Raw genomic sequence first — 72089 nt, forward strand, 5'->3', positions numbered from 1 at the left:
TGTTGGCTTCTTCTTCTTTTGTTGTTTTGTCAATAGAAGGGAGAATCGGCCAAATCCAAATTTCTTTCTCTTTGCAGAAAACAGCTTCTGATCATTTTCCTTCTCAGCTTGTTTGTCAAAGGATGGATCCGCGTTTTGTTTGCCTAGCATCTGGCCAAGAGACACCTTGATTCGCACAGCCTCTACCCTTTCAAGAGCTTCCTCAAGGGCCTTCTTGCTGGTTTTAACTTCTTCTGAGGCTTCCTCTACCTTTCTCAAAATGTCCATTTTAGATACATTTGCTTCATCAACTAGATGCATAGCATCTACAACCGTTGGATCATCGTGAAATTTGACGATCTTGGACTCAGTAACCGTTGGATCATCGTGAAATTTGAGCACCACGTTCGCAACCCAATTCTGAGCATTCCCACCGTTGGGAATTTTGATATTATCTCTGATCTAAGAGAAATACCCCTCGCATTGTAACATTTTCCTTTCCCGCAGAAATCCAGAGCTGTCTCGGTAAAACTAAGATCTCGGTTTCGTTAACCGTTGGATTTTCATGAAATTTGGATATGTTGTTTGAAATTCAATTTCTCACGCTTTCACCGTTGTGATTTGCAAGATAATATTTGTGGAGGGAGAAAAATAAATCACATGATGACAGTACAAGTGGAGGCTTCAATCCCTTTTTTGTCTCTTTGACGTTTGGGAACTCTATCGGAACAGTTAGAGGAAAAAAATAGGAGGAATCTTAGGGAACCGTTAGAGATGCTGTTATCGCTGGCTGAAGACACGTGAGCCCACTTATAGATAAGGGATGAGTTATTCACAATTATGAACTAGTTAGAACATGTGTAGGGATCCTTAGAAATACCAATTGAAATGAGTTTTTGAGTGTTTTTGCAATTTCATTTTATCCTTATAATTATTATAGTGAATTATATATGTTTGACAGACCAATTGTTGTGAAATTGATATGCTATTGTGTTGAGCGTGAACCCTATAAATTGAGTACTTTTTCTAATTAATATGAATTGATGAAATAAAATAAGGAGAAATTTAGAGAGAGATATTGATTTTGTATTTTGTATTTTTCTTGTTATTTAGGTTTTTATATATAATTTAAAAAATTAATATCATAATTGAAACTGACCAAAGTGTTCTTCTAATTATTTAGAATTTGTGCATTGAAAGCTTACCTTGAAATTTGTGATTTAATATGATGTATGCTAGTTTATATATATAGAGGTAGTTATTTATATTAATAATTTATGTAAATAATATTGTAGAGTGTTATAGTATGATTCCAAAAAATTATTAAGTGTTGGAGTTTGAGAATATTATGATTAAATTTCATGAACATGTGTATGTTGTACCTTATGAATATCATTGGGAATGTTATGAGATGGATGATGTGATGTTATGAGATGTTAAAGTGTGGACATGATATTCGATTGTAAATAAGTGGATGTGTTTAACACTTTATGTTACATTAATTATATCGTGAGCTATGAATTATACAATAATCCGACCAGTGTTTATGCGCAGTGTTAAAGAGAAAGTGTAGGTTCCTAGTTAGGAACCAGTGTTAAATTGTAGTACAATTGTGTTAAACATGTTTGAAACATGAGTGTGAGGTCGTGATATTGTATAATTCATGAGCAGTGCTTATAAATGAAATATGTGATGAATTGTGGAATAATATGTTACCTTGAGATTATAATATTGTTATTGAGATTGAGTAAAAGTGTAAAGTAGAACAGATGTTGAATTGTGAGATACGTGAAAATATGTGATGGTGGATTGTGATATTATGAGATGTGAAATTGTGAGTTTTAGTTATGAATAAGTGTGTGATTAACTCTTGATGTGACATTATTTGTGTTGTAAGCTGTGAATTGTACAATAACCCGACCAGTGTTATCTTGAGAAAAGTGTAAATGCGCATTGTTAAAGCGAAAGTGTAGGTTTCCTATTTAGGAACTAGTGTTAAAGAGATGGTGTAGGTTCCTAAATTGTAGCGCAATATGTTGTACATGTCTAAGACACGAGTGTGAGGTCCTGGGTATTGTATAATTCACTAGCAGTGTCTGTGTGCTAAAATGATTTTAGGGGTTGGACCTGAATCAGGAGGGAGAGACCCTGACGGACTCTTCAGAGTGTAGGCCTTGGGAGTCACCGGGTTTGAGTGTTCCTTTAAGCCTATGCTGATCCCATATGGTTGGAGCATTCTCGCAAAACATCGTGACCCTGACTGGTCTCCCTATGATCTTACTTAGTGAGAGTGACCTGACAAATCCATTGTGTGGTGTGTCTTGTTATGTACTCCTAAGCGCCCCAGGGTGGTTTTTCACTGACATGGTATCACATTGCATATAGGCTTGAGTCTTAGCATAACTGTCTCATGCGTTTGCTAATTGTTCATTATGAAATTGATGTGTTATTATGTCTTGATCGGAGTGTGTGATTCTTGTGTATTGTGATTGATGATTAAAAGGTTTGATTGATGATTGAAAAGTGAATTTTGAATGACAAAGTGATGAAATAATGTGAGATATGCTAAGTAAATTGTATTTGGTTATTATATGTTGTTTTGTTTCTCTCTAGTAGTTAGGAATGTGATAACTCACTCCCGGTTTATTGTTTGTGTTTAGATCCTGTGATGATCTTGAACCTTGTGTTTGGGGGAGCAGATGACTAGGTGAAGTGCTTAAACGAACCTTATGCTGAAGGACGTCGGGACACAATGCTCTGATAGGATGTGACAGTGGGGCATAAGTTTTATATTAATTGCATAATGTTAGTCTATTTTATTTTATCTTACTAATTTAACAAAATATTTTTGTAAATTTTGACGGCCTTATTTCGAACCAAATATATTTTTTAATAAGTTTTAATTGATAATAGTGAAGTGAATGTGAACCTTTTACCCGTGTGAATTTGGTTACCGATATTTTTTATATATTTTATTTACTTATATGTCGGGGTAGAGGGTGTCACACTTACAAGTGTCAAATTCACATAAATCACCTCTACAAGTAGCATGACAAGTCACAAGTGATGAACAAACTTTAGTTAATATACAAGCAAGGTAAATTAAACAACAAACAAGAAATTTAGTCGAGCACAATAAGAGGATGAGATGAGAACAGATAAAAATATGCAATATAATCTCATTGTTTTGTCAGCACAAAAGCAAGCCATTATGCACCTCAAGTTCAGTGTTGGCTTCTTCTTCTTTTGTTGTTTTGTCAATAGAAGGGAGAATCGGCCAAATCCAAATTTCTTTCTCTATGCAGAAAACAGCTTCTGACCATTTTCCTTCTCAGCTTGCCTGTCAAAGGATGGATCCGCGTTTTGTTTGCCTAGCATCTGGCCAAGAGACACCTTCCGTCTCTTCCGGCATCATCAACTTCAAAGGAAAGGGTAACTCCATCATGCTTTTCCACGCAATCACCAGCTGAATTCTCATGATGAGATGATAAAGCTTTGATTTCTGCTAGGGCAGCAGCTTCGGCTGCTCTAGCCGCCTCCTTCATTTTTGGGGCAGCAATCAACCTGATTTCAGCAGTTTTTATCATAGCTTTTGTCTATTCAATCTCTGACATTGTCTGTTCAAAACTCAGTCGCTGAAGTTCTCTTGTTATATCTGAATGGTTATCCGAACCGGCATCTTTTGCCACTAGCAGTTTTAGTTTTGTCTGGTTTAGTTCTTCCTCAAGAGAACATATCTTTGAAGAGTTCTGAGCTAACCTCTCACGAGTCTTCTCAAGTGATAGTCTTTCTTTCTCTAACTTTTTACTGAGAGATTCAACAGAAGCACGAACATCAGCAATATCACTTGTAGTTCTGTTCAGATTGAATTTTGCTGGCTTCAATTCCATTAATATTAACCCTGAGGAGGATGAAGGATAGGGGATACAACCTTCCTTCGAGTCCTGAACAACATTACTCACTCGGTTTTCCTTATCTTTTCTTTCATCCTCCTCAACAGACGATATATTTTCACACACACTCGTCTGAACATTCAAATTTGCTTCAGATTCTTCTTTTTGTACCTTTGATTTCAAATTCTCCACAAGCCTTTTGGTACTTTCCAACTCTTTAAGACATCAAGTGTTTCCCTTTCTTTCAGGATCAGGTCTTTCTCCAATACAACAGCTTGCTCCTCCAGTTTTTCAGGGTCAAGCTCTTCTGCGTGATGCGGCTGAAGAGAAGAAGAGAAAAAGTTTTACTGTGAACTGTGAAGATAACTCAACACAAATGCTTAAAAAGAACTGAAAGTAAACATTCACACAAAAATGCGGCACTATAGTATCTATTATAAGTCAATACCAAATTTCACTCTCTTAGCTATGCATTAGAAAATGATCTAGAGGACAAAACTCAGATACAATTTCTTAGATTTTTTAGTGTTGTTCTCCCATGAAAATTAGAGTTTCACTTTGAGAACTTGTATTGAACTTTAATGCAGACATTAATTAGGCAGATTATCGAGATGAAACTTCAATTCTAACAAGAGAACAACACAAAAATCACATAAAGAACTGCCTTTAAGTTTTGTCCTTATCCAAAAAGAAAATTCCTACAAAAATATTAGACTACAAAAATAAACCCAGCCAAGATATCATATTTATGACCTTCATTATCACCGCAAAGGGTTTTTGGCAGTTAGCATAGCACCAGAAAACAAACAAATTATTATTATTTTGAAGCTACAAATAAATGATTATCGTTTTTTCGATCCAAGCTACCCAAGTACTCAGCAGAATAGAAACAACCAAATAATGGGTTGTGCGAAGAGAACGTCAACGGCGAAGGTGGCTACGGAAGTGTGTACCGTGGCTTGTTTCCCGATGGCACCAAGGTTGCTGGAGACCTGGATCTGATTTGCCCGAAGGTATTTTTTATCATAGGCGTAGATGTTTGATTTCCCTGTTTTGCTATTTCAAGAAGTGAATATTCTTGAAGATATTATGTGGCATTATTTCCCTGTTTTGCTGGAGACCATTATTCATTAGTTTGATGGATAGATTGAAAGAGCTTGGCTTTTAGACTGCAGACATTGATGAGAAAGGTATTAGGAGGGAAAAGCCGGAAGAATACTTCTATTATTTAATACAAATAAGTATATTTAATTGTTGAATTTCTGTTATATTGGGCTTAGGAAGGATACTTCTTCTTGTTCTTCTTTTTAATCGATTTCACCTTGATACATTCTGTCAGCAGCCCATAATGATAACTCCTATTTCCTTGCTTTTGGATGATTGCTGCTATTTCCACCCGTAATTTTTACAAAAACAAAATAGAAAGATATTTATACCTCTATCACTAATTTCCTATTCCTCTTCCCCCATCCATTTCCCCACCCATTCTCACCCCCTTAGCTTCACTCTTTGTCTCCCTTGACCCCATTTTTGTCACATTGCCACACCGCATCAAGAAGTCAGCCACCTTTCCTAAACCAAATTTGCCAAAGCTCAAAGTCTTGTTGTTTCGAACAATTGAAAAAAGAGGTAAGATTTTTCCCTCCAAAAATCCAAGATAATTCTATTTCATAAAATAATGAAATTATATTTTTTCAATGTATTTAATTTCAAATACACAACAAAATTATATATTTGTTACGTATCTAAAATTAGGTACACTGGATAATGTAATTTCACAGTATTTAATTTTAGATACACACTCGCGGTTCTTAAATTTATTTGTTTGTTTATTATTTTAGTTAACTTAATTGATTTGAAATTTATTATTTTTTTAAAATTAAGTCTTAGTGGTATATGTTTTAATTATGTGAAAATTTAATTAGTTAATTAATTATTAAAATTGTATTTTATAATTTTAGTTACTTAATCTTTTTATAACAATGTAATTAAATATTTAAATCAACTTATGGTTATTATGATAGTAGTAGTATCTAATTTAATTGTGTTACAACTTAGAAGAAGTACTTTTATTCAGTTAAATAAAAAAGCATGCGTGTCAAGGGTAATTTGGAAGCCATTACAACCTTTGCTTGATCAATTTGGAAGCCATTACAGCATTTGCTTCCTGAACCTCCATAATTACTTCCTGTGCCTTTTTAACCTTCCAGAAAGCTAATTTTGAAATGTAATTTTCTGGAATAGTCTTTCCGAAATGTAATCTGATATGCAAATTTTTACATTTCAGAATGGCTTATCAAGAATGTAAATTGCATTATGGAATAAGGTGCAGGAAGAAATTCCAGAGGTGCAAGAAGCACTTGTCAGCCATTACACACCATTAAGAATGAAAAGAAAAAAAAATTACAAGAACTAAAAAAATATTTAATCCTTTTAAAAACAGCCGTATCCTTCTTACTCCTACTTCTATCGTTATCATGATATTTGGAAGTTATATTTAATACCATTTATATAAAGTATTATGAAGATTCACATGATGATTTATAGGAAGATAAAACATTACTATTTATCAATGCATAAAAATATATAAGATGGAGTCACAAGTGTTTTATAATGGAAATATTCTTAAATTTTTTTAAAATTATTATTATTATTGCACGTGGGAATTTGTCTACTTAGTGTTTGCTTGCCAATGGAACTGAGTTAAGATAGTGCTATTCACCAAATTTGTTTTATGAACTGCACGGGTCTGACTTGACACTCTTCTCTATCGTGTACTTTGTTGCATATAGGCTATATAAATTATGTACTAATATTTTTTTTTTGTTGGAAAGAAGTTGTTTCGTAAATTATTGCAGCTTTTTTTTTTACAAATTATATGAATCTTTCATGAGAGATAATTAGTTAAATAAAACCATGACTGAATTCAAACTCTGTTTCCATGACCGAATTCCAATTCTGTCTTTCCTGCTATTGCCAATTTGCCACGTTATTCTCTGTCAAGTCATCGTTAACCACATTTTTTCTTGTATGTGTAGGGCTTGCAAACATGCTTGGTTGCTCTTTTGTCCAGGTGTGGTCTATCATCTTTAATGAATGTTATTAATAATTTTTGGTCTTAGTATCCATTTATTAAGGTTACCATATTTTATTTTTTAAAGCAATTCCTCTTTAATTATTTGAGAGGCTCAAATTGGATCTGGTAGAGTTGACATGTGTTTTATGACAATAACAAATCCTGTTGGAATTTGGATGGGTTGTCTTTTTTATTTCATGATCAACTTGATTTCTTAAGCATTAAAAGAATTATCTTACCTTTTCATTTAAATGTATATTTCATTAATTATTTTCAAAAAGTATTTTGGATGATCAGCTTGGTGAGTTCAAGAACCATTACAATTTTGACCTTCATATTTTATTTTCAAGATACTGCTTCTACTCAGCCTATATCTTGACCATTTGGCAATAGCATTTTTGGCAACTCCCTACTGGTGGACACACAACTTTTGATATTCTATTATTGTTATCTTTGATTAGGTTAATTGACTTGGTTCATCAGGATCAGTTCTCAAAATTGAAGGTGAATGTCATTTAATCTTAATTTTGGTTTATTTTTAGCATTGGATTAATTTCTAGCTAACTTCTTTATGGACCTAATATTAATGGACATGTGAATTTTTTTTTGCTATATTCTAATACTTGAATGCAAGCAAGTCTGTATAGTTATAATTATAAATAATATAATAACAAAAAAATATGATAGGCCAGGTAGCAGATTGTATTCATTCACTTCTATGGGTTGGTTTGTCTTTCATTCATTGAAATTAACAAGTCATCTATCAAAAGAAAGAACAATTTTATTGAGTTTTTTTTCTTTGAAAATTAGATGAAACCTAAATTTCTTTGAAAATTTATTGAGTTTTTTTTTTCGTTCAACAAAGCCTGTGGAAGGCCAATTAGGCCATGCCCTCACCACCACCATGAATAGAGGATGTCATTGTTCAACAAAGCCTGTGGACCTGCACTGGATATTCAGACTAAGCATTTCACCCCTTATGGCTTGGTTCCACCACTCTAAGGGGCTGGTTGGCAGTATATCCTCTGCAACTTATCCCGTGTGAAGCTGTTGCCACCGGTAGGGTATGTGTTCACCACATTTTGCTGTTGTCTGGCTTGTTTTTGCTCTATTCAATTTTATTCCTACACAGGTTGCAGAGTTGTTGGGGTCATTTGGATAGGTTTACCTGTGATTTCCACTATTTGGCAAGGTTTATTTTATTTGTAACAAGCTGAGAGCTTAATAGCCTTAGCTAGATGGGAGTGTTAGAATATTAACATTATTACATTATTTGTCATTTTATAATGACTCTTATTTGTGTATTTTTGCATTTTATAACTACATTGGTAAATGATAAATTGTTATTTAATTAGAAGTTTTTTTTCTATGTATTGGTAGCAAGATAGCTTGTTGTAGTTACTCACTAAGTATTTTGATAGCTGAAATTTGACCTAGGTTTTCAATTTAATGCCACAAAAAAATTTCAGAAAAAAAAACACTACATCAATTTTGGGATGAGAAACGATGTAGAATCAGGTACATTCTACATCGGTTCTGGAGGGAAACGATGTAGAATAAAGTACATTCTACATCGGTTATATTGAGAAACCAATGTAGAATGTACTTGATTCTACATCGTTTCTCTTCCCAAAACCGATGTAGAATGCATGACTTTCTAAGTTAGTCATTGAACCGATGTTGTAGGGTCTCGGGTTTTCAACGACATCGGCCTACAAACACGCGTCGTAACCGATGTAGAAGGGTCATTAGAACCGATGTAGAAGGGCTTTTTTTTAGTAGTGTCTATACTATTCTTCTATGTTACATGTGACTATATTTGCTTTCCATAATTTTATTTTAAAGAATTGGTCACTTCACATATATGTATCAGTGAAGTATATCAATATATTGGTATCAGATATAGACGCATGAAGCAAATTAAAGCATCACTACTTTGTAACAAAACACATCATCCTTCAAAACATGACATGAGGTATAAATTAGATGATATTTTTGTAAGTATTGAAAAGAAAAAATAAAGTTTCTGAAATCAAAGAGGCACTAAAATTTCCACAACATCCTTCTATAGGGCCCAAGCTTCCTTCCCTATTGATAAAAAACTGGTTGTCAGTGCCAGCCTTTTCTTTTTTTCCAGTTTTCCATTGATGGTTAGGAGCTAATATTAACCTGTCACTCCTTAAAATTTCCACCTAAGATTGATAAATAAATATATAGGAGAGTGAATAATACAAGCCTTGCATTCTATCTCTAAGTTACTAGGTATATGGGACAGGTATGGGTATTTGGTTTTTAAAAGGTATATGGTTCATCACTATTTATATTATTACTACAATAATCAGGTACACTTTATTATGGTACAGGAAATTTGGTGATACAAAAATAATTTAAAATATTTCATCAATTTTTTTTTAAATATCACATATATAAAAATCATTTTAAAGCTAATAGTAATATTTTTTTAAAAAAAAGGCTAAAAGTATATTTCTGTTATATAAGTTGATAATTATATTTATATATACTTGAATAGCTACTAAATATTATATTATATTTAATTAAATTCATTTTTCATAAATAATTTTAAGTAATGTAATAATATATATATATATATATATATATATATATATATAAGAAATAAAAATATAAACATCATGGTATCATAAAAATTTTGATGATAATATTTTTTAAAAAAAATTTGTGAATTAACTAACAGTGAGCCTGAACACACTTCATAAGTCTTGGTTGTCTGTTTTGAAGGGTCACTTCCTTCTAACCTTTCCGGAATGGCACATCCTATCATAAATCAGAGTCATCGGCTCTCTTTCCATTGCTTTTTTATTGCACATAGACCAGCATGTGTCCGAGAAAGAACCCAGCTCAGCTAGTGTCGTCACATGCCTTCTAGAATATTCTTTTTTAAATTGAACATCTTTTTATGCAGTTATTGCTTTAACTTCTAGCTGGTTTTAATTTCTTGTGTGGCTTCCTCTACCTTTTTCAAAATGTCCACCAAAAATAATTATTTAATTTTTATTTAAGTAATCTAAATAAAAAAATTAATTTTTAATATGTATGTACTTTATCTTTTGGCATAAAATTCTAATATTTCTACACAATCTCTAGGTGAATTTTCATGATGAGATAAAACTTTGATTTCTGTGAGGGCAGCAGCTCCCCAACTCTTTTAGGACATCAAGTGTTTCCCTTTCTTCCACGATCAACTCTTTCTCCAATACAAAGCTTGCTCCTCCAGTTTTTCGGGGTCATGCTCTTCTGCGTGATTTGGCTGAAAACAGAAGAGAAAAAGTTTTAAAAGAACTGAAAGTAAACATTCAAACAAAAGTGCAGCACTATAGTGTATATTATATGTCAATACCTAATTTCACTCTCTTAGCTCTGCATTAGAAACTGATCTTGTCTTTAGTTATCTAGGGGACAAAACTCATACAATTTCTTTGATTTTTGAGTGTTGTTCTCCAATAAAAATTAGAGTTTCACTTTGAGAACTTGTATTGAACCATACAAATAAAAAAGCTTTTAAAGTGAAAAAAAAAACAAAATGGATTACCCTAAGAGCAACAAAATGTGTGTTACTAAGATCATTATAAAAGCTAATCGAAAGATGAAAAATTATCCAGGAGTTAAAAGTCAAAAGTTTTCATATTATCTTATTGAATTATAAATGTTTAATAAAAAAAATAAAAATAAAAAATAAAAAAATAAATCACACTAATTATTTTTAAAGTTTTGTGAAATTAAACAATTTTCCCGTTTTTATTTATTCCTAGACTAATTTTTTTAATTTTTGAAAAATATACACCAATACTCCTAACTCATACATTATACTAACTAATTAATTGTTTTTTTAATTATTTAAAAATATTACATCGTATTTTCCTATGAGAAAATTTATTGTTAATGTTAAAAATGCAGGGATAATTTATGTAATTTCAAAAAATTTAAGAAGAAAATAGTGTAATTTACAAAAAAAAATTAAATTAATACATCGATCTTGGAGAAATAGAAAAATGTTAAAGAAAAATGTAAGATATAATAGAGATATTGCGACAAGAAAGAAGGAAAAAAGGAGTTATATAAAAAAATGTATAATTTTTTTATAAAGTGTATTTCATCTTTGTTTTAAAAGTATTGATTAAAAAATTAAAAAATATTTTTTTTATTAACAAGACTCTAACAAATATTTCTGGAGAGAAATGATACTTAAGTGGATTCTAGTAAGCCAGGATTCTTGTAAGGTTTTGTTTGGTAGTAAAAAGAAAAAAATAATTGTGAAGAGAAAAATATAAGTTAGAGGATAAATATCTTCAACACTTTAACAAACAAATAAAAAAAATCTATGAAGTTCACTTAAATCTATTTTAATTATTGATAAAAATTTATACATGTTGATTTAAAATAAAAATTATATTTTATAGAAATTATATTTTTTAAATATAATAAAATCTTTTCATTTGCTCATATATTTTTTTCTCCACTCAAATTTTCTTTCTCTCATTTTACTATTGTTGTTTTGATAATCTCACTAATTATTTTTTACTTAACTAATAATAACATTTTTGTATAGATAAGATAAGAAGGATAATCACAAACAAGAAATTTCATGAAAATATTTATCAAATAATTACAATAGATATACTACATATAAAAAAGAATTGAATTGAATGATAATTTTTCATATCATCATTTCAAAGAATTACTTTAATCACTTCCTGTATCTTATTATTATTATTATTATTGTTGTTATTATTATTATTTAGTAAAAAATTACACTTTTTTTTTTGCACACATCTTTGACTTACATATAAGGATATTGAAATCTTGAATTTATTAATGTAATATTAATATCATATTTTTAGGGATCAATTAGCATGTTTCCTTTGTTTCTTTCTCTTTTTATTTGTTCAACATTTTTTTTAGCTTAATAGTTTTTTAATGTCATTTTATTATTTTCCTCCTAGCAAAATTTATTTTATATATAAAAATTAATAAAGATTTAAATCTTTTACCATTTTATTAAAAAATATAAATTACTATTAATTATATCAATTCTTTATAAAATCATGTCCTTATAGAACAACATATTTCTATGATAACTTTAATGGTATGTGTTTGATTTAGTATTTGATTGTAGAAAATCAAGTTGAAGTATCCAAACACATGTGCAATCTGCTTCAATACAACTTTTTTGGAATAAAAATATCCAAACACATATGCAAACTGCTTTAATACAACTTGTCTTACAGGGCATTAAAGCACAGGAACTTACGCACAGTACCCTTGCAGCCATCCACCACATATCACTAAGAAAAAACACACACCTGACACATCTGCAACTGCTTCAATACAACTTGTCTTGCAGAGCATTAAAGCACAGGAACTTAATTTTATTATATTTTATTTTCAAAGTTAATATGTAATATATATTCTTGTGACCAACATGTTATTGCCTATAGTAAAATTAAATATGATGCAATCCCAAGTAATTAGTGTATTGAAAAAATAAGATTAGATCATTCACATATTATCTGAGTTTAATTTTTGGAAAAAATAATTATTAGTAAGATTTTACTTATTTTTTTATTGAACTCTAAATTAGTTAAGATCATTTTTTTATTATGAATCAAAGAGTTAAGACAAAAATAAAATATATCCCCTTATATCAAAATTTTAAATTTGAGTCTTACATATTAAAAAAAGAGATTTCATTAAAATGACTAACTAGATTTTTCTATAAAAATAAGTTATTAATATATAAAATTGATAAATATTTTGTTTTAATGTTATGAAAATAAATCTTTTAAACTCAAATATTGGCAAAATTTTAGTTTATATATAGTACATGAGTTTAAATTATAGAAATATTTTTAAATATTAAATATAAATATAATAATAGTATATTAAAATTGTTAAAAATACAGGATAATTTGTCATTCAAACTTTTTGATCCCTTATTAAATCTTAGTAAGGATTTCTTGTTACAATATGTGACAAAATCTTTTGGGTGTGAGATCGGTGAGAATTAGAGAAAATAAATGAGGATATGAAAATGAAGGTATGCCATTGTTCAACACCAAACGATAAGGTCATCTAATCAGATAGCGCCACCACCTTATCTAATCAGATAATGCCACGTGGTGGATGAATAGTCTCAGTGTCATCGAGTTAAAGCCTTTTCTATGTTGCCCATGTTGTACTGCATGTATAGATGGAAGCTGGATCAATGATAAGACACATATAAGTGACTGATTGATGTATTTCATTTTTTTTTTTAGTGAAATACACTTCAATACTCAATATTCATAAAATAAATAAAATGAAATACTTTTATAAAATGAATTTCATCATTGTTTTAAGAACATTGATTAAAAAATTAAAAGGATATTTTTTTTTTATTAACAAGACTCTAGCAAATATTTAGGAGAAGAGATGATACTTAAGTGAATTCTACCGAGCCACTATTCTTGTAAGGTTTTATATGATAGTACAAAAGATAAAAATAATAGTGGGGAGAAAAAATAAATTAGACAATAAATATTTTCAAGACTTTAACAAACAAATAGAAAAACTTTTTATTTTTAGAGTTATATCTATTTATATTATATGTAAAGGAAATTCAAACTATTTATTTTAGAGTTATATTTATTTTATTTTTAGAGTCATTGATACCAATTTCACGTAAATCTATCTCAAATATTGATAAAAAATTGTATTTCATAATAACAATTGATTTAAAATAAAAAATATTTTATAGAAATTATATTTATTAAATATGATAAGAGAAAAAAATATCTTTTTTTAAATATAAAACATTTTCATTTGCTCACCATTTCTTTCTAGACTTAAATTTTCTTTCTCTCTCATTTTATTATTTTTGTTTGAGATAATCTCACTATTTCTTTTATTTAACTAACAATAATATTTTTGTATAGATAAGATATGAAGGACGGAATTTCATGAAAATATACATCAAACAATTACAATAGACAACATATAAAAGTAGAGTTGAATTGAATAATGAATTTTTACGTCACAATTTCAATTGAATTACTTTAATCACTTTCTCTAGAGTATTATTATTATCATCATCATCTGAATGACAACTTCTTCACAATATTCTTTAGTATATTAGTATCTATTATTTATTTATTTTATTGATTTTATTTAGTAAAAATCACACACTTTTCTTTCTACATACATCCTTGACATATATGTAAGAACATTAAAATCTTTAATTCATTAATATTATATTTTTAGGGATCAATTAACATGTATTTTTTCTTCAATTCTATATCTAATGGTTAACTAAGACTCAAACTTTTGACCACTTGATTAAGGAACACAAGACATTACCACTTGTGTCAACCATTAGTGGTACAATACACAAGTTTAAAAACTAGTTAGATTGGTAAAGGAATGTTTCTTATATTTTCTAATAAAAAAAATTAATTTTTAGTTTCTTAGTCCATGCTTAATGGGTGCTTAAGGATATTGCTTAGCTTTTTTCAATCTTGTTTAAAGATATGTTTGACAAGATATTTTAAATAACTGTTAACTTTTTTTACTAACTAAAAAATTTATTTAACTGTTTGATAAATAAGTTTTTTCTGTTTTTTTAACAGTTTTTAAAACCTTATTTTAATTAATATTTTTTAAAATGCTAACTTCTAATATTTTATATTTTCTTCTTATTTTATCCTTAATATATATACTCAAACCTTCAATTAGTTAGATACAAGACTATATCTTATTTCACTTAACTAACCTCATGAAATTAGATGCATGTCTTGTATCATTAATAAATTTATTTAATACATGTCTTTCATTTTGTAATGATAAAAGATTTACTGATAATAATGCATGTCTTTTATAACATTAATTATTTCATTTCTATTATGACATTATTTTCTTACTTTAATTTCTAAATATTTTTTAATTCATAATAAATATAAGAAAATTAATATCAAATATTACATTAAAATTAACATAATTTTAATAAGAATAAAACAATTAATCATATTTCTATTTTATTCGTTATGTTTTTAAGCTAACAAATAAAATTAACAGAAAATATTTGGGTTTAGTTAAATTAATTCTTAAAAATAATTCATTTCCTTATTATTAATATTTTTAGAGAAATTTTTTCAAAAGAAGATATTTTTCTAAACTAATATTTTCAATCCTGTACTAATACTTAGTTTATACTAATTTTTCTTATGTGTTTGAACAACGAAAGTGCCTATATTTGGTCTTTTAGTTTAGAAGGGAGTAAATTGAAATACACCCTTAAATTAGTACTTATGATTATTTGAGTTTCTCTATCAAAAGATGCTATTTGAGTTTTACATTTTTATTCTGCCGTCAAGTTCTTTTGATATGTTTAAAGTATATTTGAGATACTTTTCGATTTAAATTTTTGTAATGATTTTGTTATTATTAAATAAAGTCTTGCTAGGTTGAGAAATTTTGTTTATATACAAATTTCTCTTAGTCTTACTTAACTTTAAAGTTTAAAGTGATATGAGATTTTTTCACATACTAAAACAATTTTGATTATAAATTTTGGTTGTTTAAATATATTTTAATTTGGTACTTATATTTTATCTTTATAAGTTCATTTTTCTAATTTTTATTTATGTAAGTGATGATTTTTATAATTTTGATTATGCAAGTTTTCTAAATTCATTTTAATCTTTGTTAGTTTATATTTTTTTAATTTTAATTCTTTTACTATTTTATTTATAGTCCCATAAATCTGTGTTTATAGGGACCAAAATTAAAAATACAAACTTATGAGAATTGAAAATGAGTAAAATATTTTAAAGAAATCAAAATTAAAAAGACATAGACTTATCGAGACCAAAAATAAAATAAAAATACTAAAATACATTGATTAAAATATATTTAAATCTATTTGAGTATAGAGCTAGTATGGGTGTTTCTCGTAGGAAACTATTAACTTATGTCATGGTTGGATTGTTAAAACAAGATTTCTGGATACAAGAGTTGGTTGGTTGAGGAACAATTTTCTTAGGTAATCTTAAAGTGAAAAACATGAAATGAGCAAAATCTAAAAAATTAGAATAGAGTATAAAAGTGTGAGTTTTACTCTATTTTATTGTTAGTTATTTTATTTTTTGTTCTTTATTTTCCCAAACAAACATAACCTTAAAGTATATTTGAAAGGAGAGATGGGAATAATATTAAGAAGAAAATTTATATTTTTTTAATGAGATTCACACATTTTAAACTTTATTTAAATTAAAAAATTATTATATTTTTATTTTTTTTCAATTTACATAATCTAAATCAAGCACACCATTAGAGAAACAAAAACCATCCAAAATAAGAATTAAATACTTTGAATATAAACAAATTGACTATCCCAAAATAATAAGATTGAAAAAAATTAATTTTTGACTTTATAAAATGACTTTTACTTCAATCTTTTTTATTAATGCAAAATGACAATGAGAAATAAGGCAAAAAAAATATTAAAATAAATTATTTTTAAAGTTAAAGACTAGAAAAGCTTTTTTTTTTTTAGTTTTATGGAGTAAAATGTTTTAGTCATATAATTTTGAGGCTAATTTAAAAATTTATTGAAATATATGGGAGATTGTTGTGTTTCTTTTGGAATATTTTAAAAGATTTGAATTTGAAATTCTTATACATAGATGACATATTGAATACTCCAGAATTTGTTTTGTCTCAATTTCAAAAATCCTTCTAATAAGAATTTTCTTCTTGCCGTTTTTTATTTAAACAGTCTAATTATCTCAATGAGTTTCTCTTCGTTTGTATTAAAATTATACTGCGTCAATTAGTTTCTTTCTATTTTTATTGAAATAGTATAATTACCTCAATTATTTTCTTACTATTTCTATGTTTTCTTTACCCTATAAATTCTGCACTTTACCTTCATATTTAGAAAAATCAAAAACAAAAAAAACATTTTCTCTTTTTCTCTTTGCATTCTCCTCTTTTGTTCCTGCCCTTTTCTATTTTCTATTCATAGCAAAGATTTGTTAAATTCGGGGAGATTTTGATTTTATGCAAATAAATCCTTAAGGATAATGTGTTTAATGAGTGGTGGGTTCAAGATCTTATGGATGTAAATTATAAAAAATAAAATTAATGAGTTCAATTATATAAATATAAATAAAATAAAATATAAAAATATAAGATTTTATTTATAAATATAATAAATTTTAAAAAATAGAAATACAAGTATACACCCTCACATGTTACAGGTCTGCCACTGTATTTAAGACACATCTGATGCTAATGTCATTACAGGTCGTTGAACTTTATGAGTATAAAATCAAGTTGATATTTGTGTTCATTAAATATTATATGATTTTTTTAAGATCGTGGTTTATGATTAGATTTTCCTCTAGAACAATAGATCTCTATCATAATATTATTGCGGTGTATTTAGTTTCATGTTTAATTATCTAGAATCAAGTTGAAATATAAACATGACAGACATGAATTTAAATAAATGTTCAACTATTTACTTTCACATTTTTGGAATTGATTTTAATTTTCAAGTTTAGAACTAATTCTAAGTTAATTAGGCACAGTACCCTTGCAGCCATCCACACATATCACCAAGAAAAAAACACACACCACTGCTCCCCACAGTTTGGAAACAGAAATGAAACTAGCTAATCTAAAGTGAGGTGACATTTAAAGTGAGAAAGCTGTCCATCACTAACTTTAATTAAAAGCATTTTAGAAATATAATCCATTTTTAAAAAAATTAACGGTAGAAATATCATCACTTTTTAAATCTCTTGAGTCTTTAGTTTGGAGGAGCTAAATTCAAAATAGAAATATCAAGAAAGCAACATGTGGGGAACAAAAGTAAACACAATCCCAAATAGCATCCAGGCCAACGCCATAAGTCACCCACCGCCATAATAATAACAAATAAAAAAACCGTACTTTTGTCTTGCACAGCAGAACGAGTGAAAGTGAAGAGAGTTAATTTCAAGCCAAATCTCATCACATCAGTTAACCTTACCAAGAACCAACCCAGTTCGTAGCAACCAATTCCCTTGCCTTTGTCTTTCTACTCTGATCATCTTTTGTTCATGAGATAATGGCTGCAGCAGTGGTAGGTGGTGCCTTTCTCTCTGCTTTCCTTGATGTGCTTTTCGACAGGCTGGCTTCACCTGACTTTGTTCACTTGATCCTTGGAAAGAAGCTTAGCAAGAAGTTGCTTCGAAAGTTGGAGACCACTCTCAGAGTGGTTGGAGCTGTGCTTGATGATGCCGAGAAGAAACAGATCACAAACACCAATGTCAAACACTGGCTCAATGATCTCAAAGACGCTGTCTATGAAGCCGATGACTTACTCGACCATGTTTTCACCAAAGCTGCCACCCAAAACAAGGTAAGAGACTTGTTTTCTCGCTTTTCCGATAGGAAGATCGTTAGTAAGTTAGAAGACATAGTTGTCAGACTTGAGTCTCATTTAAAACTCAAGGAGAGTCTTGATTTGAAAGAGAGTGCAGTGGAGAACTTGTCATGGAAAGCTCCATCAACATCTCTGGAAGATGGATCTCATATATATGGTAGGGAGAAAGATATGGAGGCCATAATCAAGTTGTTGTCGGAGGATAACAGTGACGGTAGTGATGTGTCTGTGGTTCCTATTGTGGGCATGGGTGGGGTTGGAAAAACTACTTTGGCCCAATTGGTGTACAACGATGAGAATTTGAAACAGATATTTGATTTTGATTTTAAGGCATGGGTTTGTGTTTCTCAAGAATTTGATGTTCTCAAGGTCACAAAAACTATAATAGAGGCGGTTACTGGAAAGGCTTGTAAATTGAATGATCTGAATCTACTTCATCTTGAATTGATGGACAAGCTGAAAGATAAAAAGTTCTTAATTGTTTTGGATGATGTTTGGACAGAGGATTATGTTGATTGGAGTCTTCTTAAGAAACCATTCAACCGTGGGATTAGGAGAAGTAAGATTCTTCTAACAACCCGCAGTGAAAAAACAGCATCTATAGTCCAAACTGTTCACACCTATCATCTAAACCAATTGTCGAATGAAGATTGTTGGTCAGTGTTTACGAACCATGCGTGTCTTTCCTCCGAATCGAACAAGAACCCAACAACACTAGAAAAAATTGGAAAGGAGATTGTTAAAAAGTGCAACGGACTGCCTTTAGCAGCACAGTCGCTCGGAGGCATGTTGAGAAGAAAGCATGACATTGGTGATTGGAATAATATTCTGAATAATGACATTTGGGATCTTTCTGAAGGTGAGTGTAAAGTTATTCCAGCACTGAGACTTAGTTATCATTATCTCCCTCCACATTTAAAACGGTGCTTTGTTTATTGTTCGTTGTATCCACAAGATTACGAATTTGATAAAAATGAATTAATCTTGTTGTGGATGGCCGAAGATCTTTTGAAGAAACCAAGAAATGGTAGGACTTTAGAAGAGGTTGGTCATGAGTATTTTGATGATTTGATTTCGAGATCATTTTTCCAACGTTCAAGTACAAATAGAAGTAGTTGGCCTTATGGCAAATGTTTTGTGATGCATGACCTCATGCATGATCTAGCCAGATCACTCGGTGGAGATTTTTATTTTAGATCAGAAGAACTTGGGAAAGAAACAAAGATCAATACTAAGACTCGTCATTTGTCATTTGCCAAATTCAATTCTTCAGTCTTGGACAACTTTGATGTTGTTGATAGAGCAAAATTTCTGAGAACTTTCTTGTCTATTATCAATTTTGAAGCTGCTCCATTCAACAATGAGGAGGCACAATGTATCATAGTGTCGAAGCTTATGTACTTGAGAGTTTTATCATTTCGAGACTTCCAAAGTATGGATTCTTTGCCTGATTCAATAGGTAAATTGATTCATCTGCGCTATTTAGATCTCTCTCATTCAAGTATAGAAACACTGCCAAAGTCATTGTGTAATTTATACAATCTGCAAACTTTGAAGTTGTATGGTTGCATCAAACTGACTAAGTTGCCTAGTGACATGTCCAATCTTGTTAACTTGCGTCATCTTGGTATTGCTTATACTCCTATAAAAGAGATGCCGAGAGGAATGAGTAAATTAAATCATTTACAATATCTGGATTTCTTTGTTGTGGGCAAGCACGAAGAGAATGGAATCAAAGAATTGGGAGGACTTTCAAATCTTCATGGTCAGCTTGAAATTAGGAACTTGGAGAATGTTTCCCAAAGTGATGAAGCATTGGAGGCAAGGATAATGGATAAAAAATACATTAATAGTTTACGGTTGGAATGGTCTGGATGTAACAACAACAGTACCAACTTCCAACTTGAAATAGACGTGCTTTGCAAGTTACAGCCTCACTATAACATTGAATTGTTGGAAATAAAAGGTTATAAAGGAACCAGATTTCCAGATTGGATGGGAAATTCTTCCTACTGCAATATGACACATCTAAACTTGAGTGATTGTGACAACTGTAGTATGCTTCCTTCACTTGGGCAACTACCTTCTCTCAATGTCCTTGATATTTCAAAATTGAATAGGCTGAAGACTATTGATGAAGGTTTTTACAAGAATGAAGATTGTCGTTCTGGGACGCCCTTTCCCTCCCTTGAATTTCTGTCCATTTATGACATGCCTTGTTGGGAGGTGTGGAGTTCCTTCAATTCAGAAGCTTTTCCTGTGCTTAAAAGTCTTAAAATACGCGACTGCCCCAAACTAGAGGGAAGTTTGCCGAATCACCTTCCTGCTCTGAAAACATTTGATATTAGTAATTGTGAGCTGCTTGTCTCTTCTCTCCCAACGGCTCCCGCCATTCAAAGATTGGAGATAAGTAAAAGCAATAAAGTAGCACTGCATGCGTTTCCTCTCTTGGTAGAAACTATAACAGTAGAAGGAAGCCCAATGGTGGAGTCCATGATAGAGGCCATCACTAACAACCAACCAACTTGTCTCCTGTCTTTAAAATTAAGGGATTGCTCGTCAGCCGTGTCATTTCCGGGTGGTCGTTTACCTGAATCACTGAAGACTCTGCGTATCAAGGATATTAAAAAACTGGAATTCCCGACGCAACACAAACATGAGTTACTGGAAACACTGTCAATAGAAAGCAGTTGTGATTCACTCACATCTCTTCCATTGGTTACCTTTCCAAATCTCAGAGATCTTGAAATCAGAAACTGTGAAAATATGGAATATCTTTTGGTTTCAGGGGCAGAGTCATTTGAGAGTCTGTGTTCTTTGGACATCAATCAATGCCCCAACTTTGTATCATTCTGGAGAGAAGGATTGCCTGCGCCCAACTTGATTGCTTTCAGCGTTTCGGGCTCTGACAAGTTTTCGTTGCCTGATGAGATGAGTAGTCTTCTCCCAAAGTTAGAATATCTCGTCATATCCAACTGCCCAGAAATTGAGTGGTTTCCAGAAGGGGGTATGCCACCTAACCTGAGAACAGTTTGGATTGACAATTGTGAGAAACTACTGAGCGGCCTAGCATGGCCATCCATGGGCATGCTTACTGATCTCACTGTTTCGGGTCGATGTGATGGCATCAAGTCCTTCCCTAAGGAGGGTTTGCTGCCTACCTCCCTTACGTATCTGTGGCTATATGACTTGTCAAATCTGGAGATGTTGGACTGCACCGGGCTTCTCCATCTCACATGCCTGCAAATATTAGAAATTTATGAATGTCCAAAGTTGGAGAATATGGCTGGAGAAAGTCTTCCTGTCTCTCTAGTAAAATTAACCATAAGGGGATGTCCTTTGCTGGAAAAACGATGCCGTATGAAGCACCCTCAAATTTGGCCTAAAATTTCCCACATCCCTGGCATTCAGGTTGACGATATATGGATATAGGGACCAAGGATGATCAACATGTAATTCTCCTTCTTTGACCTGCTTCATCATCATCTAATTCTAACCAACTAGAAAACTATTTCTGTCAAGGATATGTTTCATTTCATGTCTTTCTCCTTTTACGTTTTACTAAATCCAATTCATTCTGAAATGGAAATTGACCTTGTATATATGTTACTCAATCTACAGAGAATCAACAAATTATCAAAGGCAACGTGTGATATCATCTAAATCAAATTCACTGAAGAGTGCTGCTTAACCCCTAGCTTCGAAGAAGTAACGATTCAGGTACTAAGAAACAACATTGTTAAATACTTAAATATAATGATTCTCCGGAAAAATGTTGCACATCAGTGTTGTTATATTCTAACTTAATTTCTCCTTAAGATTATTGAGGCCGGAGTGAAATTCATGACCGTGGAAAACTTATTTTTGTTGACACTTTCTCAATAATTTTTATTTGTGAGGTTTTTCGTTGGGTACAATGTGAAGGATGAAAAGGTGTACCAAGTGAACTTCAGAAGGATTGGATGATTTCAGCTTATCTCTTATCACCTGTCTTATAAATTAATAGTGGTATGATTATTTTAAAAATATGATAGATATGTAGATTTGTAAGAATTGATAAAAGCATAATAAATATACAATTGCAATTCGGTAAATTGAAGAACATGTACTTCTTAGACATTACTAAAAACAAAATCAAAAAATTGTAGATCATTTTTTCCTATTGTTCACAAATAAGAATGGTACTATCAATGATCAATCTCATTTATTTCTTGAAATTATCCATAAATAAAATAATTTTCATATTTGGTTCATCAAGAAACAATACTTTTTATATTTCTATATTATACTAACTGCTATGTCACATGTCACTATATTTGATTTTTATAATTTTTTTAAAGATTTGGTCACTTCACAGATATGTACCAGTGAAATATATCAATATATTGGTATCAGATATAGATGCATGAAGCAAATTAAAGTATTAGTACTTTGTAGCAAAACACATCCTTCAAAACATGACATGAGGTAAAAAAATAAGATGATATTTTTGTAAGTATTGGAAAAAAAAGTAAAGCTTCTGAAATCAAGGAGACACTAAATTTTCCACAACATCCTTCAATTGGGCCCAAGCTTCCTTTCCTATTGACAAATAATTGGTTGTTAGTGCCAGCCTTTTCTTTATTCCAGTTTTCCATTGATGCTTAAAAGCTAATATGAACCTGTCACTCCTTAAAATTTTCACCAAAGTTTGGTAAATAAATATATAGGAGAGTGAATAATATAAGCCTTGCATTCTATCTCTAAGTTACTAGGTATATGAAACAGGTATGTGTATTTGGTTTTAGAAGGTAAGTGGTTCATCACTATTTATATTATTACTACAAGAATCAGGTACACTTTATATTATGGTACAGTAAATTTGGTGTGAGGTTGTAACTACATTATATCCATCTCACTTAGCACGGTAATTAAATTTAAAAGCAAAAGGATGAGAAAAATGCCAATCTAACAATTGTTACCAGAGGTTTTTGCTACCTCTCTTGCATGACAAGCCCAAGCAGCACCCAACAAAATCATAAACAAAAGCCCCACTCGTTACTCCATGGTGCCTGTAATTAACAAGCACTTCAAAAACCAATGTTAATTAATTAATTTCCATCAGAAAAAAAAAAGGTAGAAGCCAATGAAATTTAAGGGGTACAACAAAGATTTATAGAACGATCATTAATATTAGTGCAACGCACCATGATGAGATGAAGTGCATGACATAATAATAATGTGGAATCAATCATGATAAGAATAGAAATAAGTCAGTGCAATTGCATGATGATCAGACAACAAAGAGGCAATATATTAGGTTCATATTGATCAGAAAATAGGGCAACGTGTTAAAGAAATGTGTTAGGTGCAACAATGAGAGGACGGTGAAGAAAATGATGATAAAGAATGTGATTATGACTTCTACAAAGTCGAATTATTTACTTTTTTGATTATTTATATTTTTTTTTCACTTTCCTAATAACCGTTCAATTAAGAGGAGTTTATGGAGTAGATTAGATTGGTTTTGAAAAAGAGAAATATCATCTTATATAATTTTTGGTTTTCTTAATTCATTGTTGGATTGATGTAGTTTAAAATTTAAATATGATTTAATATGTCTGGATTGATCTTAATTTTAAGTTTTAATTTTATTTCTATTTTTTTTAAATAAATATTTAAGATATATAATAATTGTGATACAAAGTAATTTAAAATATTTCACCAAAAAAATAAGTAATTTAAAATATCACACATATATAAATCATTTTAAAGCTAATTAGTAATATTTTCTAAAAAAAAAAGTTAAAAGTATATCGCTGTTATACAAGTTGATAATTATATTTATGTATACTTGAATAGTTACTGAATATTATATTTAATTAAATTTTCTTTTCATAAATAATTTTAAGTAATGTAATCATTTATATATATATATATATATAAGAAATAAAAATATAAACATTGATGATATCATAAAATTTTGGTAATAATAATTTTTAAAAAAAATTGTGATTTAACTAACCTTTCAGGTTCTAGAGTAATTTATTAATCCAAATTTCCTTGAAGCATATTCTCATGCAAGTCAAGTTGAGGGACTTGATGGAGGCCATTTCTGAAATAGAGTCAGGAGAAGTTATTTTCAGCCAAGGAGAGATTCTGCAAGCTCCCTAATTTACCAATTCCCAATGGCAAGGATGAGGAAAAGAGTTTATAAGAGATATCCAAGAATTCAATGTTGGAAATAAAGCTTTTTGTGTTTAGGAAAAGTGTTTCGGAATATTGGAGACTTTGAATAGAAACTTGATAGGAAGGAGAATTCTTTATGGAGGAGAGAACTTTGTATTTTTGCTTGATACAAATGTGTAGGCTTACATCTCTAATTATACTACTCTAAGGAGAACTCTAGACACACTAATTCTAGAGAGTTCTCAACTCTAGAGATCCAAAGAGTATTCTAGAGAATATTACAACCATAAGAAATATCTAGACACTCCAAACACTACAAGAATTCTCTAGAAACATGACCCATAATTACTAAAGTCCAAAATAACTAAGTCCAAGGAACCAAATAATTAATTTAGGCCCAAATCAAGTTTATATTTCAACATTCAAGGCTTTTGAAATCAGCAATGTTGTCAGGTAGTGTTCCTCATATGGAATTGTCGGACAAGGAGAGTTTCACAAGTGACAAACTGCTACCTCAGTTGGAGAATGTTGTGCAAGTGTTAATGCAAAAGACAATGCCGAAATGCATGAAAAGATCATCATCTCATACCAGACTCTTTCACATACGATCGACCACCTCAACTGCAATGGCATATTTTGGTGAACGAAATTGTTCTGACTCACGTAGATTCAAGGTGAATATTCATAAATCGAGCATTTTCTTTGCTTTGTGACAATGTCACTAAACCTTCAATTAGTTGATCTTGTTCCAGCTCTATAGGGTAATAAAAGTATATCAATGTCTACAAAATACATCAATAAGATCAAGACACCAAAATAATAAAAGAAATGTAATTTTGAACATAATATTCCAGCAGTCAAAATAAACATAATAATAAAATCCTAACTAACTATATTCCAAAAGCTTAAGCTTTGGGTCTTGTGTTTACATCTCTAACGGGAATCGATAGGAATCGATAAGCTTAAGCATAATAATAAAAACCTAAATAAGCATAATATTCCAGAAGTCAAAATAAGCATAATAATAAAAACCTAACTAACTATATTCCAAAAGCTTAAACTTCTTTGACCAAAAGATCTTCGGTTCTCTTCTTGCTAGTGGTCTTTATGGGAAGGTCATCAACAAGTACTACTGTGAGCCATCACTAAAGCATATGGCATGCCCAGCTTGGAAAGGGGGAAACTTTCCCTCCCTTAAAGTTTATTTTCTTTAAAAAGTAAAGGATAACAAAAGCTTAAGAAAAAGATAGAGTGCACAGCTAAGCAAAACTCCAGCCACATATTATAAAGATGATAAAATAATGTATTGTTTGATAGTGCAAACCAGTTAAAAGAATTATACTTGAAAATTCAGAAATTCCTCTTCAAACATTTGCACCAAAATACCGCTAACACCAATTTCCTTTAGGCATTGCCTGTGGTCCTCCTCAAGCCTTTGATTCATTGAATGAATTTTTTTTTTCTGTCCATTTGGCAATACGAGAAAGATTGCTACTTATGCATGTTGATTTGATTACATTCATTTAGATTTCAATATCAGTCTGGCTACAGTCCATTTCTACCGGTCCTTTGAATTTCAAATTTTTATAACCAAAAAATTAGACAAAAAAAAAAAACAAATGAGACACAAAGGTGCACCTAGGGTGACAAAGATTCTAGACCACAACACCAAAGACAGCAGTAGGAAAACACACACAATTTAAAAAACTTCAAATTGGTTGTCATACACTAGTTCCAGACACATGCATGTCTGATATTCCTCCAAGACTGAATACTGCTACTCAACTTCCTACAATTTAATCAAGAATTCAATAGTATTGAATTATTGAGCCAAAACTGTATAGTTGGGATATTGCAAGAATAGGATAAATAATGTCCTTCTAATCTAATCTAAAAATGAAAGAAAGAGAAACATACAAACCAAGCTTTCCACTGAATTGTGAAATATACAAACTGTGATCATCATCTACTCATACTCATATGGTGTAGGAAAAGTTTACTAAACCTTTCTTAAGACTACAACTCAAGCAGAAAAAACCTTTCTTAGAGGTGGGAAATACTCAAGTCATTCTCTTGAAAAAGTTGCTGCAATGATATGCAACAAAATATCACTATACGGAGTCAAGGTAATTATTGTGTTCACATGAACATTTCTCCCATGAAAATATATATTTTCTGACTATGTAATCTCTTTATAGTATGCATGGAAAATTAATTTTCTGATTTTTTTTCTCTGTAGTGTTATATATTATTTTTAATCACATTTTCTTATTTACTTTCTTATTTATTTAGTTTGTTTCTGATTTCACATCATGTGAATTTGGAGATTTGGGTTAGAAATATTTTTGGAATTTTGCTGGTTAGAACTTGATAGGTCCATAATGAAGATATATAAAAGGATAGGGAAAAGAGCGGGTGGGGGAATAGAAAAAGAAAGGACAAATGGGCCTCTGAAACAAGACCTACTTGTGTATGATAGCAGAAAGAATCAGGCCTGGGTGTTATTTGGTGCACCCAGCATTTTTGCTGGAGCACCCAACAGGTGTGGTGAAAAGGCATAAATGTCCTTCACCCTAATAATATAAAAGGTTAACTTTCGTCCATACAGGCCATTTGCTTCTTCTTCTCTTCATTTCCTGGTGTCGTTTCTTCCCCTTCCTGCATTTGCTTCTGCGTCTTCCGGTCACTAGTACTTGGTTGCTGAAATTTTGTCTTCATTTCATGGCGCCGTTTCTCTTCATTTTTCGTAGATTTTTATTTTTTAATAATTTTAATATTGTGTTGCTGAAATTTTGATAAAAGTAATTATTTTAAAAAAGTTTGCCATACGGTCCAGTGATCCGTATGATTTTTTTTTTGCTTTTTTCGTAAAACATACAGATCACTGATCCATATGGCCTTTTTTTAAAAAAAAAATTTGTAACCCATACAATTCGTATGGGTCATTTTTTAAAACTTTTTGTAAATCATACGGATCACTGTTCTGGATGTTTTTTTTTTTTTGAAATTGTTGTGTAACCCATACGGATCATTGAATCATATGTTATATTTTTTAAAATTTTTATGTAACCCATACGAATCACTGATCCATATGGTTATTTTCAAAAAGTTTTTTTGTAAGCCATACAAATCACCGTATGGTTATTTTCAAAAAGTTTTTTTTAACGCATATGGATAACTGATCTGTGTGGTTATTTAAAAAAAATATTTTTTACCCATAGGAATTACTAATCCGTATGATTATTTTAAAAATGTTTTTTTAACCCATACGGATCATTGATCCATATGGTCATTTTTAAAAAGTTTTTTTTAACCCATACAGATCACTAATCCTTATGTTTTTTTTTGTTTTTTTGTTGAATAATTTAAAATTTAAGATTGGATTGCTAAAATTAAGATATGTTTTTTTTTTTAAAAATATTAGTTATTACTAAGATTAGAGTAGATTGCTAAAATTAAGATTAGATTGGTAAAACAATTAATTTTCAATATTGTTATAAAAGATATGGAAACCAAAATTTAAGATATAATCAGATTGTTAGTTTAAGGTAATGATTTAGTAGTTATAAAAAATATATTAAAAATATTGAAACCAAAATTGTTATATATTTGATTTAGTAGTTATAAAAAATATTAAAACCAAAATTTAAAATGTAAAATATGATAAGATTGTTAGTTTAAGATAATGATTGAAATCAAATTTAAAAATATATTAATTATTACTAAAATTAAGATTAGATTGCTAAAATTAAGATTAAATTGGTGAAACAATTAATTTTCAATATTGCTATAAAAAATATGGAAATAAAAATTTAAGATATAATCAGATTATTAGTTTAGGATGATGATTTAGTAGTTATAAAAAAAATATATTAAAATTATGGAAACCAATATTGTTATATATTTGATTTTATGGTTATAAAAATTATTGAAATCAAAATTTAAAATTTAAAATATGATAAGATTGTTAGTTTAAGATAATGATTGAAATAAAATTTAAAAATATATTTGATTTTTTAGTTAAAAATTTATTGAAACCAAAATTTAAAATTAAAAATATAATAAGATTGTTAGTTTAAGATAATGATTGAAATCAAATTTTAAAATATATTAAATTTGGTAGTTATAAAAAAAATTGAAATCAAAATTTAAGAATTAAAATTTATTTATGAAACCATATGTTTTAATTTTTTTAAAATTATTCTTTTAGAAATTTTTTATTCATTTAATTTATTTACAAAATTTGATAATTAAACAAATTTGATATTTAATTGGATGATGTATTTAAATGTTTATTATAATGATTAAAAATTAAATAAATATGATATTTAATTAAATGTTGTATTTAGATGTTTTTTTTATAGCAATTGATAATTAAATAAATTTGATATTTTTTTTTCATATATAATTACTTATTAAACCTATCATTTTTTATTTATAATTTATATATGTAAACAAATTAATTATTATATAAAATAATCATCACAAAATTTATTATGTAAATTTACATATACATTAAATATAAATTAAATATTTTAGTGTTATATATAGCGACTCTATTTGTTTATAACATAATATATTTATCAGCTTAGTTGGTTTAAGTGTTTTATTAATAATGTAGGTGACACAAGTTCAATTCTTTCTTGGACCATTAATCTTAAATGAAATTGTAAATTATAATTTTGAAAAAAAAATTAAAAAAAATCTTATGAGCCATGTACGGATTGGCAATCCGTATGACCCATATCCGTATGTGCATACCATTTTTTTGGTTACCTTTTTTTTTTCAATGACGAAAATCGACCAAAAATCATCGTACACTCCTAACAAACGCACGTACACCACCGGAGATCAAATATGATTCCAAACCACCCTTAATGGAAGCAAATTACACTAAGTGATGGAAATTTTATGAAAAAAATGACACTGCAGAAATGAAAAAATTCTATTGCTATTTGTAACCGAAAATATCAAATGCCATAAGGATATTTTTGGTTACAAATAAAAAATTTATCTTAATGGCCATGTTTCTATTTATCTTAGTCACTTAGCCAAAAAGTCAACCTATGAAAAATTTACCCCTTGCACCCTTATTGAGCCAAAATTAATAATAATTGGTTTGAATTAACCCCTGAGCCTAATTTTGATATCCTTGACCTTGTTTAGGGTTCTAAGAGAGCATAAGGGTTCAAATCATGACAAGTCCTTAATTTGGGGGATTGCAAGGAGAATATGCCTCAACAATATAGAGCAGCACACAAATAGGGCACCTTCAGAAGTTGTAAGCCCAAGTACTCTTTCAAAAAAAAAATTATTATTAGAAATAAGGGCAGATAAAAAGGGGTGTCATAAGTGCCAAAAAGAAAATTGTTAGAGGAATAAAAGGCTGAAAAATAAATAAGCCTAGGCAGGGAATAAGTGAAAGTTTTTCTAAGGATACATGCTCTCTTATAACCGTAATTTTTTGTTCAGTCAGGCCCCATTACAAGCCAAGAAAAGTTCTTAGTGATCCACCGAGTGTAAGTAAGAACAACTTTAACTGAGATGAAGTGCAAAATTTGGGAATTTTAATTGCAGGTCATAGAAATTTCAAACACTCATCCTACACACTTGTGAGCAAAGAGAAACACTAACCTTGTGAGAAAAGTGAGACAAGTCAGCATGATGGACGTCCGACACTAACCAATTTCATCTTAATGTTATTTGTGCTTCTATTGCGAGATTATGACAAATGCAAAAGAGACCAGTTGAAGGAATTTGAGAAAAATTGCTGCCATTGAAAGTGTTGAAGAATTCAGAGCCTGCTTTTATTTTGATTTGCTTGGGGACAAGCAAAGTTTTAATTTGGGGGGGGGGGGGATTTTGATAACTGCTAAATAATTGTACTTTGATAATAAAAAAATAAAGCAAAATTTTCTTTAAAAATAATTATTTAGTAGTTATTTACGTTTAAATGTTAAGAATTGATGTTTTGCTGAATCTTGGCTGCAGATATGAAAACTGGAGTGGCAACAAGCAAAAAGCGAGAGAAATAACAAAGAAAAGAAGAAACCAGCACAAGGCTCAGCCCAATGTCGCGCTGAGCAGGCAGCTCGCGCTAAGTGCAATGAAAGACCCAGGCGCTAAGTGTGGCAGCCAGCACGAGAATCAGTAGGCATGCTTAGCGTGCAGAACACGCTAAGTGCGTATCACCAGAACAGCACGTGCTAAGCGAGAGTAGCTCGCTAAGAACACGCGCTAAGGGAGCTAACGAAGGCCCAAGTCCATTCCAGCAGGTATAAATAGAGAGTCAGACCAAGAGTAAAAGACACACCGAGTCTCAGAGCACTCTCACTACTACTAGAAGCCTGAAAACTCCTCTTCTTTCCTCTCTTTTTATCATTTTTCCCAATTCTTTCTTCCATCCCTCACATTGTAAAGCCTTCATGGTCATGAATGGCTAATCCCCTAGTTAGGGCCTGACAGGCCTAACAAGCCAAATGATGTACGGTGTACTTCAAATTTATCAATGCAAAAAGGAGTCATTTCCAGGTTCTTTCAATTCTATTATCCTTTTTGTTTTTATCTTGCATGTTTCATTTTATTATTCTATTAGGGGTTAGATGCTCGAGAGAGAGTAACCTTTAATTAAGATTTAAGGAGAATATGCATGTATCAATTTTAAGGGTTAGATGCTCGAGAGAGTAACCTTTAATAGAACAAGAAGAAATGATATCTTAATAAAATTATTGCTAGACATAGAATGATTGTGTTATGCTCATGCATCAAAGTAAACATCTAGAATCTGTATTTCATGCATTTTTTTATTGAATCTTTTCAAAGACATTTGGAAGATAGGTAAGTAAGACAGACTTGTCATCGTGAGACATCAGGGACAAGTAAATGGAAAGATATGGATAGAATAGAATCAACTGAATTGATAAAGAAAATCACGAATTCATACATCATAGGCGATCAAGGCATGCTGCATCCTAACATTCCCATTCATTGAATTTTATCTTAATTATTTCGCTGTCTATTTACAAATATTAATTTTTATTCTATACTCCAACCTTTAAATTCATTATTCTTATAAATTGAAAAAGTATTTAAAACAAGTACAACACAATTCCTAGCAAAATCGACATTCGGACTTCCGAGCTTTTACTACTTGGACAATTGATATATTTGCCTATCTGTTAACAATGGAAAAGGAACATGCCAGACGATTTTGAGGGGTAGAAACCAAAAAGAGGCTGAGAATAAGTTCTTCCTCAGGAAAGGGGGTCTGGGTTTGTTTTTCCTAATTACCATTCTGCAAGGGAGCTCTGCTCCATTCATAGGCTTACTTTTCTTAAAATTCTCCTCAATTCTACATTGTAATAGAGGACTTTTTCTGTTTTCAGCTATATTTCAATATAAATACTATTTTCTTCATATCCAAATTCTGGTGCCTATCAGATTTATCTATTCTTCTGTCCAGCTATAGATTTGAACAAACAGTGCATTTTTTTTTTGTACATAAAATAGAATCTTGAGGCTCTTACAGAAGTATGTCAGAAGTGCCTTTGTCTTCTGGTCTGGATAACACTTTGTTTGACCCACTCTGTCATTCTTGTGCTATTAGGCTATGACAAAGTTTTCTGTTAGTACTATCAGTCTTGATTATCCTGGAGTCATATATAGGGTTAAAATTTTATTTTTCAAGATCTGGCTTGTATCCCCCACTCCCCTTCTCTCTGAGTCCTATTTTTCATACCTGGAAGCCTATTTTTTAATATAAATATAAAATCATGTGGATATCTACATGTCAAAACTTAATATAGTAATTTAGAGAAGTGTATATTGCTACATGGTTGATTTGACAAGTGTAGTTCATGATTTACTCTTTTTCCTGTTGGTTTTGCTTGTGCCCAGATAGCCAACCTCCCATTGGTGTTGCTTTGGAATTGAAGGAAGTTGCTCCATCGATTGTTGGTATCAGTTCTTCAAATCTAAAAGTTATTGTCATACATTAAGTTTCTCTTACTGCATGTCTTTCTCTTTGCTCCAGTTCCTGCTATCCGAACATTGCAATCAGAGATTATAAGGATTTACGTACTGAGGCTTTGCTCTTGGATGCGAGCATCAGTTTAAGAGGTTTCAAAGGGTGTGACATGGGTTATTGTTCCAAATTCTCTATGCCAAGTCATTGATACAAGTTCTGTCCAGGCACTCAACTGAAGAGGTTTACCTTGGACAATGTTAGAAACCCTGAATGCACTCTTAATGCTGAATTATTGGCAGCATTTGAGAGGTTCAGACAGAAGCTGTTGGAGATTGACAGCAATATCATGGTAAGGAACAAGGACAAGAGATTGAAAAACAGAAATGGACCAGTGAACATGCTCATAACTCAATGCACACATCTCAATACACATGTATCTCAAATCTAAACATAGTATTCTCGAACTCCAACACTTGAATAATTTTTGGAATCACACAATAACAACACTACAACATTATTTACATAAAATATTAATATAAATAAATATATAACTAAATCTATATATATAAATCCAGCAACGTATATCATATTTGATCATGAATTTAAAGAAAGTTTTCAATGTACCAATTTTAAATAATTATATAAACACTTTCTCATATATATAAGTATACATGAATTCATATATATATATTATCTAAGAATACAACACATAGTCTATTAGAATTCTTTTCTCAATTTCAAATATAATATCAATTTTAAACTATAAAAAAAACTAAAAAGCATGAAAAGGGGAAAATACAAACTCAATATCTCCTTACTTAATTTCATCAATTCATACTACGGTTCACACTTAATATAAGAGCACATTAATTTCACAAAAATTTCTCATTGGGACATCAAATGATTCATCAAACATATATAATTTATATATAACTCATAGTTATAATTATAAGGATAAAGTAAAAATTGTAGAAACACCCCAAAACTCATTCCAATTGATACTCTAAGGATCCCTGTACATGTTCTCACTAATCCCCAATCGTGAATAACTCATCCCTTACCTCTGAGCGGACTCACGTGTCTTCAGGCAGCATTTCTAGCGGTTCCTTGAGATTCTTTCAGTTATTCCTCCGACTGCTCCGATAGAATTCTCAAACGTCAGAGAGACGAAGAAGAGATTGAAACCTCCACTTGTACTGTCTTCATGCGATTCCTTTTTCTCCCTCCACGAATATTATCTCGCAAATCCCAACGGTGGAAGTGTGTGCAATTGAATTTCGAACAACATGTCCAAATCTCATGAAAATCCAACGGTTAAGGAAACCCGGATCATAGTTTTACCGAGACAGTTTTGGGTTTCTGTGGGAAATTGAAAGACTACAATGCTCATACATGATTTTGGAATTCCCAACGGTGAGAATTCTCGAAATTGGGTTGTGAACCTGGTATTTAAAGTTCACGACGATCCAACGGTGAATGAGTCCGAGATCGTTGTTTTTCTGAGACAGATTTAGTGAGATGCGGGAAAGAGAAAGGGTTTTGAGAGGAGAAGGGAAAAAACGAAAATGAGAGGCAGAGGAGGCTGAGGAGTCCGTCTGAAAAACTGTTGCTATTTATAGCTAGGAACATTTACGACCTATTATTTACTCTATTTATTTATTTTTATTATTTTTACTAAAAAACTTTTTAAATTTATTTATGAAAAAATGGGATGTTACACTTGCTAGGTTGAGAAATCAAATATTTATAAATTTCTCTTAGGGTGTGTTTGGATCGATGAGGGAATTTAAAATTATAGGTAATTTTAAATTCTAAAAATTTTAATTACTTCAATTCGAATTTTTTTATTTTTAAAATTTTATGTTTGAATTAAAAAATTAATATTGTGTGGACGAAAGAAAATTGGTCGCGAGTTTGAAAGCAGGATTTTGGAAACTTTTAGGTGGAAGAGAGGATGAAGGTTATAATGAAAATAAGGAAACATTTTGGAGAGTTCTTCCATCGAGAAGAAAATTTTAATTAGAAAATTAAAATTTCACATTTTTAATTCTTTAAAATTCTGTTTTAAAATTCTAAAAATTTAAATTTTTCATAAAAAATATCTAAACAATCAATTTTAGATCAAAGAAATTTAAATTTTCTGATAAATTAGTTTACTCAATTACAATTCTCTATCCAAATGCACTAATCTTACCTTTAAAGTCTAAACTAATATGAGATTTTTTCACATACTAAAACAATTTTTTCACAAGTAATGCATCCAGAGGAGCCAGTTCTTGGTCCTCGTTCCGAGTAATGGTAGGCTTCTCTAACCCCCTTTTGAACCAAGAACTTTCCATGATTTTGGCCATTGATATCCTTGTCTTTGGGTTTGGATCCAAGATTTTCGACAGCAATCTGCGTAGATCTGGTGCAATCCAGTTAAGAAATTTGAACTCTCCCCTGCCAAAAGAACATACAAGATCACCCCACATGACCATATATCAGCTTTGGCTCCATCATAACCCCTTCTGTTTATCAGATTAGTAGTCAACAGCGCTGATCAATTGCTGAAAATATCTCCTAGCATCATCCTGCTTGAGCTTTCCTTTGGATACCTTGTTGAAGAGCTCACCACCTTTTACATACTCCATAACAAAGTAAATTTGGTTTATTTTGCTGGCCATTACCTCATAAAGCTCAACCACATGTGGATGCCTGATTAGCCTCATCACTCATCCCAACTTTCAGAATCTTGTCCTTGTCAGTAATCTTAATGGCCACACTCATGCCAGTTATGATGTTCCTAGCATGGTAGACTTTTGCAAAGGTTCCTTGGCCTAATAATCTCCCCAGTTCATATCGTTGCATAAGCACACCTCCTTTTTGCTCCATTTCTAGAAACACTTTGTGGTGAAAACCAATGCTAATATCAATAGCACTGAGTACAGGCAATCACGCGGCCAGAAGCAGGAAACTACAACTCAAGAAATTCAAAGCTCAACCGTCTTCACAATCGTTGTGTTTGGATATTGCACAATGGCTGAGATTTCTTGGCACCTCAGTCGCCCGAGCAAAAAACAGATATGGACAGTGGACTAAACATCCAATGTCATCAAGGTTGAACAAGGATAGCTCAGATGGAGGCACGAACTCATTAGCCTCGGTGAAGGAATTCTTAACTGTCAAGCACATCTTTCAGCATTCCCTGATTTTGGTGATGACACTAGAGAACAATGAAGAATATGAATTTCTTGGAAAGTTTGAAGAATAATTAAGGAATGAAGCAGCACCTGGTTAGCCTTCCAATTACCCAGCAGCAGAATATACAAGGAAAGACACACCTGAAAGAAAGATGAACAAATTTAATAAGTTGGGATCATTGTCAGAGAATCTAATCTCCTGAATGAAATTCTTGAAACTTCTACAAACTTAACCAGCATAACAATTTTTATAACTTGTTTCTGATGTCATTTTTTAACAATCCCAAAACCATAAGGCATTAGGTGAGTTTTGATCATATTTAAACAGGACTGGATTACAAAACAATGTATTTAGCACATCAATTACATTTCTCTCAGGTAGTCTAGTTGTTTTTAGAGTTCTTAAAAATAAACTATTCATGACCAAGGAGAACTAAACAAGTATGACAGAAATGTAAGATTGTCAAAAATCAAGAATAAATCAAAACCAGAGATGGCAACACATTATGTAGAAGAAATAAAATTTAATCAAACAATCAATCAGCTGATGGCAGAAAGCACACTAATACAACAAAATATATCAATAATGAACTTGAGATTCATAAAAAAGGAACATGCAAACAAGTGAGACCTGCATTCTGTTTTGAATTACATACACAAATCAAGTCATTCACACTCATCTGCCCAAATTAATCTTCTAAAGTTGGGAGAGTTTAATGACACTCGGGAAGAAAACGAAAATTCAGTAAGGTTTCAAATAGGCAAGTAAAAATATACCTGAGTTGGCACCTTTTTCAGATGCATGTGGTTCCACTTTCCATTACAATCGTTACCTAACTTTGGCAGTCTATCTACCAATTTTCATGCTTGGGTCACATGCACTAAGTTATTGTCAATACATATTGGCAACAAATTAAAATTTTCCAGATGAAAAAAAAGGAAAAAATTTACAAATTTGCTGTTAAGGGAAAAAGGCAAATAAACACAAACATCCCTCTCACCAAGAGAGAGCTTAACTCATGAAAATAACAACCATCCACCTATACCAGAATTTGGTTTTAAAATATCATAATTTTTTACTGTTTACTTTTAAAAATGTTATTATTTTTAAAAATTGACCTAACATGCACTTAGATCTTCTCATGCTGCACAAAAACCAAGTTTAATAAACATTACACACTTTATAATAATTTATGTGTCTTTTCTTTCACATGAAATATATAGCGTGTTGGAAATCAGTTTGAGAAATAAGAAATCATGTCTGAGATATGTAGAAGCTATGACTAGTAGCTTTATGGAATCGCATTCCCAGAAAATCACGTCCGTGATGTGAAACCAAACACGCTAATAGACTACAAATAACTCAGAAACATAAAATTCAAATCTCCTACACCATGATGACTGATATTTCTCATGAAACAGAGAGAATCAGACAATTTAGAAAGAAAAAAAAAATCACTTTAAAACCCACAATAATAAAATCGAAAAGTTTAAAAACCTTGAAGGAAAACAGATTTCAAAATTTTCAAATAAGAATGAAGATAAAAAATATAACTCAGCAAAAATATAGAGGAAAATTGATATGGGTAAATCTCAATTTACCTGCAAGATGGTTTGAGAAGACCTCTCTCTCTCTCTTTGTGTTCTTTTTTTTTTTTTAAAGGCCTTTGTGTTCTTTGTTTTATGGTGCAATGAGAGGAATGATGATGATAAAGGCATTATAACTAAGAAGAAGGAAGAAAAGACAGAAGTTGCTGTCAAGTTTATTAAATAAGAGCATAAGAGAATATTCTAACGCCTTCTAGTTCTAACTTCTAAGCTGTTTCTCAAACCCACATTACAAGCATATAAAAATATTGTCTCAAGCACGTGTTTAATCATTTTAAAGACCAAATATTATAGTATGGTATATTCTATTTCTTTATGTATTCAACATAAAAAATATTTTTTATTAAATGTTCTTTAAGCATTGACTAGTATTTGTAAAAATAATAGAGTAAAATATTTGTTACATTTAATAAGGGAGATTTTCATAATAATAAAAATTCTGAATTTCAATAAAAATACATTTGATGATCTACTTTTTGTAGTATAAAAACTTTGTATAACATTAGAAATTAAGAAATGTAAAGTCATAAAAAGGAATATTGATATACTCTATATTGTTTCAAAATTTTATACTGTCCACTTTATAGTAGTATTGAATAAATAAAATTCTATCAAAATCTTTCACACAAATAAAATCACGTGATATCTCAATATTATGATTGGGCAAGATTTCCCTCGTGAATGATAGAATCTGAATTTGATTTGATTTTTGCCTCCTATTCACAAAATTTATTATGTAAATTTACTTATACATTAAATATAAATTAGAGATTTTAGTGTTATATATAGCGACACTATTTGTTTATAACATAATATGTCTATTAGTTCAGTTAATTTGAATGTTCTATTAATAATGTGTGTGACATAAGTTTGATCTCTTCTTGGACCATTAATTTTAAATTAAATCATAAATTATATTTTTGAAAAAAAAATAAAAAAAACTTATTGGCCACGTACGGATTGACAATCTCTAAGTCTAATACGGATTGACAATTGGTAAAAAAAAATCTCATACGGATATAGTTCGGCGATCCGTATGAGCATATGGATTGCTGATCTGTATGAGTTTTACGGATTGTCAATCCGTATGAATCATACGGATCACTGATCCGTGAAAAAGTGAAGGGCATTTTCACCCTTTCATTGTTTGCTGGGTGTCCTAGCAAAAATGTTGGGTGCCCCTAGAAAGTCCCCTTCCCATGTTGTGCTCCATATACAGATGACAGTTGCACGAATGATAAGACACGTGTCAGTTACTGATTCGTGGTTGTACCTTACATGTCGATCGGGGACCACTGTTCCAGATTCAGAATCCAGGGTTCACTCGAATCATTGAATAAGGAGTAAGGATCTTTCATTTTTATCTTTTAATAACTATTTTCTTCTCATTTGATAAATTTATCTTTAAAAGACGAAAATTAAAATTTTAATTTCAAAAATGAAAAAAATATGATAAATTTATTTATCTGTTAATTTTTTTTAATTGTTGCAAATATAACATTATAATAAATATTTTAAAAAAATAAAAAATCAAACATAAATTAGAATAAACATAATAATAAACTTTTTAATCAATATTATGTTTATTATTATGTTTGTTTTAATTTAGTTTTGTTTTTCCTATTTTTTAAGTGTTTATTGTAATGTTATGCTTACAACTATAGTTGTGAAACTTAGTCAAAATAGTTGGTGAGTGGGTCAGTGGTGTTGGACCAGTCATTGGATTGGTTGGACTTGATATATTATAAAAATTCAAAATTATATATATATATATATATATATATATATATATATATATATATATATATATATATATATATATATATATGAATGAGTATATAACTAATATTATTTGAGTAAGAAAAATTCATCCATACTTCAAAATCTAAGATAACAATTGATAATAATAAGACATCAAAACGACGCTGTCCTAGTTTGACTGGGTCCTCCCGTGTCAATTGTATGACCGATCCAATAGTGGAACTGGTTCGGTTAGGCCACCGGGTCCCGGTTGGATTTGTCCGAACAACTGAGCCAAACTGGCATGGGTTTCACAATTGTGCTTGCAATGATTAAAAAAGGGGAGAGATGAAGATTAAATTATATTTTGGATAAATAATCATTTTCACCCCTAAATGTGTTGAGCGCTGACAAATTCGTCCCTGAATGTGTCACGTTTGCTCTTTCATTAAAAGTAACGAATGAAAGTTAATAGATGAATGAATTTGTCGTACTTTTTTCACTTTTGGAGACTAAAATTTGAATTTTCATCTTTCTGTAAAGAATTTGTCAGCGATCTACATATTTAAGGACAAAAATTATTGTTTACCCTTTTTTTCATTTCTTTTATTACTAAATTTATGAAAATTAAATATATATATTTTTCAGTTCTTTTACTTCATCTTATTTAAAAAATGTACTGTATTTTATTTTTGATTTTTTTAGTGAAATAGACTTTAATACTCCCTATTCATAAAATAAATAAAATGGAATATTTTTAGAAAGTGTGTTTCATCTTTGTTTTAAGAGTATTAATTAAAAAATTAAAAGAAGATTTGTTTTATTAACAAGACTCTAACAAATATTTAGGAGAAGAGATGATACTTAGCTGGATTCTACTAAGTCAGTACTCTTGTAAGGTTTTGTTTGGTAGTACAAAAGATAAAAATAATTGTGAGGAAAAAAAATAAGTTAGAGGATAAATATCTTCAAGACTTTAACAAATAAATAAAAAAGTTTTTATAATTAGAGTTTTATCTATTTATATTATATGTAAAGAAAATTTGAATTTTTGTGAGTCGTTGAATCAAGATTTTAGCGGGACCGTTAATAGTGGTGCTGAGCACCCTATTGTCCTGCCCACAAAGATTCCAATTACACAACATTCAACACTATTTCCAATGAAATAATAGGGTAACATAAATTAAATAAACACACACATGCATATGGCAGAATCTCTATCTAAAGAAAAAAGAATGACAAACCCTCATCCCAAAAAATTAAAATCTTCAATTCAACAACATTTCCACCTACTTATTTAAATCCCTAAAAAAGGGCATGCCAAAATCACTATATAAATCGAATCTAATAAGGTACAACATTTGTTATACAAGAACCCTAGAAGTTTTTTTTTTTAGATAAGCGAAGATTTATTCAACCGAAGTACAAGGTGTACTCGGGAGAAAACGGTGGGCCTCATTAAAACCTCCAAGAGCCAAAACCCTATGGGAAAAGGACTCAAGGAGGAAAAAGAGAACCCCAAAATACATGCTTATGTGTTCAGTTGATACATAAAAAACACCTCCTACAAAAGAGCAATACAACTTATTTCTAACCCATCCAACAATAAAACACACTCCTACTAATTCTTCCATGCACCCTAGAAGTTGAATTGTGAGTGGGAAACGAAAAATTCATAACTACAACCATGGGTACTTACCACCTAAAATGACACGACCTCGGCACCACAACCTATAGAGACGTCGATCGAAGACAATGTGAGTGAGTAGACAAGGTACACAGAGGCTCACAAACGGCAGGGGACTACGAACATGAGTGACTACACGAGGTAGAGAGAGGGTCACAATGTGAGTGACTAGCCGAGGTAGAGAGGGTCATAATGTGAGTGACTAGCGGAGGAGCACAACAACGTTCACGTCGGAGCACCGTGGGTCACGACCTAGAATAGGATTTCAAATGCATAAAGCTACTGGTGCCTATTGTGTGCAAACGTAGTGTAATTATAACATTAAAACAAAGGCGGTTTCTGTAAAACCCGTCGTTGTTATTTTGTCAAAAACTACAAAATTACCACCCAAGCACATTCTAAGACGGTTATTAATGACCGTTTTAGGATGTACGTTGTAAAAAGAAATTTTTAGCTATGTTAATTACAAGTTTGTCACCGCGTCACATTCTAAAACGGTCCCAAATAACTGTCTTAGAATGTGCATCGTAAAAAACTACATCTCTAGTAGTGGGCATAATAGTCATTAATATAAAGTTCACTTAAATCCATTTCAACTATGGATAAAACTTATACTTCAGAATAGCTGTTGATTTAAAATAAAAATATATTTTATAGAAATTATATTTATTAAATAAGATAATAGAAAAATATATCTTTTTTTTAAAATATAATAAAACCTTTTCATTTGCTCACCATTTTTTTTCTTGACTTAAATTATTTTTTCTCTCATTTTATTATTGTTGTTTGAGATAATCTCACTAAATATTTTTTACTTAACTAATAATAACATTTTTGTATAGATAAGATATGAGGGATGATAAAAAACCAAGAAATTTCATAAAAATATACATCAAATAATTATAATAGATATACAATATATAAAAATAGAGTTGAATTGAATGATAATTTTGATGACACCATTTTAAAGGAATTACTTTAATCACTCCCTCTAGAGTATTATTATTATTATTATTATTATTATTATTATTATTATTATTATTATTATGACTTCTTCACAATATTCTTTACTATATTAGTATCTATTATTTATTTTATTTTTAATGTTTTTATTTAGTAAAAAATCACACTTTTCTTTCTACATATGTCTTTTTTTTATGTACAATTAAGGACATGTTGAACTCTTTAATTCATTAATATTATGTTCTTTGGAATCAATTAGCATTTGTCCTTTGTTCAATTCTTTCTCTTTTTATTTGTTCAATAAATTTTTTTTGTTTTGGTTTAATATTTTTTAATTTCATATTTATTTATTCTATATATAAGGATTAATCAACATGATTTGAATCTTATATCACTTGATTAAGAAACACAAACTATTATTACTAATGTCAATTATTTATTAGATCATGCTTCGTTATTAGACCTTTATAGAACAACACATATATCTCTATGACAATTTTAATCGTATACATTAGATTTAGACTTTATGTTTGATTTTCTAAAATTATGTTGAAATATAAACTAACATGAATTTGAGTAAATGTTCAACTATTACTTTCACATTGAGGAATTGATTTTAAATTTTAAATTTAGAACTAATTCTAAGTTAAGTATTTTTGGATAACTTTTGGATTACACCAAAAAATTCATTTTCAATTTTACTACTAACTTATTTTTGGAATAAAAATATCCAAATAAAAATTACATTTGTGAAATCAACTTTTGTACCGTTCATACAAACACATGTACAATCTGCTTTAATACAACTTGTCTTACAGACCGTTAAAGACAGGAACTTAAATACGAACAGTACCATTGCAGCCATCCAGACATATCACAAAGAAAAGGGATCAGTGTTTTGTGAAACCTGCAAGCAATTTCAGAAAAGAAAGAAAAAAACATACACCACTGCTCCACACGGTTTGGAAGCAGAAATGAAACTAGTCTAAAGTGAGGTGACATTTAAAGCGAGAAAGCTGGCCATCACTAACTTTAATTAAAGCATTTTAGAAATATAATCCATTTTAGAAATAATATCATCACTTTTTAAATCTCTGGAGTCTTTAGTTTAGAGGAGCTAAATTCAAAATAGAAATATCAAGAAAGCAACATGTCAACGTGATAAGTCACCCACCACCATAATAATAATAATAAATAAAAAAACCTTATCAAGAACGAGTGAAAGTGAAGAGAGTTGACTTAAGCCAAATCTCATCACATCAGTTCATAGCAACCAATTCCTTGCCTTTGTCTTTCTACTCTGATCATCTTTTGTTCTTGAGATCATGGCAGCAGCAGTGGTAGGTGGTGCCTTTCTCTCTGCTTTCCTTGATGTGGTTTTCGACAGGCTGGCTTCACCAGACTTTGTTGACTTGATCCGTGGAAAGAAGCTTAGCAAGAAGTTGCTTCAAAAGTTGGAGACCACTCTCAGAGTGGTTGGAGCTGTGCTTGATGATGCCGAGAAGAAACAGATCACAAACACCAATGTCAAACACTGGCTCAATGATCTCAAAGATGCTGTCTATGAAGCCGATGACTTACTCGACCATGTTTTCACCAAAGCTGCCACCCAAAACAAGGTAAGAGACTTGTTTTCTCGCTTTTCTGATAGGAAGATCGTTAGTAAGTTGGAAGACATAGTTGTCAGACTTGAGTCTCATTTAAAACTCAAGGAGAGTCTTGATTTGAAAGAGAGTGCAGTGGAGAACTTGTCATGGAAAGCTCCATCAACATCTCTGGAAGATGGATCTCATATATATGGTAGGGAGAAAGATAAGCAGGCCATAATCAAGTTGTTGACGGAGGATAACAGTGACGGTAGTGAAGTGTCTGTGGTTCCTATTGTGGGCATGGGTGGGGTTGGAAAAACTACTTTGGCCCAATTGGTGTACAATGATGAGAATTTGGAGGAGATATTTGACTTTAAGGCATGGGTTTGTGTTTCTCAAGAATTTGATATTCTGAAGGTCACAAAAGCTATCATAGAGGCAGTTACTGGAAAGCCTTGTAACTTGAATGATCTGAATTTACTTCATCTTGAATTGATGGACAAGCTGAAAGACAAAAAATTCTTAATTGTTTTGGATGATGTTTGGACAGAGGATTATGTTGATTGGAGTCTTCTTAAGAAACCATTTAACCGTGGGATTAGGAGAAGTAAGATTCTTCTAACAACCCGCAGTGAAAAAACAGCATCTGTAGTCCAAACTGTTCACACCTATCATCTAAACCAATTGTCGAATGAAGATTGTTGGTCAGTGTTTGCGAACCATGCGTGTCTTTCCTCGGAATCGAACGAGAACACAGAAATACTAGAAAAAATTGGAAAGGAGATTGTTAAAAAGTGCAACGGACTGCCTTTAGCAGCACAGTCGCTTGGAGGCATGTTGAGAAGAAAGCATGACATCAGGGATTGGAATAATATTCTGAATAGTGACATTTGGGAACTTTCTGAAAGTGAGTGTAAAGTTATTCCAGCACTGAGACTTAGTTATCATTATCTCCCTCCACATTTAAAACGGTGCTTTGTTTATTGTTCGTTGTATCCACAAGATTACCAATTTGAAAAAAATGAATTAATCTTGTTGTGGATGGCTGAAGATCTTTTGAGGAAACCAAGAAAAGGTGGGACTTTAGAAGAGGTTGGTCAGGAGTATTTTGATGATTTGGTTTTGAGATCATTTTTCCAACGTTCAAATAGAAGTAGTTGGTCTCATGGGAAATGGTTTGTGATGCATGACCTCATGCATGATCTAGCGACATCACTCAGTGGAGATTTTTATTTTAGATCAGAAGAACTTGGGAAAGAAACAAAGATCAATACCAAGACTCGTCATTTGTCATTTGCCAAATTCAATTCTTCATTCCTGGACAACCCTGATGTTGTTGGTAGAGTAAAATTTCTGAGAACTTTCTTGTCCATTATCAAATTTGAAGCTGCTCCATTCAACAATGAGGAGGCACAATGTATCATAATCTCCAAACTTATGTACTTGAGAGTTTTATCATTTGGTGACTTCCAAAGTTTGGATTCTTTGCCTGATTCAATAGGTAAATTGATCCATCTGCGTTATTTAGATCTTTCTCATTCAAGTATAGAAACATTGCCAAAGTCATTGTGTAATTTATACAATCTGCAAACTTTGAAGTTGTATAATTGCAGAAAACTGACTAAGTTGCCTAGTGACATGCACAATCTTGTTAACTTGCGTCATCTTGAGATACGTGAAACTCCTATAAAAGAGATGCCGAGAGGAATGGGTAAATTAAATCATCTACAACATCTGGATTTCTTTGTTGTGGGCAAGCACGAAGAGAATGGAATCAAAGAATTGGGAGGACTTTCAAATCTTCGTGGTCGTCTTGAAATTAGGAACTTGGAGAATGTTTCCCAAAGTGATGAAGCGTTGGAGGCAAGGATAATGGATAAAAAACACATTAATAGTTTACGGCTGGAATGGTCTGGATGTAACAACAACAGTACCAACTTCCAACTTGAAATAGATGTGCTTTGCAAGTTACAGCCTCACTTTAACATTGAATTGTTGCAAATAAAAGGCTATAAAGGAACCAGATTTCCAGATTGGATGGGAAATTCTTCCTACTGCAATATGACACATCTAGCCTTGCGTTATTGTGACAACTGTAGTATGCTTCCTTCACTTGGGCAACTACCTTCTCTCAAGGTCCTTGAAATTTCAAGATTGAATAGGCTGAAGACTATTGATGCAGGTTTTTACAAGAATGAAGATTGTCGTTCTGGGACGCCCTTTCCCTCCCTTGAATCTCTGTCCATTTATGACATGCCTTGTTGGGAGGTGTGGAGTTCCTTCGATTCAGAAGCTTTTCCTGTGCTTGAAAATCTTTACATTCGTGACTGCCCCAAACTAGAGGGAAGTTTGCCGAATCACCTTCCTGCTCTGAAAACAATTTATATTAGAAATTGCGAGCTGCTTGTCTCTTCTCTCCCAACAGCTCCCGCCATTCAAAGTTTGGATATACGTGAAAGCAATAAAGTAGCACTGCATGTGTTTCCTCTCTTGGTAGAAACTATAACAGTAGAAGGAAGCCCAATGGTGGAGTCCATGATCGAGGCCATCACTAACGTCCAACCAACTTGTCTCCGGTCGTTAAAAATAAGGAATTGCTCGTCAGCCGTATCATTTCCGGGTGGTCGTTTACCTGAATCACTGACGACTCTGCGTATTAAGGATCTTAAAAAACTGGAATTCCCGACGCAACACAAACATGAGTTACTGGAAACACTGTCAATACAAAGCAGTTGTGATTCACTCACATCTCTTCCATTGGTTACCTTTCCAAATCTCAGAGAACTCGCAATCGAAAACTGTGAAAATATGGAATATCTTTTGGTATCATTGTGGAGAGAAGGATTGCCTGCGCCCAATTTGATTACTTTCAGCGTTAAGGACTCTGACAAGTTGGAGTCGTTGCCTGATGAGATGAGTACTCATCTCCCAACGTTAGAACATCTTTACATATCCAACTGCCCAAAAATTGAGTCGTTTCCAGAAGGGGGTATGCCACCTAACCTGAGAACAGTTTGGATTTACAATTGTGGGAAACTACTGAGCGGCCTAGCATGGCCATCCATGGGCATGCTTACCCGTCTCTATCTTTGGGGTCCATGTGATGGCATCAAGTCTTTGCCTAAGGAGGGTTTGCTGCCTCCCTCCCTTATGTATCTGTATCTATATAACTTGTCAAATCTGGAGATGTTGGACTGCACGGGGCTTCTCCATCTCACATCCCTGCAAATATTAGAAATTTGCGGATGTCCAAAGTTGGAGAAAATGGCTGGAGAAAGTCTTCCTGTCTCTCTAATAAAATTAACCATAGAGAGATGTCCTTTTCTGGAAAAACGATGCCGCATGAAGCACACTCAAATTTGGCCTAAAATTTGCCACATCCCTGGCATTAAGGTTGACGATAGATGGATTTAGCCACCAAGGATGATCAACAGGTATCTTCTAAGTCTAACCAACTAGAAAACTATTTCTGTCAAGGATATGTTTCATTTCATGTCTTTCTCCTTTTACGTTTTACTAAATCCAATTGATTCTGAAATGGAAATTGACCTTGTATATATGTTACTGAATCTACAGAGAATCAACAAATTATCAAATGCAAGGTGTGATATCATCCAACAAATTCACTGAAGAGTGCTGCTTAACCCCTAGCTTCGAAGAAGTAACGATACAGGTACTAAGTAACAACATTGATAAATACTTAAATATAATGATTCTCCGGAAAAATGTTACACATCAGTGTTGTTATATTCTAACTTAATTTCTCCTTAATAAGATTATTGAGGCCAGAGTGAAATTCATGACCGTGGGACACTTATTTTTGTTTATCAGATATGGTTGATTGCCCGGAGAAACTATACCTACCCATGAATCTAAGTTCAAATTTGAACTACTGCTAAATGTAACTTTTGATTTAATTAACATGAAATTGACACTTACTCAATAGCTGAATTTTTATTTGTGAGGTTTTTCGTTGGGTATAATGTGAAGGATGAAAATGAGTATCAAGTGAACTTCATAAGGATAGGATGATTTCAGCTTACCTCTTTTCCCGTCTTATAAATTAATAGTGGTATGATTATTCTAAAAATATATGATAGATATGTAGATATGTAAAAATTGATAAAAACATAATAAATATACAATTGCAATTCTGTAAATTGAAGAACATATATACTTCTTAGACATTACAAAAAAACAAAAACAAAAAATTGTAAATCATTTTTTCTATTGTTTACGAATAAGAATGGTACTATCAATGATCAATCTCATTTCATTCTTGAAATTATCTATAAACAAAATAATTTTCATAATTGGTTCATCAAGAAACAATACTTTTTATATTTCTATATTATACTTACTTCTATGTTACATGTCACTATATTTGATTTTTATAATTTTTTTAAAGATTTAGTCACTTCACATATATGTACAAGTGAAATATATCAATATATTGATATCAGATATATATGCATGAAGCAATTTAAAGTATCAGTACTTTGTAGCAAAACACATCCTTCAAAACATGACATGAGGTATAAAAATAAGATGATATTTTTGTAAGTATTGGAAAAAAAAAAAGTAAACACTAAATTTTCCAAAATGCCTTTTAGAATATTAATTATCTTTAAAGTTGAACATCTCTTTATGCTTATTGCTTTAACTATACTGAAAATATGTTTTACCCAATTCAATCTTGAATACAAGAAAAAGAAAAAATCTTATATACTAATATTAAATATAAATAAATTTTAATTAATTTTACATGATTTAATTTAATACTATCATCTCTAAAATATCCCTTAACTAATTTAATATATCTAAACATAAGTACTCTTAAGACTAAAAAACATATCAACATATTTGCCAGTTTCATTTTCATAAATTTGAAAAATGATTGAATATAGATTTTTAATATTTCACATATCTTGCACGGGAACCGTCCTAATCAAATTGGATAAAACTATTAAAAATAATTTTTTTAATATTTAATACAAATGCATATTTATTACTCAAACTTGAGAATACCGAGTTTTTTTTTTCTTAGTTTAGTTGGATATTACTCTTTTAACCAATTTTTCATAGTTAATTTTAAATTTAAACATTTCTTTTTATTTTTCAAGTTTGTTACTAAAAGGAATGCATTAAAATATTTCAAAATTCTCTCAAAATAAATAGGCACTAAATGTCCACATTGGGAGAGCATTGAATATTTCTTCAATTAAAATAGAAAATAGTAGAAAAGTAACCTCGATCCTAATTCTTCATGAAAAGTTTCAAGGCACATGCATAGGGCTAAAGTAAAATGGTTTTCTGCAATTTTATCCCCACGTTCAAGTTGTTATATGCTGAACTCTGGTCAACATTTTCACATCATTTGATGCAATTCACAATACCAAAATTCGATCAGACAGCTTTGGTCTTTTTTGGATTCAATCTTAGAATTTATGTGCATAAAATAAAGTTACCATTGAAAGTATATAATCCCAGTCTTTAACACTTACCATATACCAAGGAGATTTTACCATGTATCAAACCAACTAAGGTAAAGCCAACGTGCCAATATATGTATAAACATTGAAAGAATAGAACAACCTCATGCATATGAGAATTACAACATCAGCTTACAAGAGTCAAATTCACAGAAATCACCTCTAAAAGTAGCATGACAAGTCACAAGTGATGAACAAACTTTAGTTAATATACAAGCAAGGTAAATTAAATAACAAACAAGAAATTTAGTCGAGCACAATAAGAGGATGAGATGAGAACAGATAAAAAGATGCAATATAATCTCATTGTTTAGTCAGCACAAAAGCAAGCCATTATTCACCTCAAGTTCAGTGTTGGCTTCTTCTTCTTTTGTTGTTTTGTCAATAGAAGGGAGAATCGGCCAAATCCAAATTTCTTTCTCTTTGCAGAAAACGGCTTCTGACCATTTTCCTTCTCAGCTTGCCTATCAAAGGATGGATCCGCGTTTTGTTTGCGTAGCATCTGGCCAAGAGACACCTTGATTCGCAGCCTCTACCCTTTCAAGAGCTTCCTCAAGGGCCTTCTTGCTGGTTTTAACTTCTTCTGTGACTTCTTTTACCTTTCTCAAAATGTCCATTTTAGATACATTTGCTTCATCAACTAGCTAGATGCATAGCATCTACAACTCTCTTCTTCGATTGTTCCTCGGTCTCTCGCACCTTGCAGGTTAGAGCAGTATACTCTTCAAAGGAAAGGGTAACTCCATCATGCTTTTCCACACAATCTCCAGCTGAATTCTCATGATGAGATGATAAAGCTTCGGCCGCTTCCTTCATATTTTGGGCATCGATCAACCTGATTTCAGCAGCTTTTATCATAGCTTTTGTCTGTTCAATCCCAGACATTGCTTTCATGACTTCTGATTTAGTAGCTTCTCCCATGCTCTTGAAATGCTCTGCTTAAAAAGAACTGAAAGTAAACATTCACACAAAAATGCGGCACTATAGTATCTATTATAAGTCAATACCAAATTGCACTCTCTTACCTATGAATTAGAAAATGATCTAGAGGACAAAACTCAGATACAATTTTTTAGATTTTTTAGTGTTGTTTTCCCATCAAAATTAGAGTTTCACTTTGAGAACTTGTATTGAACTTTAATGCAAACATTAATTAGGCAGATTATCGAGATGAAACTTCAATTCTAACAAGAGAACAACACAAAAATCACTTAAAGAACTGCCTTTAAGTTTTGTCTTTATCTAAAAAGAAAATTCTTACAAAAATATTAGACTGCAAAAATAAACCCAGCGAAGATATCATATAAATGACCTTCATTATCACCGCAAAGGGTTTTTAGCCGTTAGCATAGCACCAGAAAACAAACAAACAAACAAATTATTATTATTTTGAAGCTACAAATAAATGATTATCGTTTTTCAGATCCAAGCCACCCAAGTACTATTGATTTAATTAATTGATGTGAAATTGACACTTTCTCAACAACTGAATTTTTAATTGTGAGGTTTTTCATTGGGTACAATAAGAAGGATGAAAAAGTATCAAGTGAACTTCAGAAGGATCGGATGATTTCAGCTTACCTCATTTCCCATCTTATAAATTAATAGTGGTATGATTATTCTAAAAATATATGATAGATATGTAGATATGTAAAAATTGATAAAAACATAATAAATATACAATTGCAATTCTATAAATTGAAGAACATATATACTTCTTAGACATTACTAAAAACAAAAAATTGTAAATCATTTTTTCTATTGTTTACAAATAACAATGGTACTATCAATGATCAATCTCTTAATGGGAACAATTTTTATATTTGGTTCATCAAGAAACAATACTTTTAATATTTCTATACTATTCTTCTGTGTTACATGTGACTATAGTTGCTTTTCATAATTTTATTTTAAAGATTTGGTCACTTCACATATATGTATCAGTGAAATATATCAATATGTTGGTATCAGATATAGATGCATGAAGCAAATTAAAGTATCAGTACTTTGTAACAAAACACATCATCCTTCAAAACATGACATGAGGTATAAATTAGATGATATTTTTGTAAGTATTGGAAAGAAAAAATAAAGTTTCTGAAATCAAAGAGGCACTAAAATTTCCACAACATCCTTCAATAGGGCCCAAGCTTCCTTTCCTATTGACAAATAACTGGTTGTCAGTGCCAGCCTTTTCTTTTTTTCCTGTTTTCCATTGATGGTTAAAAGCTAATATTAACTTGTCACTCCTTAAAATTTCCACCTAAAATTGATAAATAAATATATAAGAAAGTGAATAATACAAGCCTTGCATTCTATCTCTAAGTTACTAGGTATATGGTACAGGTATGGGTATTTGGTTTTTAAAAGGTATGTGGCTCATCACTATTTATATCATTACTACAATAAACAGGTACACTTTATTATGGTACAGTAAATTTGGTGATACAAAAGTAATTTAAAATATTTCATCAATTTTTTTTAAATATCACATATATATAAATCATTTTAAAGCTAATAGAAATATTTTCGAAAAAAAAGGCTAAAAGTATATTTCTGTTATACAAGTTGATAATTATATTTATATATACTTGAATAGTTACTGAATATTATATTTAATTAAATTCATTTTTCATAAATAATTTTAAGTAATGTAATAATTTATATATATATATATATATAAGAAATAAAAATATAAGCATCATGGTATCATAAAAATTTTGATAATAATATTTTTTAAAAAAATTGTGAATTAACTAACTGTGTATTACATGGGCAATTATATGTTCAAAAGGTTTTGCTTATACATATTTTATTAAAAAATAATTTTGAAAGACAAACTATCTTTTCTGAAAAACAATCCAGCTCGCCCAACGTTATATAAGCATTAAACAAAGTATCCAAAATATGGATTTACATTTTTTTATAAAAAAAAAGTGTCTAAAAGTCGTATTTATAAACTAAGCGTCCAACTCTTGCTTTTTACAAATTGCGTCCAACATGCCTTCTAGAATATTCTCTTTTAAATTGAACATCTTTTTATGCTGTTATTGCTTTAACTTCTAGCTGGTTTTAATTTCTTGTGTGGCTTCCTCTACCTTTTTCAAAATGTCCACTAAAAGATAATTATTCACTTTTTATTTAAGTCATCTAAATCAAAAAATCAATTTCTAATATATTTGTACCTTATCTTTTAAATGAAATTCTACATATTTTTACACAATCTGTGAATTCTGATGATGAGATAAAACTTTGATTTCTGTGAGGGCAGCAGCTCTCCAACTCTTTTAGGACATCAAGTGTTTCCCTTTCTTCCAGGATCAACTCTTTCTCCAATACAACAGCTTGCTCCTCCAGTTTTTCAGGGTCAAGCTCTTCTGCGTGATTTGGCTGAAAAAAGAAGAGAAAAAATTTAAAAAGAACTGAAAGTAAACATTCACACAAAAGTGAAGCACTATAGTCTATATTATATGTCAATACCTAATTTCACTCTCTTAGCTCTCTGCATTAGAAAATGATCTTGTCTTTAGTTATCTAGGGGACAAAACTCATACAAATTCTTTGATTTTTGAGTGTTGCTCTCCAATCAAAATTAGAGTTTCACTTTGAGAACTTGTATTGAACCATACAAATAAAAAAGCTTTTAAAGAGAGAAAAAAAATACAAAATGGGTTACCCCAAGAGCAACAAAATGCATGTAAACCTCCTAACATTATTTTCAAATCTCACATATAAAAAAAATATAATTATTACCACTAGTTTGTTCCTTTAATTCTACTTTATTTTAAAATATAAATAAAAATTTCTACCTTTTAATCGGTAATAATAATAATGAAAAATGTGAAGGGAATTAAGGTTGTTTTAACTATACATATAAAGAATGTGCAAACATGAGCAGCAAATTTTAGGGAGTTTTTAGGCCCATTTGGATGGTGGGTTTAAATTTTGTTGTTATTATGAATTGAAAAAAAGGTTAGGATGTTATTTAATACAGTGACGGAGCTTGAATATTTTTTATAAAGGCATCAAATATAAAATAAAAAAATAAATCACACTAATTATTTTTAAAGTTTTGTGAAATTAAACAATTTTCCCGTTTTTACTTATTCCTAGACTAATTTTTTAAATTTTTGAAAAATATACACCAATACTCTTAACTCATACATTACACTAACTAATTAATTATTTTTTTAATTATTTAAAAATATTACATCGTATTTTCCTATGAGAAAATTTATAGTTAATGTTGCAGCCGTAATTTATGTAATTTTACAAAATTTAAGAAGAAAATAGTGTAATTTACAAAAAAAAAAATTAATACATCGATCTTGGAGAAATAGGAAAATGTTAAAGAAAAATGTAAGATATAATAAGAGATATTGGATAAGAAAGAAGGAAAAAAAGTGTTATATGAAAAAAAAATGTATATTTTTTAATAAAAATTTATATCTCATTACATTTCATAATTATCTTTTTCTTTCATTTTACAAAAATTATTATAGGAATTGTTATAAAATTATAAATATTTCTCTCGTCCCGTTATAATTATCATGCAAAAAATTAAAATTTATCTCAAAATAATTATTATTTTAATTTTTCAATATAACATTAATTACTTTTTTTTTACTTATCTCCATTATAATATTAATGGTGAATTATAAATTTATTTATAGGTATATTTTGGGATTAAATTATATAAACTTTGGTAATTTTTCTCTCATATTTCTTCCTTTTTGTACAAATAATTATTATTTTATCATCATTTAAATTTTTGTGCAGAAAATATTAAAAGTGAGTGATTTTACGATGTTTAGTGAACAAAGTAAGGTCCAAGAGAGCATATTGGAATTCTAAAGTGGCACGCTTAGTGCGTCTCAGGCACTTAGCCACAGGAAGCAAAACTAATTTAGGGAACCAGGCTAATTCTGAAAAGAGATGCCCTTAGCTTGAGGTTACTGTCATACTCGTTATGTACGACAAGCACGCTTAACACGAAAGTTGCATGAAAACTAAGTTAATATACACCTATAAAAGAAGAAGAAGAGAGAAGAAGAAAAATACACACAAAAATTACACGAGAATACACTTCCTTCTCTCCATTTCCTTCCTTATCTATTTCTTTTATGTATTCATAATCCTCTTACAATTGTAAGGTCTCCTATAACAATGAGAGACTAAACTCCTTTTGTTGAGAACTTGGCTGCCAACTACATTTGATATAATTTTTCTTTCTATCTAATATTATTACTTTTGCGTTATCCTTTCTTGTGTTTAATATTATTGTTTGCGCTTTGTTTACTTATTTGTATGGTTAGTTTTAGGGGTAGCACTTAAAAACATTATTTTTTAATAAAACTGGGAAATGATATCTAAATAAAGTCATCATTAGAGATAAGTTGATTTTGTTTAGTCATCTTTATTCTTAATACAATTTACTGTTTTATCTCTGCAAAGAGATTTATGAGAGAAAATAGATAAATTAGGTTCTTTCACTTAGGGATCTTAATTAGAGTATATAAGTAGATGCATGTGTAAATTGAAATAATTATAAATAGAGAAAAAAATCATTACTACATCAAGAGTAGCTCTCGTAGGATAAGTTTCCAATATCTTCATCTTTTGAATTTTCTTCTTCAATAATATTTTCTTCTTCAAAAATCATTACTTTTATAATTGTTTTTCTCTCTTATTTATTTTAATTTAATTTTCTGTCAATTTAAGTTATTGTTTTCTACGACTTTCTCCAAATCTTTTTATCAATTAAATATTCATCTACTTAAGTAAAAAAAAATATATGTGGATTCGACACTTGAATTTTTATTTTAACTTTACTATTTGTGACAATTTGATGCACTTGTTAATCGTTTAACTCTGAACAATAAAATCTATACATGGATCATTGACGGTATAAGGTTTAGGATTAATGATGGTATAAGGTTTATTTGTAAAATTACTAAGCTTATCTATGCTTTTTACCCTCAATTTTTTTTTTATTTTTGGTGAATTTTATCCCAACAAAGCATTCACCTTCTATCAATTTACTCATAACATAATTTCACTTTTTAACCCCAATTTTTTTTGGCAAATTTTACCCCGATCTTCTGTTCTTACTAATGGATAATGATAGGGGTAAAGTAAGCAAGTTTTCTTAAAAGTCAAGAGTAAAATGTGTCAAATTAATTTTTTGAGAATAAAATTCGCCTCAAAAAATTGGGGGTAAAAAGTGTAATTAAGCCAAATTACTACTATTTTTCATCTCACTTTTTCTTTGTCTTTCTAAAACAATATATGACAACTATTATTTTGAAACGGAGGGAGTAACATTATCCATTCTTACTAGAAAAAATTATTCATTCCTTTGTATATTACAAGAAGTAGCTATGATAACCCAAGAAATATGAGTTTTGCTTACCATGGTATTAATATGAAGTATCTATCGCAAAAGAGCATAACTAATTTTTATCAAAGACTGTGAACGTCATAAAGTGAATATTTTTCTTCTAACATGATTTATTCCATACCTAAGGTCAAAATTTGAACTTGAAATTTTTTATTAAGGAATACAAGTTGGTATCATGTATGCTAATTGCTAATATATAAGGTTCAATCCATGAAGAGATGAGAACCAATTCTCTGTTTTAGATGTTGCTAGAAATACTTAATGTAATTTTTTTGTTTTTGATGTATAACATAGCAATATCAATGCGTAAAACATGGTTTCGAACAAGATTTTTGATGATTTTTTTTTCCAAATTAATACTACTTTTGAACATTGATTCATTGACCTTAAAAGACATTAATTTATTAAAATAAAATAAAAGAAATACAATACATTAATTTAGTAATTTTTACTAGCCTGTTTTTGTGTGAGGAAGAAAATCAAATTTGACGTTCTAGCATGCCATTTTAACCATTTCAAATGGATACTCAAAATAGGCTATTTTTTATATACCTTTTGATAAATTAGTTTTTTAAATTCTTCTATTTTAAAAATAGTTAATTATGTCAAGTTAATTAATGTGATATTTAAAAATATACTTTGCAAAAAATATTACATATGATTGTATTATCAAATTTTTTAATGACATAACAAGTTAAAAAATAATTAATATCATTATTACATCATCATTAATTAACGTTGTTATTTCACAACATGGTCTAAAATAATAAAATTTATGTAGATTAAAAAAATCTTTAAAAGACTAAAAACACACTCTATTTGATAGAAGAACAAAAGACTATATTTTCTAATAAAAAAAATTAATTTTTAGTATAATGCACAAGTTTAAAATCTAGTTAGATTGGTAAATGAATGCTCTGTTATATTTTCTAATAAAAAAATTAATTTTTAGTTTCTTAGTCCGTGCTTAATGGGTGATTAAGGGTATTGTTTAGCATTTTTCAATCTTGTTTAAAAATATGTTTCACAAAACGTTTCAAATAATTTCTAACTTTATTTACTAGTTAAAAAACTTATTTGACTGTTTGGTAATCAATTTTTTTAGTAACTTTTAAAGTTTTTTAAAACGTTACTTGAATTCATATGTTTTAAAAGTTAGCCTCTAACATTTTATATTTTCTTCTTATTTTATCCTTAATATATATAAACTTAAACCTTCAATTAGTTAGATACAAGACTATATCTTATTCCACTTAACAACCTCATGAAATTAGATGCATGTCTTATATCATTAATAAATGTATTTAATGCATGCCTTTCATTTTGTATGATAAAAGATTTACTGATAATAATGTATGCCTTTTATAATATTAATTATTTTATTTCTATTATGACATTATTTTCTTACTTTAATTTCTAAATATTGTTTACTTCATAATAAATATAAGAAAAGTAATATAAAATATTACATTAAAATTAAAATAAGTTTAATACGAATAAAAAATTAATCATATTTCTAATTTATGCGCTATGTTTTTATGCTGATAAATAAAATTACAAGAAAAGATCTGGGTTTAGTTAAATTTATTCTTAAAAATAATTTTTTATTATTATTAATAGTTTTAGAGAAATTTTTTCAAATGAAGTTATTTGTCTAAACTATATTTTGAATCATGTACTAATACTTATTTTATACTAATTTTTCTTTTGTGTTTGAACATGCTTAAGGAAAGAAGAAAGATAGTACGAGTGTGCCTATATTTGGTATTTGAGTTTAGAAGGGAGTAAATTGAAATACACTCTTAAATTATTGTTTAAGATTATTTGAGTTTCTCTATCAAAAAATGCTATTTGAGTTTTACATTTTTATTCTGACGTTTAGTTCTTTGATATGTTTAGACTATATTTGAGATACTTTTCGATTTGAATTTCTGTCATGATTTTGTTATTATTAAATAAAGTCTTGCTAGGTTGAGAAATTTTTTTTATAAATTTCTCTTAGTCTTAACTTTAAAGTTTAAAGTTATATGAGATTTTTTCACCTACTAAAACAATTTTGTTTATAAATTTTGGTTGTTTAAATATATTTTAATTTGTTACATATTTTCTATCTTTGTAAGTTCATTTTCTTAATTTTAGTTTATGCATGTTGTCATTTTTCTAATTTTGATTCTGTAACTTTTTTTATTCATTTTAATCTTTGTTAGTTTATATTTTTTTCAATTTTAATCCTTTTAATATTCTATTTATTTTTTATTTATAGTCCTATAAATCTGTGTTTATATGGACCAAAATTTAAAAGACATAAACTTATTGATACTAAAAATAAAAAAAAATACTAAAATATATTGATTAAAAATATATTTAAATCTATTTTGGTATAGAGTATGTGTTGTTCTCCTAGGAAACTATCACTTGTGTCATGGTTGGGATTGTTAAACCAAGATTTCAGTATGTAAGAGTTACTTTGTTGTTCATGTTTTCTATTATGTTTTGTGTTTTGTATTTTGTTAATTATGGAATGGGTTTGGATTGAAAGTGTAGGTTGGATTTAATGTTGATGTAACCAACACTATTATTTTGTTAAGTATTGAATGGGTTTGGAATCTAAGTGTAGGGTGGATTTAATGTTGATGTAACCAACACTACTGATTACAGTTGATGTATAAGTTTATCTATGAATTAAATTATCAGTTATTGAATACTATCTTTCAAAATTCATTCAGTTATTATATGACAACAATAGATTGCGTAAAAAATGCAATAGAAGTCTAAATATATTGGAAACAAATCAATGAAAATGAACAAATCTAAATGAACAAGTTTTGAAAAAGCTTAAGGTTCGGATAATTCTGGTGTATGTTCATAGTGCATATTTCTCATCAATATTCTGTATTCAAGTAGTAGTTTCATGTTCTACTATTGAAAATAAAGACACATACAATAACATATTTGGTGGTTCCATACGACAAGGAGGTCAAACAAATATAGATTTTAGAAACTCTAACACATATGTAGGTTGCATCCTGACCATGCACTAGACTATTGGCAAGAATTCTATTTGCCTCTACAACTCCTTTTCATTGAAATGTACCCATGTGCTTCTATAAATAATATACAAATACCTAACTTTTCACAAACATGTCATCGGTAACTGCAACATCATTTGCATTGATATTTTAGAAGTCCTGAGAACCTGAGCACTTACTTGAATATGAAGAATTCGATATTCAGTTTCCAGTTAAATAATACCCTGAAAATATATGAATTAGAATGAGTATTTATAAATAAGATAGCCCTTCACAAGTTGATATAGCTTGAAATGGAAGGGAAGATGATAGCATCAGCAGCCAACCGAAAGAAGATGACCCCATAGTATCACGAGAAGCTAGATCACGAAGGAACTGCGCACGTCCTAAGTACTTAGAAAACTACGTATAAAGTGTATGCATGGTAATAGAAGCTTCTAGGCCATTAGTTAGTTACAGGTGGTTAGTTAGTTACAACCACCCTAACTGTAAGTGGCTCTGCCATTAGCGTAACGGGACTTGTATAAAGCTTGATACGTGCATGAATAAAACGCAGAGAAGAATCATTTTCTTAGCAAATTAGTTAGTTTCCTTAAGGAGGGACCTTGACCTTGAACCAAGGTGCTTACCCTACCCTCTTGCTCCTATCATCTAATCCGACCTGCTACCATGGCTGAGCACGGTACCCGCCGCACCACCATCGACCACCTTGAGGAAGCCATTGCCACCCTCTCGGAGAAGCACTCAGACTTAGCCAGCAAATTCGAAGCTATATGCGAGCGTCTCTCTCGCATGAACCCCACGCCACCTCCACCCCCTCCTCTTCACCAACCACAGCGTCCACCAGTTAAGCTAGAGGTGCCTCGTTTTGACGGACATGATCAATTAGGATGGATCTTCAAGATTTCGCAATTTTTCGATTACCAAGGGACGCCAGATGAAGAATGCATTACAGTGGCATCCTTCTATCTCGATGGGCCTGCGTTAAGCTGGTTCCAATGGATGTATAGGAACGGCTTCATCACGTCGTGGCCGGCACTACTTCAAGCCATCGAAACCCGCTTCGCACCTTCCTTCTAAGACGATCCACGCGGAGCGCTATTCAAGTTGGTATAACGAGGCACGATCACTGCCTACCTCACCGAGTTTGAGAGGTTAGCAAACCATATTGTGGGATTGTCTCCTCCAGTTCTTTTAAGTTGCTTTATTTCTGGTTTGAACCCAGAAATTCGTCGAGAAGTTCAAGCTTTCCAGCCAATATCTGTACCCCAAGCCACAACACTTGCTCGTCTTCAAGAAGACAAACTAAATGATCGCCGAAACCAACCTTCACAACCCACCAATCTTCTTCCTTAAACACCCCTACCTATCCACCAAACCAGCCAACTCGTCCCAAACAACCCTTCATTCAAAGAACACGGGAGGATATGGCACTTAGACGAGAAAGGGGCTTATGCTATAACTGTGAAGAAAAATGGAGCCCTTCCCATCGTTGTAAGGGAAGAGTTATGTTCTTCATCGCAAATTCCGATGACCCTCCTTCCTCGGAGACACCCGTACCAGAACCTCCTTCCCTCCTTGAACCCACATCCCTCACAACCTCAGACGACCCTCACCCAACCTTTGACCCAACACCATTACAACCACATGTTAGCCTTCATGCCATGGGCGGTGTACCTGCTACGAATACCTTCCGTCTTTACGACATGATCAACAACACGCGTATCACCATACTAGTGGATAGCGGTAGCACTCAAAACTTTGTGCAACCACGTGTTGCCAAGTTCTTGAATCTCTGCATGCACGATACGACTCCACTCCGGGTTATGGTAGGGAAAGGTTCCGTTCTAGACTGCCGGCAGCTATGTCCCGATACCAGTGTAATCATTCAAAATCACATTTTCGTTGTGACCTTGTGTGTTTTGCCGTTAAGTGGAGCTGACGCGGTTCTTGGAGTCGAGTGGTTGCGCACGCTTGGCCCAATTGTGACGGACTATTCCATGTTCACCATGCAGTTTACTCACTCTGGCCAACACGTCACTCTTCACGCTGACGTACAAATCGACGAAAACCCAGCCTCTGCCCACCAAATCAGGCGCATGCTCACCACAAATGTCACATCAGGTCTCTTCCACTTATCCCTTCTACCCATCACCAAACCCGAACCCGCCTTAGATCCACCTCACCCCATCCCCGCCATTAATGAGCTCCTGCACAAATATCATTCTCTGTTCCAGCAACCCTCGACCTTACCACCTTCCCGCCAGCATGATCACTACATTAACCTCCTCCCATTCTCCAAACCCATCAATGTTCGCCCTTACAGGTATCCACATTTCCAAAAACGAAAATTGAGAAACAGGTAACGGCGTTGCTGGATTCCGGCCTCATTCAACCTAGCCGAAGTCCATTCTCGTCTCCATTACTTTTAGTGAAGAAGAAAGACGGAACATGGCGTATGTGCATAGACTATCGCGCACTTAATTCGATCACTGTACGGGATCGCTTCCCTTTACCAACAATCGAAGAACTTCTCGACGAACTAGGAGGCGCCTCCTGGTTTTCAAAACTTGATCTGAGACAAGGTTTTCATCAGATTTTGATGGCGGAGCAAGATATACCGAAAACAGCTTTTCGCACGCATCATGGACACTATGAATATCGTGTCATGCCTTTCGGTCTTTGCAACGCGCCATCAACATTTCAGGCAGCCATGGACGCTGCCCTGGGTCCTTTCTTGCGAAAGTTTGCAGCAGTTTTCTTTGATAATATACTCATATATAGCTCAACCCTAGCTGATCATCTGCAACATCTAGAGTGTGTTTTCACTTCTTTGTCTCAAGCTCAATACTATCTAAAGTGTTCCAAATGTGTTTTCGGGCAGAGACAACTAGACTACTTAGGTCACGTAGTCTCGGGTAGCGGCGTACAACCAGACCCTTCCAAGGTCCAAGCAATTATCAGTTGGCCTACACCCCGTTCTCCTCGAGAGCTTCGAGCCTTTCTCGGCCTCACAGGTTTTTATCAAAAGTTCATTAGGGGTTACACAACTGTTGCAACACCGTTAACCAAGTTGCTTTGCAAAGATGCTTTCAAATGGGTCCCCGAGTCTCAGATTACGTTCGAACAACTCAAAGGCGCAGTCACGGCAGCTCCGGTCTTGGCTCTTCGCAATTTCACGCTACCTTTTGCCATCGAAACGGATGCATCCAGTAACGCTATGGGTGTTGTCCTCCATCAACAAGGTCACCCTATTGCGTTCTTTAGCAAACCCTTCTGTTCTCGGCTGCAAATGGCTTCCAGCTATGTCCGTGAACTACATGCAATCGTGGTCGTCGTCTATAAGTGGCGGCAGTACTTGTTAGGCCACAAGTTCACGATTTACACAGATCACTGCAGCCTCCGCGAGCTTATGTCTCAGGTGGTCCAGACCCCCGAGCAGCAGTTTTATATGGCTAAGTTACTTGGCTTTGATTATGATATTCAATACAAAGCAGGAGCCTCAAATGTTGTTGCTGACTCTCTCTCGCGCATGGAACCTCCAACTAAGACACACTACTTCCTTCTTTTCATGCCTCACCCAGATTTCATGACTAAGTTGAAGGAGACTCTCGTAGAAAGCCCAGATTTTCGACAGCAGCGTTGTAACATCCCAATTTTTCGTAAATAAATTTAAAAAGCTTTTTAGTAATAAATAAATAAATATAGAGCAAATAATAGGCTGAGTACCCTAGGTATAAATAGTTATGTTAAGTCAGCTGCCTCCTTTTGGCCTCATTTTCGTTTTTCCCCTTCTCCTCTCAAAACCCTTTCTTTTTCCCGCAGCCCACCAAACCAGTCTCAGAAAAACGACGATCTCGAATCCGTTCACCGTTGGATCGTCGTGAAATTTGAGTATCATGTTCGCAACACAATTCCGAGCATTCTCACCGTTGGGAATTGCGATATCATGTCTGAAATGAGAGAAAAACCCTTCGCATTGTAGCCTTTCTCTTTCCCGCAGAAATCCAGAGCTGTCTTGGTAAAACTACGATCCCGGTTTCGTTAACCGTTGGATTATTGTGAAATTTGGATATGTTGTTCGAAATTCAATTCCGCACGCTTACACCGTTGGGATTTGCGAGATAATATTCGTGGAGGGAGAAAAATGAATCGTATGAAGACAGTACAAGTGGAAGTTTCAATCTCTTCTCCGTCTCTCTGACGTTTGGGAATTCTATCGGAGTAGTCGGATGAATAATTGAAAGAATTTCCGGGAACCGCTAGAGATGTTGCTATCGCTGGCTGAAGACACGTGAGCCCGCTTAGAGGTAAGGGATGAGTTATTCACAGTTGGGGATTAGTGAGAACATGTGTAGGGATCCTTAGAGGATTAAATTGGGATTTTATTTTGGGATGTTTGTTAAATTGCAAATTTTCCTTTATGATTATAAATAAAATATTGATGTCCTGATGAAAATTGCTTGATAAATTGTGCTCTTGATATTTGTATATTTGGACCTATGATTTGGATATAATTGTGTAATATTATTTGAGGGGTTTTAGTCCTCATGTTGTGATAGTCTTTTATATAAATTGTTATATTGAGGATATGAAATGATAATTCAAATTGTGAGTATGTGATGAATTGTAGAATAACATGTTGCTTTGAGATTATAATATTGTTATTGAGATTGAGTATAAGTGTAAAGTTGAACATGTGTTAATTTGTGAGATACGTGTAAACATGTGATGGTGGATTGTGACACTATGAGATGAGAAATTGTGAATGAGTTCTAGTTGTGGATAAGTGTGTAGTTAACACTTGATGTGAAATTACTTGTGTTGTAAGCTATGAATTGTACAATACCCGACCAGCGTTATCTTGAGAAAAGCGTTGATGCGCAGTGTTAAAGAGAAAATGTAGGTTTCCTATTTAGGAACCAGTGTTAAATCGTAGCGCAATTGTGTTGAACGTGTTTAAAACACGAGTGTAAGGTCGTGGGTATTGTATAATTCATGAGCAGTGTCTGCATGTAAAAAAAATTATTTTAGGGGTTGGACCTGAATCAGGAGGGAGAGGCCCTGACGGACTCTTCGGAGTGTAGGCCTTGGGGGTCACCGGGTTTGAGTGTTCCTTTAAGCCTATGCTGATCTCATATGGTTGGAGCATTCTCGCAAAACATCGTGACCCTGACTGGTCTCCCTATGATCTTACTTAGTGAGAGTGACCTGACAAACCCATTGTGTGGTGTGTCTTGTTATGTACTCCTAAGCGCCCCAGGGTGGTTTTTCACTGACATGGTACCACATTGCATATAAAATTGAGTCTTAGCATAACTATTGCATATGCTTGCTAATTGATGTGTTATTATATCTTGATCGAAGTGTGGGATTCTTGTGTAATGTGATTGATAATTAAAAAGTGAATTTTGAATGACGAAGTGGTGAAGTTACGTGAGCTATGTTTAAGCAAGTGGTATCTCATTTATATAATATGTATATTTAATTGTCTTGTTTCTCTATTAGCTAGGAATGTGATAACTCACTCCCTGTGTGTTGTTGTGTTTGGATCCTGTGATGATCTTGAACTTGTGTTCGGGGGAGCAGATGAATAGGTGGATGACTATGAAGAACCTCATGCTAGAGGACACGGGAACACCACGCTCTGATAGGATGTGACATTAGGATATAGGTTCTATATTAATTGTATGAGACTTATATGACTTTCTTTGAGTCGAGATGACTTTATTATTTATTTGGACAAGTTTGAATATGATGTAGAAGAAAGTGAATGTGAGCCTTTTACCCATTTGAAAAGCTTGTATTTAAAAATGTTTTAAAAATACTTTTAATTAATATTTGAATTTTTATTCCTTTATTAATATATATGTGAGGGGTAGAGGGTGTCACAGCGTGATAACATCCAAGCTCGACCCCGTGATTTCCCAGATTTTTCTCTCTCAGATGAGTTCATCCTTTACAAGGGCGCCATCTGGATTAATCCTAGGAATCCGCTCATCCCGGCTTTGCTACACGAATACCACTCCACTCCCCTCGGTGGTCACTTTGGTATAAAGAAAACCTTGCATCGTCTCCGTTGAATTTTCAATGGACTAGCGTGCTTGAAGATATCAAGTCCTTCATTCAGAGTTGCACAACTTGCCAGCAAGTTAAACACGTTACGCACAAGAGTGCTGGGCTACTACAACCCATACCGATACCCACCGGAATCTGGGAGGATCTCTCCATGGATTTCATAACTCATCTTCCTAGCTCTCACGGGTTCGCAACCATCCTAGTAGTTGTCGATAGATTCTCGAAGGGGGTTCATCTCGGTGCCTTGCCTACCCACTATACAGCTTACAAGGTAGCCAACTTGTTCCTTGAGGTCGTATGCAAACACCACAGGTTTCCCATAAGCATTATTTCCAACAGGAACCCCATCTTCATCAGTTCCTTCTGGAGTGAGTTGTTCAAACTAAGCGGGACTTCACTGTGCATGAGTACGGCTTATCACCCGCAGATGGACGGTCAAACGGAGGTGATGAACCGCACTCTCGAACAATACCTGCGTTCGTTTGTTCACCAGCAACCAACTGAGTGGCACAGGTTCCTAGCGTTGGCTGAGTGGTCCTACAACACTTCGCAACATTCAGGTACCAGCCTTACCCCTTATGAAGTTGTGTTTGGCAAAGCTCCTCCATCGTTTCCAGACTATCTTAAGGGGACATCGAGTAACGATGTAGTCGACACAATGTTGTGTACAAGGAACGCGATTCATGAAGTCCTTCAAAAGAAGCTTGCCAAGCCCCAGCATAACATGAAACACTTCGCTGACAAGTCACGACGAGATGTTGAGTATGAGATTGGTCAGCTAGTTTACGTGCGCCTACGGCCCCATCGGCAACTTTCCGTACGAGACCAGTCCACAAGCAAGCTTACCAAACGATATTTCGGACCCTTCCAAGTTCTGGAACGCATTGGCAACGTTGCGTACCGCTTACAGCTCCCTGACGGGTTGAGAATAAACCTTGTATTCCATTGTTCCATGTTGCGCCCTCATCATGGCCCCTTCGAGCTGCCAACCTCGTCACTTCCTCCTCACGCTCTCGACAACCAACCTATATTGAGACCTTTAGCAATTCTGGATTCACGTCTGGACACCTCAACTACCCCGCCAACCCGTTTTGTATTAGTTCAGTGGGTGGGTCTCGCGCCAGAAGATTCCACATGGGAGAAGTGGGATGATCTTTGTCACTCACATCACCTTGAGGACAAGGTGATTTTCCCAGGGTGGGATAATGATAGCACCAGCAGCCAACCGAAAGAAGATGACCCCATAGTATCACGAGAAGCTAGACCACGAAGGAACTGCGCACGTCCTAAGTACTTGGAAAACTATGTATAAAGTGTATGCATGGTAATAGAAGCTTCTAGGCCATTAGCGTAACGGGACTTGTATAAAGCTTGATACGTGCATGAATAAAACGCAGAGAAGAATCATTTTCTTAGCAAATTAGTTAGTTTCCTTAAGGAGGGACCTTGACCTCGAACCAAGGCGCTTACCCTACCCTCTTGCTCCTATCAGAAGACACAATTTTACAACATTGGTAATTGGCCAAAGACTTAATTAATCACAATAGCCAATCACATGACAGATGTAAAAGTTGGTGCTCTACTTATATAATCCCTCTGTCAAACTTCAATTTTATGTTATATATGTCGTGGTTTGTCTCTCAAGGGACTGCAAAATAACTGGCTTTTTAGTTATAAAATTTAAGATTTAAAAGCATATTAAATGTTTATTGGGTGCTTTCATGAATACACTATATAATTCAATCTCAGATCTCCCCTAACCTCCAAGGCTTAAGACATATAAACACAAAATTAGTATGTGGCATGTCAAAGTCAAAGAACAGTAACATAGATAACCATAGCTTCTGTGAACCACATGATAGGCGGCTGCAAGGGTTTCTTCCCCACCCGAGTCAAACACACATCCCCATTCCTAGAGTCCAATGTATAAATTACAACTATTTATGGCCATCTACTGAATCTGTTTGTCTGAGTCAACCTACCCTCACGATTTCAATTAGATCCATATTGTACATATCACAGCTCAGAATCAACTAAATTGTTGAAGTGGAAAACAAACAAAACATTCTACGGTTTAACAGAAATGCATGTATTTTAGAGATAACTAGCATCAAAACTCATTTTAGACAACATTTGACAACTTTGTTTCTGGTTCAAGATGCATTTCTAAGCCATCAGAGCAAGAACATTAAATCATGCCACTAATTCCATGTAAACACTTATCGAACACAATGTCCGTCAAATCGAATTTGCAGCATAATTGACATTTCACATTTTAATAAATAAATAAAAATGATCAGAAAAACCAATCTTCTCTCTTACCTCTCATTTCCCAAAGATAACACTAGAAGTCCAACCAATCACTTCCCCCGGAAGGGTTCCTTCTTGCCGTTCAGGTGCTAAGCTGCCATTCTATTTCTTCAGCCAACACTGAACCAACGAAATCAATTGCTATTATGCTATGTTTTATAGAAGTTCTCCCATTTCATACTATGAAAGCTATGCACTTTAACTTTGATAAAAGTTTTGTCATTTAACTTTTCCATGTGATAACTTGATTTAACTTAGGGCACTGGTTAAGAATCAAAAATGGAAATTTTTTGTTGGAAAATGTAATAGAGTACTTCTGTAGGATTTCTAGTACAACTCCAATTGTAAAAAATAAATAAAAAAATTCATGTGCTCTACTTAGCAGCACACACTAAATTATAGAGAAGCTCGATTCATTTTACTGTTTTTATATTTTTCAATTGCTTATGCAGAAGTTAGTCCTAGAGAGCCTAAAGTTCGAGGTCAACTCTAAATAGCAAGAACGAATCCATAAAAACCAACCCAAATGAGAGATCATCAAACATAAGGAACTCCTAAATCAGCAAAACTGAGAAGTAATTAACAAACTTTACTTACCTCACCAAACTTGGATCCACAGCTTAGAACGGAGATGTTACCGGAAGGCACAGTGGAGGAAACGAAGAAGGGCACAATGGCGGAGGCTAGGTAACAGAAAGAAGCAAAAACCTTAATGGTGGGCACCAGGGATGGCACGAGAGAGAGGGCACGAGATGGAGGGCACAAGGTAAGGTAATGGTGGGCACGATCAAGCTGAGATCAAAGACACTTCAATTAGCAAAATTGCGATGACGGTTTTCTCTAAAAAAATGTCGTTGTCTTCGTTGCTTGTAATTACGATACTTCCATGCATCAAATATGATGATTTTTTTAGTGAAACGTCATCATTTTTAGGAGGGGTTATTTACAACACTGCCACCGCGTCAAATATGACGATGGTTTTGGCCAAAAACATCGTGATTCATGCACTCATATATTTACAATATTGTCACCGTGTTGTATTCGAAGATGGTCCTCCAACAACCGTCGTCGTTCAGATGTCGTTTAATTTTTTTTTTTTAGTAGTGGTTGGTTGAGGAACAATTTCCTTAAGTAATGTTTCCTAGAGTGAAAAAACATGAAATGAGATAAATCTAAAAAATTAGAATAGAGTATAAAAGGGTGAGATTTACTCTATTTTATTGTTCGTTATTTTAGTTTTTGCTCTTTATTTTTTCAAACAAACATAACCTTAGAGTATGTTTGAAAGGAGAGATGAAAATAACATTAAGAAGAAATTATATATTTTTTTAATGAGATTTGCACATTTTACACTCTGTTTTAATTAAAAAAATTCTTATTTTTTTTTTTTTTTCAATTTACATCATCCAAACCAAACACACCATTAGAGAAACAAAAACCATCCAAAATAAAACTTAAATACTTTGGATATAAACAAATTGACTATCCCAGAATAATAAAATTAAAAAATTAATCTTTGACTTTATAAAATGACTTTTACATTAATCTTTTTTATTAATACAAAATGACAATGAAAAATAAGAAAAAAAAATATTAAAATAAATTATTTTTAAAGTTAAAGACTAAAAAAAATTAGTTTTATGGACTAAAATGTTTTAGTCATATAATTTTGAGGCTAATTTTAAGATTTATTGAAATACATGGAAGATTGTTGTGTTTCTTTTGAAGTATTTCAAAAGATTTAAATTTTAAATTCTTATAGATAGATGACATATTTAATGCTCCAGAATTTGTTGTCTTAATTTCAAAAATCCTTTTAATAAGAATTTTCTTCTTTTCTTTTTATTTAAACGGTCTAATTATCTCGATTAGTTTCTTTCTGTTTGAATTAAAAGTTATATTGCCTCAATTAATTTCTTTCTATTTTTATTAAAATAGTCTAATTACCTCAATTATTTTCTTACTATTTTTATGTTTTCCTTACCCTATCAAGTCCGCCCACTTTTATATTCAGAGAAACCAAAAACAAAAAAGCATTTTCTCTCTTTGCTCTTTCTTTTTCTTTGGATTCTCCTTTTTTTTTTTTTTTGTTCTTGTCTGTCTCTATTCCCTATTCATCGGAAATATTTATTAAATCCGAGGAGATTTTTGATTTTATGCAAATAAATCCTTGAGGACAATGTTTTAACATAAGCTAATGTTATTATCTGTTGTTGAACTCTGAGTCCGAAAGTGACTTGAAATTTGTGTTCATCAAATATTATGTGTTCACGAGATTGTGGTTCATGATTAGATCTTCCTAAAACAACATATTTCTATGACAACATTATTGTGGTGTATTTGGTTTCATACTTGATTATCTAGAATCACGTAGAAACATAAACGGACTTGAATTTTAGTAAATGTTCACCTATTTACTTTCACATTGAGGAATTGACAAGTTTAGAACTAATTCTAAGTTAAGCATCTCTAGGTAACTTTTGGATTAGATAAAAAATTTCATTTGAGTTTTACAACTAACTTATTTTTGGAATAAAAATATCCAAACACATGTGCAATCTGCTTCAATACAACTTTTTTGGAATAAAAATATCCAGACACATGTGCAATATGCTTCAATGCAACTTGTCTCACAGAGTATTAAAGCACAGGAACTTAATTAAGTCCAGTACCCTTGCAGCCATCCACACATATAAAAAAAAAAACTTCGTACCCCATTGCCCAGAGGCTCTTTGCTATGCGAAGGTATGGGGGAGGGATGTTGTACGCAGCCTTACCCTTGCATATGCAAAGAGGCTGTTTCCGGATTCAAATTCATGACCAACAAGTCGCCAAGACATAACTTTACCGCTGCACCAAGCCATCCACACATATAACCAAGAAAAAAACATACACCACTGGTTCACACGGTTTGGAAACAGAAATGAAACTAGTCTAAAGTGAGGTGATATTTAAACTCAGAAGGCTGGCCATCACTAACTTTAATTAAAGCATTTTAGAAATATAATCCATTTTTTTAAAATTAACGGTAGAAATATCATTACTTTTTAAATCTCTTGAGTCTTTAGTTTAGAGGAGCTAAATTCAAAATGGAAATATCAAGAAGGCAACATTTGGGGAACAAAAGTAAAGAGACTCCAAAAAAGCATGCAGCACAACGTGATAAGTCACCCACCACCACCATAATAATAATAATAATAATAAATAAACCGTACTTTTTCGAAGTACGAGTGAAAGTGAAGAGAGTTGACATAAGCCAAATCTCATCACATCAGTTCACCTTAACAAGAACCAACCCAGTTCATAACAACCAATTCCTTGCCTTTGTCTTTCTACTCTGATCATCTTTTGTTCTTGAGATAATGGCAGCAGCAGTGGTAGGTGGTGCCTTTCTCTCTGCTTTCCTTGATGTGCTTTTCGACAGGCTGGCTTCACCTGACTTTGTTGACTTGATCCGTGGAAAGAAGCTTAGCAAGAAGTTGCTTCAAAAGTTGGAGACCACTCTCAGAGTGGTTGGAGCTGTGCTTGATGATGCCGAGAAGAAACAGATCACAAACACCAATGTCAAACACTGGCTCAATGATCTCAAACATGCTGTCTATGAGGCCGATGACTCACTCGACCATGTTTTCACCAAAGCTGCCACCCAAAACAAGGTAAGAGACTTGTTTTCTCGCTTTTCCGATAGGAAGATCATTAGTAAGTTGGAAGACATAGTTCTCACACTTGAGTCTCATTTAAAACTCAAGGAGAGTCTTGATTTGAAAGAGAGTGCAGTGGAGAATTTGTCATTGAAAGCTCCATCAACATCTCTGGAAGATTGATCTCATATATATGGTAGGGAGAAAGATAAGAAGGCCATAATCAAGTTGTTGTCGGAGGATAACAGTGAAGGTAGTGAAGTGTCTGTGGTTCCTATTGTGGGCATGGGTGGGGTTGGAAAAACTACTTTGGCCCAATTGGTGTACAATGATGAGAATTTGAAACAGATATTTGGTTTTGATTTTAAGGCATGGGTTTGTGTTTCTCAAGAATTTGATGTTCTGAAGGTCACAAAAACTTTAATAGAGGCTTTTACTGGAGAGCCCTGTAAATTGAATGATCTGAATCTACTTCATCTTGAATTGATGGACAAGCTAAGAGATAAAAAATTCTTAATTGTTTTGGATGATGTTTGGACAGAGGATTATGTTGATTGGAGTCTTCTTAAGAAACCATTTAACCGTGGGATTAGGAGAAGTAAGATTCTTCTAACAACCCGCAGTGAAAAGACAGCATCCGTAGTCCAAACGCTTCAAACCTATCATCTAAACCAATTGTCGAATGAAGATTGTTGGTCCGTGTTTGCGAACCATGCGTGTCTTTCCTCCGAATCGAACGGGAACACAACAACACTAGAAAAAATTGGAAAGGAGATTGTTAAAAAGTGCAACGGACTGCCTTTAACAGCACAGTCGCTTGGAGGCATGTTGAGAAGAAAGCATGACATTGGGGATTGGAATAATATTCTGAATAGTGACATTTGGGAACTTTCTGAAAGTGAATGTAAAGTTATTCCAGCACTGAGACTTAGTTATCATTATCTCCCTCCACATTTAAAACGGTGCTTTGTTTATTGTTCGTTGTATCCACAAGATTACGAATTTGAAAAAAATGAATTAATCTGGTTGTGGATGGCTGAAGATCTTTTGAAGAAACCAAGGAAAGGTAGGACTTTAGAAGAGATTGGTCACGAGTATTTTGATGATTTGGTTTCGAGATCATTTTTCCATCGTTCAAGTACAAATAGAAGTAGTTGGCCTCATGGCAAATGTTTTGTGATGCATGACCTCATGCATGATCTAGCCACATCACTCGGTGGAGATTTTTATTTTAGATCAGAAGAACTTGGGAAAGAAACAAAGATCAATACTAAGACTCGTCATTTGTCATTTGCCAAATTCAATTCTTCAGTCTTGGACAACTTTGATGCTGTTGGTAGAGTAAAATTTCTGAGAACTTTCTTGTCCATTATCAATTTTGAAGCTGCTCCATTCAACAATAAGGAGGCACAATGTATCATAGTGTCGAAGCTTATGTACTTGAGAGTTTTATCATTTCGTGATTTCCGAAGTTTGGATTCTTTGCCTGATTCAATAGGTAAATTGATCCATCTGTGCTATTTAGATCTCTCTCAGTCAAGTGTAGAAACAGTGCCAAAGTCATTGTGTAATTTATACAATCTGCAAACTTTGAAGTTGTGTAGTTGCATAAAACTGACTAAGTTGCCTAGTGACATGCGCAATCTTGTTAACTTGCGACATCTTGAGATACGTGAAACTCCTATAAAAGAGATGCTGAGAGGAATGAGTAAATTAAATCATTTACAACATATGGATTTCTTTGTTGTGGGCAAGCACGAAGAGAATGGAATCAAAGAATTGGGAGGACTTTCAAATCTTCGTGGTCAACTTGAAATTAGGAACTTGGAGAATGTTTCCCAAAGT

At 32.1% G+C, this 72089-nt stretch overlaps 3 protein-coding genes, 1 long non-coding RNA gene and 2 pseudogenes across 7 annotated transcripts; 5 read left to right on the top strand and 1 right to left on the bottom strand.

Annotated features, from left to right (window-relative positions):
• Positions 1 to 3056: 3056 nt before the first annotated feature.
• On the bottom strand, positions 3057 to 4207 carry LOC100784547 (WEB family protein At2g40480-like; annotated as a pseudogene).
• A 150-nt stretch (positions 4208 to 4357) lies between these two features.
• Positions 4358 to 8252, top strand: LOC121174525 (uncharacterized). Its single transcript, XR_005890654.1, has 4 exons — positions 4358 to 4885; positions 6911 to 6945; positions 7410 to 7452; positions 7814 to 8252. It is a non-coding gene; the product is annotated as an uncharacterized lncRNA (long non-coding RNA).
• Positions 8253 to 18073: 9821 nt separating this feature from the next.
• RPSHC18-NBL1 (NB-LRR type disease resistance protein) lies at positions 18074 to 22149 on the top strand. The gene is made up of 2 exons (XM_006576388.4): positions 18074 to 21843; positions 22013 to 22149. Exon 1 carries the CDS (start codon positions 18074 to 18076, stop codon positions 21821 to 21823), a length of 3750 nt encoding a protein of 1249 aa, XP_006576451.1. The 3' UTR covers positions 21824 to 21843; positions 22013 to 22149.
• Positions 22150 to 42567: 20418 nt separating this feature from the next.
• Positions 42568 to 49947, top strand: RPSHC18-NBL2 (NB-LRR type disease resistance protein). 4 transcript variants are annotated; one of them, XR_005890653.1, is made up of 3 exons: positions 42568 to 46728; positions 46871 to 46967; positions 49216 to 49947. XR_005890653.1 is itself a non-coding variant. In XM_041013843.1 (2 exons), the coding sequence occupies exon 1, from the start codon at positions 43031 to 43033 to the stop codon at positions 46706 to 46708; it is 3678 nt and encodes a 1225-aa protein (XP_040869777.1). In that variant the 5' UTR covers positions 42568 to 43030; the 3' UTR covers positions 46709 to 46728; positions 46871 to 47237. The 4 variants fall into 4 exon arrangements, 1 of the variants encoding a protein (XP_040869777.1); XR_413424.4 differs by having other exon boundaries at positions 49246 to 49942; XR_413423.4 differs by lacking the exon at positions 49216 to 49947 and adding an exon at positions 47126 to 47237.
• Positions 49948 to 60673: 10726 nt separating this feature from the next.
• Positions 60674 to 65605, top strand: LOC102667200 (uncharacterized). The gene is made up of 2 exons (XM_006577362.1): positions 60674 to 61859; positions 64326 to 65605. The coding sequence occupies exons 1-2, from the start codon at positions 60674 to 60676 to the stop codon at positions 65603 to 65605; spliced, it is 2466 nt and encodes an 821-aa protein (XP_006577425.1).
• Positions 65606 to 69839: 4234 nt separating this feature from the next.
• LOC112997607 (putative disease resistance RPP13-like protein 1) overlaps positions 69840 to 72089 on the top strand; it is a 4034-nt pseudogene continuing 1784 nt past the window's right edge.

This window comes from Glycine max, chromosome 3 (assembly GCF_000004515.6).
Source record: "Glycine max cultivar Williams 82 chromosome 3, Glycine_max_v4.0, whole genome shotgun sequence".
Classification (NCBI taxonomy): Eukaryota; Viridiplantae; Streptophyta; class Magnoliopsida; order Fabales; family Fabaceae; genus Glycine; species Glycine max.

Bases quoted from the DNA above. Each gene is read 5' to 3' on its own strand.
- LOC102667200 (XM_006577362.1), top strand. From the start codon at position 60,674: ATGTGCATAGACTATCGCGCACTTAATTCGATCACTGTACGGGATCGC. The intron at 61,860-64,325 runs GTAACATCCCAA...GCGTGCTTGAAG, and splicing joins AGATTTTCGACAGCAGCGTT to ATATCAAGTCCTTCATTCAG.
- RPSHC18-NBL1 (XM_006576388.4), top strand. From the start codon at position 18,074: ATGGCTGCAGCAGTGGTAGGTGGTGCCTTTCTCTCTGCTTTCCTTGAT.
- RPSHC18-NBL2 (XM_041013843.1), top strand. From the start codon at position 43,031: ATGGCAGCAGCAGTGGTAGGTGGTGCCTTTCTCTCTGCTTTCCTTGAT.